At 37.4% G+C, this 72,089-nt stretch overlaps 3 long non-coding RNA genes across 3 annotated transcripts; 1 reads left to right on the top strand and 2 right to left on the bottom strand.

Annotated features, from left to right (window-relative positions):
- Window positions 1-8,698: 8,698 nt before the first annotated feature.
- On the bottom strand, window positions 8,699-16,480 carry LOC111941804 (uncharacterized). The gene is made up of 4 exons (XR_002870273.2): window positions 16,077-16,480; window positions 12,703-12,778; window positions 12,353-12,582; window positions 8,699-11,850 (listed from the first exon to the last, which is right to left on the bottom strand). It is a non-coding gene; the product is annotated as an uncharacterized LOC111941804 (long non-coding RNA).
- A 3,031-nt stretch (window positions 16,481-19,511) lies between these two features.
- Window positions 19,512-30,247, bottom strand: LOC147648391 (uncharacterized). The gene is made up of 3 exons (XR_015281174.1): window positions 29,448-30,247; window positions 27,301-27,382; window positions 19,512-23,905 (listed from the first exon to the last, which is right to left on the bottom strand). It is a non-coding gene; the product is annotated as an uncharacterized LOC147648391 (long non-coding RNA).
- Window positions 30,248-34,281: 4,034 nt separating this feature from the next.
- On the top strand, window positions 34,282-44,235 carry LOC111941815 (uncharacterized). The gene is made up of 3 exons (XR_015281172.1): window positions 34,282-34,342; window positions 40,138-40,286; window positions 42,714-44,235. It is a non-coding gene; the product is annotated as an uncharacterized LOC111941815 (long non-coding RNA).
- Window positions 44,236-72,089: the final 27,854 nt, after the last annotated feature.

Consider the following 72,089-nt stretch of genomic DNA (forward strand, 5'->3'; position numbering starts at 1 on the left):
TGTGTCCGAGGAGTCAGTGCAGTAGCCCTGATGTCAGAGGTCACTGGCAAAGTTTACTCAGAGATTTGAGTGCTTTGTATTTGTGACCCTTTTTCCCTTCTCTGCTTCAGGAAGGAGAATGAACAAATCCACCATGCAGACTAATAGCAACCTGCCAACATTCACTGTCAGAATAGAGCTGGTTTGAATTGCAAAACTGGTAGAGACTTTTCAGGCACTGACTGACTGCTTTAAAATGTACATAATATCTCTAAAAGCAGGAAGCAGATACCAAGCATTTAAACAGTTTTTCTTCTCTTTATCCCAGGATGAGAGTTTAATACAAAATTCTATCCCAGAACAATTTTTTATGGACGAGTAATAAAATCTTCTGAAATGATGGGATTATAATAGAAATGCTGACTCAGCCTTACCCATGGACAGGAAAGAACACTGCTGGTGTAATTATTGGATGCAACCTATCATCTTCATGGTGCTCTCAGTCAAAAGGAAAATGAGAGGTTTTGCATAATGCTGAAAATCTATAAGGGCTTTGATGTTACTCTAAGCCTACACTAACTAATATTTCATTTAATATCGAAGTGATGTGAATGAAACTTCATAAGGTGCTTAAGGTTATTATAATTAGAAAGCTGAGAGCAGAAGCCAGCTGGGAAAAAATGCTATGTCTATCTGTCTTGATTTACCTAGATTAAATCCTGTTGTCAGAATATTTACGCAGTGTTTCATTATTTAGATAATCTTTTAAAGTGGAGGCATGGGTAGTCTATTGAAAAAGAAAAGTGAACTGAAATCAGCCTATAAAATCCTCATATTGTTTGCAGGCTTTTAATAGGCAGTGCAGCACTGAAGGCCAAATCTTGGAATAGTCTCTTTGTCCACAGTGAGCAGCTTCAAACATGAGGATCAGCTGTGTGAAAAGCAAGAGCAGTGGGACTCTGTGGGTTGTGGAATGGTCCCATGAACTGTATCATCTGCCCCCCAAAAAGAAGCTCTGCAGAGGGTTCCTCAGTGTTCACTAGAGCTACACATGCACACATTTGCATACAGAAATGGTACCAAAAGCCCTAGGCACCCATATTTGGCATTCATATCTAGCACAACAAGCCAAAGTCTGTCAGATTAGCAAGAACAGGTGAGTTAGAAATTCAAAGCCTTTTTTACAGCTCTTGGGGACCTCCTGACCTGAGAAAATGCAGAGACCTTTTATCCCAACTGATAGACAGTGTGAAAAGGAGCAGATGAACTCATGAGGATGTTGTACAGCAAAGCCCCTCAACAAGAGAGCCTGCTTGCTCCATATCCATCTCTTGGTCCCCAGGCATTTGTTAATCGCAGGATACTCAAGGAGACTTTTGCTTTGATTCTTAAGGTTTCACTTCACTGGGTGGAAATCTTGGAGAGCCAGAAGACCAGCCTTTTCCTGAAAATTCCTTAAAGCAAATTCACAGGTTGATCCATGTGCTGCAGCTTAACAAGTAAGTGAGCAGGCAACCACTACTTGACATGAGTCTTGCCCTCCCCTCTGGTCTGCTCACCTCCATCCTTGTGCTGGCAGATCTGCTGGGGAGGCTGTGCGCTGAAGCAAGTCAGAGAACACATCCAGCTGAAATAAACAGATATACATATATTTTTGCTCAGGTGGTTCATAGCAGATCTGCTCCCTGATGTTGTTCTCTCCCTGATCACGTACTTGCATGGGAGACAAAAGAGTGCAAAGCCCGGCTGATGAAGAGCAGAGCTGAAAAGAAAATCCTGGCTAGATAACACAGACTCTGATCTGCCCATGCCCAACCTATTTAACATGCTAAGTCTCCAGTCTGTTTCAATAAAAAGTATTTCATTAATAACTGTTCCAGATGCTTTTAAAAAAACAAATCATACTACCAAAGAGTAATACATACCTATAATTCAGACAGAGAGGGATTTATAATTATAGGTTTCAAAGCCTTTACAAGTGAGAACTGTTACCTCATTCTTTCACTGACACAGAAAATAAGGCAGGGTATAGTTGTGTTTTAAGGCACATAACTAGCCAGTGCTCTAGCTGGGTTATAGCTGAAGCTCTGCACAGCCCACCAGCCTCCTATGCACCAGGAAACAGAGCCTGTTTGCTAAACACAATCAAAATGCATGCAAAATGGCCAAAATACTGCAAAATTTTAACATGTATGTTAAACTTTTATTTGGCTCATTTATAAATCACATGTCCCAAAACTATGGTTTACTCTATTCACTGTTTTCCAGCAAATCTGTCCTGGAAAAGTTCTTCAGTTCTCATTAAACCATCATTTTTAAAATTTTAAAAAAGTTTCATTCCTATGCTAAGATGGAGAAAAAACTTGTTTTCCCATTATCATTTCACAACCTAAGCCCTCCAGATTTTGTGGGCAAAACAACTAAAAAACAAAATCCAGCATATATACAACATGGAGCTATGACTCCTTTGTGAAAATTGATACAGAGTGGATTTTTTGAAGACTGTCTATGGAACAGCTTAGTGGGAAGCTCTTAATTTTGGGCATCTTCCACACAAAGCATTTATTCATTCAACACATGTTCACATCAAAATTCAAGAAAGTGGCCATCAAGTCAGAGACTACAATATTAAACCAAATAATCCCTCTTTACATAAAAGTTATGAACACCACAAATTACTTTTATGAATATAATGACATTGATCTCTTCTTTTATAATTTATTTTGGTTCAAGAGCAATATTTTTTCAAGAAAACAGAAATAAAGCTTCTCAGCTTCACAGTAGAAATTATCTGAAATAGTCTTTGCTTTACCTGACTAGACTGGCTCTCAGGAGCAAAAGATTGACCCATAGTGCAATACTGATGTAAGGGTTTTCTACCTTCATAGCTTCAGCTGAGCAGGAAAAATTATTTAGCTCAGTATGGTGCTACTAGTTTTTCCTCAGAACATCAAATGCTGAAACTTATCTTGGACTTGTTTCTCACTTAATTTGAACTTTTTCTTACAAAGGCTCAGGAGACCCAACATGCTGAACGAAAAAATATTAGATTAAGACATATGAGATCAAAACACAGCAGTTACATGACCCGAGCTGTTTCCACAACTTCTGTCACTTTAGCCTAAATGTTCCCCTAGATGTCCAAAGCTCTTCTATGGGACTGCTCAGAACTGGCCTAGCCTAAGCCATCAGGCACTTCACTCATGCCTCAGTCAGGCATGAACGTAGGCAACACAGTAAACAGGACCAGTGTGGGCAGCATACTTCTCACATGTGTCAGAAAGAGCCCTGCTCCTCAAGAACATAGAGGAGACACAATGCCAGCTTGGACAGAAGGGATTCCAAACAAATATACACAGAGAAACCTGTCCATTCCATTAGTTGAGGGATTATGCTTAACAGTTATGGCAAATTCTCAGATATGAGAAGATACAGATTTTCCTCAGCAGATTCCTGACTAACTCTCTGTGAAATAAAGCTCACCTCTTTCATGGTATTTGATTTCAGTTTTGAAAAAACATTCACTGGCATGAAACTGAGCTTTTGTATATATGAGAAATATGTGAAAGGAAACCAGCTTTCCTAAACCTATCAGTTGCATTAAAATATCTTTGCATCATTATAATATACATACTAGGAAATTGACAGAAGAGGACTTGCAAGATCTCCTAGAAGTCTCATAGCTTCATTTTGAAATCAGTTCAATGTCCCTTATTTAATGTCCCTTACAGCCAAGAATCTACTCTACCCTTCTTCCCTTCCAAGCACTATCCCACTGACGGTGATATGACAAAAGCCCAAAGAGAAGTTTAAGCTGTTTCAAAAGTCTAGGCTGAGATCAGAAAGAATTAGTATTAACAATTTATGACTGTTGTGTTTCAGGTTTCAGAGGCAATTTTCTTTACTTTTCTTTTATCCCCTCTTCATACAAATTTTCAGCTCACTTTTAATAGCTGTTTTTCCTTAATGGGTAAAGAGCAACTTCTAATCAAATAATGAACGTACAATGTACTACTCACCACGATAGTCTAGTAATAAGGATGATGACCCAGTATAATGTTCTGACATAAGCTGCTTCCTTAGAAGACTCTAATCCCCATTAATTGCCATGCTTAAATATTACTTCAAACTCACTCTGAGGCAATTAGTAAAGAACACTCCAAATTAATTACTAGAAGCTTCCTAATATTACTGTCCAAATTGCACTAACCCCCCACTATCAGTTTCTCCTCAGAGAGAGGACCTGCTTCTGATGTAAGATGAAGAGGAACAGATTAAACTGCACATGATCCTGATTAATGCAAAAACACGACAGAGAAAAGTAACTGTGGCTTATGCATTTGAGTCATTGAGCCTCTTACACCTTTTTTTTTTTTTGTGAGTTTCTGCACAGTTGTTTCCTTCAGCTGGTGACTACCTGGCTGTCCTCACTAAATTGAAGTCCTTTTATTTTGATCTTCCTGAGAGATCATGGACCGATTCCCATCCTCCAGCAAGTCTTTGAACTACAACCTTCTGAATTTTAGTGGAATATTAAGTCCTCATCAGGGTCAAGCTCACCCTTCCTCAGTCCTTTGGTGGCTATCAGGATCCTCTCTCCTTTACACAGTTTATACTGTGTGGAGGCAGGATGATGATTTGCCAATCCATTTGATACCGAGATAGTGTCATTAAGGCAATGGCTCCATGGCAATACTACATACATTTACTTCCCTCACTTGCAGGAAAAAATGAAATGGTTAAGCATAGCAGCTTATCTTATTATACGAAGTGTTCCCAGTAAATCCTTTGCCTCTTTGCAGTTCTACCTTTGTTCATATTAACTGGTTTGGACTACAAGCAGAATTCTCAGGATGGGAAAGCCATCTCTTTTCATCTTTCTCCTCATGATTGTAGCACATCTACAAAAAATATAAAAATTTTATGAGAAGTAAAACTAACACATTCCTCTGATTAGCTTCTTGGGATTCATTGTTTTTTCAGTGCCATTTCTGCACAGCTTATTTGGCAGCAAAGTCCCAGTTCTGGATGATGTAAATCTGACAGCCTTTAATAAGAAACAGATGGTAAATGTATTTGCAGTGATGCAGGTGGCTGGCTTTGACTCTGCTGTTTCATAGGGATGCAGATGCTACTCTGACTCAACTAATGGAGGAAGAAGAGGAGCAGGGGATTAAAATTAAATATTTACTTTGGCAAACTATATATCTGGACCAATCTGACTTGGAAAGTGACACGTCAGGGTGCTGTCATCTAGAACCTATTTACATGAAAGGGTAGAGTGGTGATGAAGAGCTGGAAGACGTGCAGAAACAGAAGAACTTCTAGGTTGCAAAGGCCAAATGGAAACTTACACCAGTTTCAGCCTGGAGATGTGGCAGCGGGACACTTGTCATGAAATCTCTCCTTAAATGAAACAAGCATAAGGACAACCTTCTGCCTGTGAGTCAAAGTAGTGCAAACTGGCTGCAGCTGCACTATAGAGAACTCATCCCTCTTTGCCATGTGCTGCTGGTCTTAAGACATAATAGCTGTCGTAAGGTGGGGGATAGGAGGGAGGAATTGAGCCCCTGGTTTCTCTGTTGATATGAGGGACCATTTGCAAACAACTGAAGGGAAGTTTTCCTCATTTGGTAGAAGTAGTGTCTTTGCATGCTCTGGATAGGGCATGAGGGTAGTGTGGGAGTATCTAGAGACACAAAGTCTTTATGGACAATTGGACAAATATTGGAAAATTTTAACTTCAAAAGATAAATTTACAGGCATTTTGTCAAAATGTTGAAAAATCCTGAAGATGGGTAAGATTGCTCTGGAAGAGTAGCATGTGTCCTCAGTATGGGTAAGAGGAGTAAAACGAATAGTGGCTGCATGTTCAGTCCCAAAGAAAAGGGCTTTTTCCTTTTATGGTTATGAAAACATAGACCATTGTTATCAGCATCAATAAGCAGAATTCCTTGATCATTTTTCAAAGCTGAAAATATCTGTAATGATATTGACTTCAGAATTTTTTCATGGTGTCTTAACCACTGTAAATGCTCTATACATTGGTGATATTTGGGTACTTTTGAATGTATTAGCATTTGAGATCTTTCTCTATGTCTGCATGTTCTCTAAAGCTAGTGCCAAGAGATATAGCTCTTTGTCACCCCCACTGATACACATTTTCTGCACCCACGTGGTTAGGGAGGCAGTGCATAGAATGGAGGGGTCAGAACAGGAAAGACAAGAAAAAGCAAGCAAAGGCCTCAAGTATCAACAAGGCTAACTTAATATTTCGGGAAAATAGGTATAAAACTTCAAAACAATGGTGGAGATTCTACTGAGGTTTATACAGCGAGAATTCAGACAAATGTTCTTACTTCCATCTCTTACAGCAGCATATAATTAATCCCTGAAGGAAAAGGCTGAAAACCTCAACTTCAGTTGAACTGTAACATTGCACAAAGCACTTGGAGAAAAAAGTTCCCACTATAATATTTTCACACAGGCTGTTAGTGAGATCTCCTCTACATTCTCTTCTTTCAGAGTATGTATATAAGATTTTTGTGCATGATCAGTGTGTCATGTCCCACAGCCCTGGAGAGATACATTTACATGTTTCCCCCAGTCAGCCTCACAGACAGAGGTGAAGGTGGCAGTGGTTTATATTAGACAAGTAAAGATTCTTCTGCATTCTCTTGTGCTTTCTGTTTATTTGTGAGAGAAGATGCTGCTTAGGGTGGCAAAAGCACAGTAACATCAGGAGAGGTCACTTATGGTGTAGAACTGCAGAGTATGGGGTGGTATCTGTATCTTTCCAGATTACCAATACAAACTTTTGTGTGATCAAATCGTAATACATATCACAGAAAAAAAATCTGTATTAAAACATTTTAAAAAAAACCCTTTCATCTATATTTTCAAATAACAAATAATTTGCTCTAGAAACAGCATGTGTGAGCCCAAAAGACTTCAAAAAGAGGAATTAATTGACATTTCTGTGATAAAACATGACTGGGTAGGGAAAAACCTTAACTGATTGCTCTTCACTCAAATCTGCTTTTGCAGAGACATAATTGAGCCCTAAAGCTATTGTCCGCTTGACATCTTTAACAAGAAATTAACTTTCACTTTACTTGTGTCAGGACCATGCATGACCTTGCCTTGAAACTGGCAGCTTTTGAAAAACAAGGCATTATATTCTCATTTTTAACTTGACCGGGAAATGGATTTTTCTAAACACTAACTAGTAAGTTCCAATTCATATTTGTTTGAATGGATAATGCCGGTAACCTACTGTGGCAATGTGGTACAAAATAATGAAACACCTGGGTTTTACTGCATTTAGAACAGATATACTCCAAGAAGAAATCACAGAAGCACCCATGTTCAGTTTTACAGAGTAAGGCCTTGTACAGACTGAATGTATCCATTTTTTTCACTGGATCTCTTCTTTCGTCTAATCATAAAATCCTGTTGGATAAAATACAATGCCTTATTGAGCAGTGTTGATAGAAACTTGCAGTAAGAGCCAAACCTGAACAGTGAGATAACCTAAGGATGCACATAAAGAATCTCTCCTTAATTAACCCAATGGAAGGAAGATTTTTCCAGTTCATTTAAAAAGGTTTGACAACCAGAAGAGTCATCAGAATCTATTTAAAATATTAACATAATTTCCACATACAATTTTAAGTGTCAGTTTTAACATTGTAGGGTTTTGTTGTTATTTTCTTTTGCTTACCTTGACCATGAACTCATGTGGGCAAAGAACTTGTGTTTAGACAACTCCAGCCTTTTCGAATTTTTTCTTCTTCTTCTCTTGAACCCCAAATGATTCCAGCATCATAGGAGCCTTCATCCCTTTCACAAAAACATGCCTAGATGATGGTGCCACTGGGCTACACAAAATGCACTGCAGGTCTGTAAATTATCTCTAGCCAAATGTAGAATATGAACTGGTATTTGACAGCAGTGACCCAGGTAAAATTTCCATCAGCTTATGGAGAATTACACATGATCTTTACAAGGTCCAGACGGGTGCATTTTCCTGGTGTAATATTGTGTATCAAAAAGATGAAAAACATAATCCTAGCAACTGCTTTGAAAATGGTTTTATCCATTAGGTAGGAGTCCCATTATCCTGAAGCCATTTATAACACTACTTTCTCAGCAATATGTTTATGAACATCTTTATGTAGCTCATTGTGTTTATGAATGAATATAGGCTCATAACATTTTTCTGTTGCAAGGGAACAGTTTCATCTGTTTTTCCTGAAAGGTGAACTGAACCAGAGATATATGGAAGTATATGCAGGTAGGAGAACATCAGCACTTTCTGAATTATGTCTTTGGAAGTGCTGCAATTTACAAGCTTTTCTTGCCTTGCTTATGCTGTTGTGGTTAAAATGCAGCTGAGGGGTTTCAATCACCACTGTGCTACAGGAACACTAGATTTGGTTATACCACTGGCATATGAATGCACCACAGCAGAGAGGCTGCAAAATTCATGTAAGAAGAAGCAAGCTAAGGAAATTTGTGATTTATAGGGATAAAACTGAAACAGATAATGTGTTTGCCCTATATTCTAAAATTATTGAAATTTAATCTGTGGTCCTGAGAAACCATGCTGATAAAGCTTAAAATGAAACTTTATTTTAAAATAAATCTTTATTGCACCTGTCCAAAAGCACAGCCTTTCTATTTTGTCTTGCAGAAAAATAAAAAACAATCAAAAGAGTGAGCAGGAAATAATTATTTTTATTTTAACATGAAATCAGAAAAAAACCCCAAACTTATCTTTGAGATTTGCTGCTACTTTTTGTTTATTAAGGGAAAAACAAAGTTTAGGACAGTGGTTAATATTTCAAAACAGTGTTCAATATCCTGATTTTACATGAAGTTTTCTAAGAAAATAGTTGGTCAATACAAATTTTTTACTAACAGACCTTAGCAAAAATCAAGCTTAAAAGAAATTACAGATATTAGAGAAAATTTTGATTCAATTAGTGTAGCAAGGACTTCGAACTTCTTCATAATGGCTTGTAGCTACACAAGCACATTTTGCACTTAGTATTCCTGTGGTAACCCTAAACTCCTCAGGGCTCACTGCAGCAACTGCATATTTATCCTAACTTTTAATTAAAAATTAAAAATAGACAGATGTTGCAAAGAATCAAAAAGGAAATTTTAGGGTTTGAAATTATTCATCTATCAAACATGCTGCCAGAATTTTCATCTTGAGAGGTGAAATGGTGAAACAGTAATTCACACAAGAGGAATGTGATAAGAGGGCATTGAATCACTTCCAGTGGGATTATTCAAGGCATGCAAAAGGCCCTGGATTTCAGCCACAAATCCTGCTCATTTGCCTTGGAATAGGTGACACTGTTCATCTAAACGACCTAGATGTGTGTAATCACTAGGGAGTTTTCAATGATAATGTGTTCAAATACCAACTACTAAATAATATTTGCAATCATTAAACTAAATCAAAGTTGATAGAAATGACCACTATTTCAATTTGCAAGTCTTATTCCCCTTAAATTGTTCCAGGATGTTAAGGATGGTAATTGCTTCAAAGTCCTTTGTATGTGTGTATGCAGAAAGTAGGGTGGGAAGAGATAGCATCAGTTTTGGGGAGTAAACCCTTAGAGGAACAAGTGCTCATTACAGTGTCTTAAATAGGTGCTCTTTCCAGATTGAACTCAGATGAAAAACCAAATAATCAGTATGGCTGTTACCCTGGTTCCTTCTCTGGTCAAGTTTCCAGAGTCCAGCAAAAAAAGGGGCTTTTTAATGCATTTTATAAAATCCTGTATGTAAAGCCCATGCTCCTTCTTCCTGGCATGTCAATCTGCTGTTAAGCTAAATTCCTGGTACTATACGATCACGGAACACTCCTGTTCTTCACTTTGTGAGAATTCACAGACTGTTTTTTCTGTGAGTACGGAGCAATCTTTGGAAAAGTGGAAAGGAAAAAAACCCAGTATCAAGAATCAGAATTCAAACAAAGTTAAGATGGATGCTCAGGCCTAACTCAGCTGTTCAAAGAAGATTTTGGCTTCAAAAAGTGGAGATTCATCATTACTACAGATGATACAGGAAAGACATGCACTTTGAGACATGAAGATATCCAGGAAGGAAATTGTGGTTTTTTTCCACACAAACGTTTATGGGCTTAGAGACATTTGTTTAGCAAAAGCAAAGCAAATCCCGGCATATGACAATGTCATTTTGATTTAGATTAGATCACAACAGACTAAATTCAAAATTCCTTTTCAAACCTCCCAAGACAGTAAAACTCAGACCCTAAATCAAGCAAAAATAAATGAATCTCAAAAACACTGCAACAACAAAAAAAAATACGCTAAATCAAAAAGTAATATGAAAAATAGAAATTTTAAAAACAGAACCAAATATAAAATATTACCTTTGAAGTCAATACATGATTTATTGTAGATATTTTAGTACATTGACCATCTAGCTAAGTCATTAACCAGATCTGAGTCATGGTAATGATATTACATTTTAAGACAAGAGAAAACTAAAAAGGGAAAAAGAAAAAGAGACTTTCACACGAGAAATTCAATTTCCTTTTGGCTCTATTGCCGCCAGAGACCAATTTGGAGCAGGTCCTATGATAAATCCACCACCCAATGCCATTGCAAATTGCTGGGTTAATGAAGGGAGTTCAAGTAGGGAAATGAGAGGAGAGAGTAGCAAGGTGCTGATCGTCTGTAAATTACTTGCTGCAGGGCGTACGATGTTAAAGCTCAGAGAGTGGAATACACCATTTTTTTCTTGGATGATAAGCAGAGGATTTACTTCACTTTCATTACTATATTTCACCAAAACCTCCCCGTCAAACTAATTCATTTTTGTATATGCAGCAGTGTAAGGTTATGGCAGAGGAATTTCATGCGCAAAAAAGGAGTGAAATAAAGGCAGATTAGAGAGAAAACATATGAAGCTTTTTAGGCTAGAAAATACTTTTCTAAAATAATGAAAGTGATGTTTTTAAAATGTTTGATACTGTTTACAGGAAAAAAAAAAGTCTGGCAACTTGCTTTTGCAAATTCTTGTATATTGTACCTTCACACTTCCTTTCCTGGTAGTTACTTAAAACTGGAGGAGGGAATCACTTTTTCCCATAATACATATGCCATCTATAGGGAATGGTTTACTTCCCTTCCCCATGTGTTCCAAAACCATAATTGTAATTATCTTAACTAACTTCATAAGGTAACTTCGTATTTTTTTTTGTGAATTCACTATTCCTGTAACTTCATCTTTGCATTGCAGATTTTTTTTAAGTACACCAATATCTTTACAAGTGAACCAGGTTAAAACTACTGAGACATAACCTTTATTTCTTGATTTGGTTGTTTTGGGGCTTTTTTCGTGGGGGGAGGAAGGGGAATGTTTCTTTGGTTTTTGTTGGTTTTGTTACTGTTTTTTATACCTGATAGTTCTATCAAGTGAAGAAAATACTTAAGACTGCTCCCCTGCCTCCTCTAAATATCTGGCATTAAATTCACTGCTGTCTTATAGCCTCAACTTTCAGACACCTTCATGCATTAATGGAGTTACTTTTGTAAGTGGCATTATCCTCATGTTCGTAGGGTTAGTATTTTCTCTAATGTTGCTCTCTTTGGCCTTTCCAGGAAGCCAGGCTCTTTTGCATGAAGAAGGATGCAGCATTTCCACATGAAGCTTCAGAGTGAGCAGAATCTGGTTATGGCATCTATCTGTTGCCTGTTCAGGAGCTACAGTGTGTGTCTTGATCCCTTGTGACTCTTCTTGCAAATAAAAATGTAGGAATTTAAACATTTCAGTGTTTTTTATTTTACCATTCCATCTTCTGAACCAATGTAACAATGCTGGCTTGAACTGTGAAGCAGAAGGAAAAAAAGTTAATATAAGATAAACAGACAGACATAAGCTTCTCTATCGTTTTCTAAAAATTTCAGCTTTGATGCTCATTACTTTATAGAAATAATTTTAAGTTGTCAGTTTTTCTAAGTAGTGTCGTATGTGAATTTTCAGTCTTAGTTGTTCCCAAGAACATTGCTGTACTTTTTTAATTAATGTGTTTAAAGGTTGCAAACGGGAAAACTGTAACAATTCCCCAAGCCAAGAAAATCAGAGCACATCTTTAAACAATCTAAAGGAAAACTCCTCTGTTCCAAGAGGAAAAGAAGAAATCCTTCTGACATCTTACATTTTATTGAGTTAACACTTGTTCATCATATGAGTATATAAGTAAATTTTTCACGTCCCCTGTGAAGATGCTTCTAGCAGGGAAAAAGGGCTTGCAGGCCATGATACACTGGCGCTGGTACATACTGATAGCTATATTAGCCAAAACCAAATAGACAAAGAAAAGCCTTACATGTTAATGAAAGCATTCAGACCCCATGCAAAGGACTTTGACACAACAGTGAGGCTTCTATAGCGAATAGCAGGGAGTCCTTGATCCTGTGGAGCCTGATAAGAGAGCAAGCAGCCATCGACATCAAGTTAACAAGTCCTTTCATGAACAGGAGGGCACTCTTCTGCCCCCCTGATGTCATGGCTAATGCCGGCTAAAACATCCACCGAATTACTTGCAATATGTTGGTCCTATGGAAAAGATAGGAGATGAAACATCGTGATTTCCTTAGTTTTGAAAATTGATGTAGAAAGTTAGAAAGGGCTGACGATTTTGTTAAAAAACAGGAAGAAAAAGTAGGGTTCATAAACCTGTGCCAAATGCTCCCCACTTCACAGGTGATGCAATAGCTTCAGGTTGTACCGTCAAGTAAACACCAGGTGGTATCTGATAAAAAAAAAAAAGACTTTCACCTCGTCCTTCTGTTTTGAGATGTGAGGGCAGCTTCGGACTCAAGAAGCTGCTAAAGAACGACTGCTTGAGTTTCATACAGAGGGCCCAAAATGCCAGTCTCAAATGCCCTGGTCAGTGGCTATTACCTTGCTACGTGTGCCAGCAGCACTGGTTATCATCACCTATAAAATCTCTTCTTCCACTCACCTGGAGAGAAGACAATTTCTAAAATTCTAATCTTTTGATTCTAAATTTCCAGAGGAAAAAAGAAAATGGCAGTAATAGAGATTCTCCTGTGCTATTACTGTAAGTGAGCCCTTTATTTGCCATTGGACTGTGAAAAGATCTATGCTGAAAGTTATTGCCCTGCTTCAGAGAGAGCTATCTCATTTCATTTTTCCTAACATTTGCCCTAGCTGCCATGGAGAGTGTAAAGAACTGATACTTTTATACCCGAAGTAAGATGTGTGTTACCAGCTTCAGCTGCAGACATAGGCACAGTGCCTGCTCCCTAGATACATATGACTTTTGTCTCTTCACTATCTGGAAGCATCTTCCAAAACATTTCTGAAAGGACACACTAGTAAAGAGAGTTGGTGTGACTTTCCTACTAGCCCAGAATGAATATAATTAAGTGCTGTAGCCATCTGTCCAGACACCAGGGTCTGCATGCCTTTTCCAGACTTGGTAGCCAGAAAACTGGATTAAAGAACGTAACTCCTTCTATGTTTTTAGAGAACACTATGAAAGGTCAGGTCCTTGAGTGAGTGCCTCTACAAGCTTTAATCTCTGATTAAGCACAGGAACAACAAAAGCCTGAAGGCAATTGTATTTCTTACTGAAAGATTAATTAAAACTTATCAGAATGCTCTTAATTTAGTCTTTGACCTTTTGAATGTGCTAACAAGTCAGAATAATTGTGTAGAATCTTCGCAATAGACAAACAAAACAAATTGTAAAAGCATCAAGCTTAAATTGGTGGCCTGTACATCTGCAGCTGAAGTGGGTACCTTATTTGCTCAGCAAATTTTCAGTAATAACTTCTGATTTTCAGCTGCAGCCCTTAAGCAAGAACAGCTGCCAAAATGGAGGAACAAGTTTCCTGGGGACGTTTAGCGTAAGTACAAAGTATTTTACTGGTAGTCATTGGGAACATGCTAAATATTTGAGGTGAGCAAAATATAGAGGGTTTTTTTCTCAAAAATAGTAACAAGCTTACTTTCAAGACATGTAATTTCACTTTCTAAGCTTCTTCATTATTTTTGTTATTGGTCTAATTTCCTAACATTGTAGATTGTGGCATGGTGAGGCATGGGGAGTGGACCAAGGGCAGCTGCCTCCATCGTCAGTGTGTCCAAGGGGTCCTTGCTGTTTTCCTCATGATCTAAGAGGTGGCTCTGGTAAGAGACACAGAACACTGTGTATGATGGAAACCTTTAAACCAGCAGCCAGCTGTCCATTCACGTTACTCATGACTATCTCTGAGTCAATGCACCTGCCTAAAACAATGAGAGTGTTTGTGGAGATCCCTTCACATCAAAGAGTTAAATGGATTTAAATTCCTTCTACCCCCACCCCATACCCAGCTGAATTTCCTGAATAGCGCTGACACTGACCACCAAAATGACAGAAAGTTATAATTCCTATAAAAGTGGCACTTCTCTCCACAGAAGAGTGTGGATGTGGCTTGGGGCAAATTAGAGCAGAACTGATGGGGTCTGGAGCTTTCGAGTGTAGGTGGCAGAGAGCTTCTCAGGGGTGTGAGGACAGGCTCAACTAGCTAGCCTCAGTCCCATTAAAGACCAGCTTGTCACTAGCTACTTCAGGTTTTGCCAAAACCATTTGCCAAAACTTTTCTACAATAGGAACAATTACATTTGACCCATCACAGTAGTGACGAGACTCTGAAAAACAAGTGCAGTCTCTTCTCTCTTTTGACCCAGATTTGAGGCACATGTAGGACATTGATAAATAGGGCTCCTATTCATTGTGTCAATTTCAAAAGAAGTAGAGATTTGGGGGATTTTTAGAGGATTGTTCCAACATTAAACTCACTGTGAAGTTTGAAAGCCTTGGGTAAATCATATCAGGAGTTTGTAGAGTTGTCCAAAGTTTGAAACTTATCCTTCATTGGAAAAAAAAAAGGAGAACAATTTCCTTTTCCCACTTCCATTAGTGAATAATTCTAATTTATCTGGCCTACCAGAAATTTAAGAATGAGATCTGATGAGTATACATGTGTGTTCATACAAACACAAATTAAAGTGAAGAAGAAAACTACATACGTATGCAGAGACATTTAGTTTTTGAAGTTCATATTTACTTCAGTAGATAGTATATATATATACACACAATATACTAAAATACAAAAACAGACTTATCCCAACAGAGTGATGCTGAACAAATTTGATTCATGACCAACATGGTGAGCTTCTTTCAGAGGCTCTTCAATTTAAACAAAAGTCTTCTAAATGCATGAACTTATCTATATATGACAAAAAGGGCTCTTCTTTGTTGAACATTTAGCACATTAAGATATTAATGCAAGAATTAAGCAAACAAAAAAAACCCAACATTCTGATTACTAAATTTGCTAATTTACTTAATAGCTTTACCAGGTTAATTGGATTTTGTTAATCTCTCTACAATTAATTTTTCTATCCACATTCTCTTGAGAATATTCCCTGCATAGGAAGAAAAAAAGCCTGAGAGCTTTAGTACCCTGACATTTTTGTTTCACATTAAAACAAATTTCAGAGTCTCTAGAGGGAACATTACCTCCAGCTACTTACTTCATATGCACTTGCAGAGAAAAATATGGCAGTACTTAAAATGCAACATTCTAGTGAATATCTGAGATTTACATATGAATACTCAGATATTTTCTCTCCTAAGCACCATAAAATCTCATCAGTCATTTCTAAAACGTTCTGAGTGCCGCTGTTTGCTGCTCTTTCAAAATTGTGAACACTGTCTTTAAGGACCCTCCATCACTCCCTGTTCTGCTGAAGTATTTTCTGTGAGGGCTGAAAGGAAGTAGTTTAGCGCAATAAAGAATTTGAAACAACGCAGGAAAATCATTCTTGTTTCTGTTTAATTTAAGCTATTTAAATGGAAGGCTTTTTGTTTGTTCAGGTCTCACATAAAGAATCCTCCTGACTGGATGCAGGTTGGACACAAGTCTGAAGGACTGAACCTTCAGCAGAAAGCCTGTCTCCTGTTGTGCCAACTCCCACCGCTTTGGCAGCTTCTCTAAGGAGAGACAGACAGAAACAGAACCGTGGTTCCTGACCTGCAGAACACTTTGCATACAGAGCTTCAGACAGTTGGCAGGTCCAGACCTGACTGATTATCTGTCAGTGGCTTATTATCTGGTGGAAGAATTGCAGTACACCTCCATGTCCATCTTCCTCACAGCTGCACTAATGCCAGGGCTGAAAAACTGGAAGGCCCGTATGAGAAACGACCTCCTTCTTTTAAAATTTCAAAGGTTTATTAAACCTTACAAAAACACAACAAAGTATGAATAAGAAAAAGTTACAGCACTGGGAGCACGGAGCTAACACACCATGTGCTCACCCACAAAAAGGCTGCCCTGCCTTCTATACCCCTGGGGGTTGCCTCAGGCAGTCCTGGCCCTGCCCAGAGGCTGCCAATCAACTGTTCTTCACTGCCCATTGGTGGAGACTGCTCTCCTGTAACCTGATTGGCGGTCAGGTGTTGCCATGCCGCTCCCCCTGGCAACAAGCCTGCCCCGCCCCCAACTGCCCCGTGCAAGGGCACAGAGCTCGCCCTCCTGCCGCATGTCCCGACCACCAAGGCCGTCCCTTGGCAAGCATCCAGGGGGAAAGGGGACTATGGAGAGAACACAGGACATCTAAACAACAAACCACAATAGCATAACTATACATCAGTAAAACTTCTTTTAACACACACACAATATTTATCCCTTAATTGTGAGAGCCAACCGTCGCATTACCCATCTACAAAGAATGTTTCCTGGAAAATGAAAGAAAGGTGCAATCCCCCTCACCCCTCACTTCTGTGCACTTTGAAATGGCCTTACTTCATCCAGCATATCATTCAGTACTGAAAGGTCAACTCTTCCAGTGAAAAAAAAAAATTCATATACTTGTTATTTATTTTTATAATTAACTTCAATGGTTGCCTGTTTCAGCCTCTGAAACGATGAACTTGAAGATGCTTTCACAGTGTTTGTGCAAAGTTTTTGTTCTTATAAACTATTGGCTCATTTTGTGGGGAGTTTTGAGTTTGAATTTTTTATATTTTTTCGCAGAGGAAACTTTTCTTTTGAGTCATGGTTTTTAAAGTTTGTATCTTAAATATTTCTCAGGGCTTTAGGTCTGTATTTCACCATTCTAGTTACTTTTGACATGTACAAAGAAATTTTTATTTCAAAACTAATTCTAGGATTTAACATATTCTATTTCTTAAAAAATGAAAAGTATCAAAAATGAAAAGTATTTGTCAGAATATTTAAAATGCATTTTCAAAATGTGAATCATGTAAAAACACAGCTTGTTTAACTAGAAAATTCAGAACAAAAAGATTCTGTGCTACCAGAACTTCCTTTCAAAAACAAAAATAATATTACTGATTTTCCTTCTTTGAACATTTTTATCTTGGGGTCTTTTCTCAGTAACACTTATTTCTTTAGAGCTGGAAAAATCATAAAAGAATTTTTACTAACACCTTAAGATAGAGATGTATTTATTTTTAGTGTGCATACTCAGAGGCTTTTCAGTTCTGGCAAGTAACTAAATGATCAAATTGTTTACTTTCTACCTTAAAGAGTTTCATTTGAAACTAAAAATGGGACAGGAAGAATCACAAAATTAAATCTCATTTCCACTTTTCATATTTTTTTTCCTCTAGAGAAGAGTCTGGATTTATTGCAGAGTAAATTTATACCTATGCCCATCACAACAGAGCTAGCACATGATTGATGTCAAGTGCTAAAATGTATGCCCAATGACAGTTTATTATCATTTATTTATTAAGTCTGATGTCTTCAAAACTGGCATAAATTGAATGAAAACCTGATCTTTCCATAAATCTTAGGAATGTGTCCTTGTGACACATAGCAGTAGGATTCATAGTATTAATATTTATTTAGAGCACACACAATATCCTTGAGTCCTGGTTGTTTCATTAATTTTCAACATATTCAGTGACTGATTTCTTTATTCCCAAGAACAGGTATTGTTTGGATTTGTGTCTGGTTTTGGTTTTTGTTTTTGTTTTTCCTTTTTTTCAAAGAAAAGAATCAATGAAATAAGATATCTTTGCCAATCCCAACAGTTCAGGGTACCTTACATGGTACCGTATCTCCCAATAAAACCACACACAATAGAGCTCTATGTTTACAGTCTCACAGTCAGTGAGGAAGGTGTAGGAAAAACAGCCTATGTTCATACTCAGGAGGGATTGATTGCTGCATAAGCAATGGTTTCTCTTCCAAAAGTCTTCCCTACATGGGGAGGTTTAGTCACATAGCTGCTCTTGTACAGACCACCAGTAACACAGGTAGAGCCCGCAGCTGGGAAAATCGATTCATGCACAGTTCTATCAAACACAACAACAGCATTTTCGTTCCTAATGTGGACTGCAGAAACCTTGTTTAAAACATGTTAGCTGATCATGATGGAGCTCATGTGAAGGAATGAGGTCACAAATGTCTGAAAATGTCTCAAAATGTCTAAATCAACATTTTCTTCAAATATTGTCTGCCTCCCTGTAGGCCTTAAGTCTTTTCCCACATTGAGGCAATGGACTTGGACATGGATTCCTCTCTCTCCAACACAGCCAAATGTAGGATAAATTCTATGTTTTTGTGGGACAAGTTCTGTTTTAAGCTAGATTTTTGGGCACAGTGTATACAGTTGCACTGAACTAACTTTCCCTTTCTGGCTTTACACTCCCCATCCCCAGCCACACAAACATGTAGCAATATTCCCAATCTTACTAATCTAATAACTGATTTACATTGCTCCAGGCTAAGAAAAACAAGCCAGCACCCCATGAGGCATCCCATAAAACCCCAGCTGTCCATCCATGTCTTACCTTGTTATGAGATAGCAAACACTGACAAGCACTTAATATAACAGCAGAAAGTTGTGTTAACCCTTTTTCCACCCTTTTTTCCCCTGTTCTTTCTAGTAAGGTTTAAATTCTTAAAGGGTTATATTTTATGTATATTTTTTCTTGTACTTGTATAAATAAGCCAAAATGTGAAAGGAACAAGAACATTTCATTCTCTACCCAGTGTTCCTTAGATGTAAATGTCAGAAGGGCAGTTCAATGGAGTTCAGTTTCTGATATTTTTTTCTCACCACAAACAAGAACCAGAGTTACCAGAGATAAGAAATCCTATTTAACTTAATCACAAGTAAATTAATTTCCACACTGTACTTAATACACTATTCCATCATGGAAGTGATCATTAGTTTTTATTAGAGAACAGAAGGGGATGGTACAGAAGTGCATAAGATTAGGGAAATATTAGTCAAAAGACAGCAAATAATGTACTTTGACTTTTCTCATTAAATCTATTCAATACAACTGGTATTCCTTAACATTTCTATTATCAAAACCAGTTTTCTTATTCCTTCAAATTACACGTTTTTCTATTTATTACCTTACTTCAAGTATTAGTTATATTGAAATAATGTGCATTTTTCAATGTCTATTATTCTTTTTTTTTTCTTTTTTTCTTTTTTCTTTTTTTTTTTTTACTTTTTTCTGGACTGTGAGAAAAGGCAAATTTCACTACTACAGTCATAGTCAAAGGCTTACATCCTCAGCAGGAAACCTATCCTCCTTTTCTCTCAGAGAAGCACAGAGCCTATTTTGTCTGTGCAGCTTATCATTCTGCTGCACAAGGTTAGAAAAATAACAGGCTCAGAACAGGGTTTAGACCACAGATACATCTGTGTATGTCCTGCCAACCACACAGAATTGTGCTGGCTCCTGCATTCTCTAGTGGAGAATGTTACCATAATGTCTGGCCACAAAGGTATCCCAAAGCTTCTGGTTTGCTCAGTGAGCCTGGAACAGACGCACCAATAAATTAATCTGTAATTTTACAGCATTTAGAAGACACCAAATAGCCCTGCTCAGAATGTTGTCTGCTGAGACAGCATCAAAGACCCAGTCTGTGGTTAGCAAAGCAGTGCTGGCAGCTGTACATAAGATCTGTGTGCTGCTGGTGTGTGTAGAGAGTGTCCACCTCCCAGACAGACACAGGAATGGCTGCCTGGCAGCCACGAAGTTCTGAATGGGGACCAAGTGTTACTGTCTGACTTAGACTCTTCTCTCAATATGGATTTTGTAAAAACATGGATTTGTAAGACAACATACATTGGAGCTTTCACCAGAAAAGCGAGTGAGATAACATCTCTCTTACCTGACACATCAGGAACAGCAGAAATTTCAACAACAAAAATTAGTGTCACCACAGGACAAATTCTAGGACACTTCTCCTGTGAAAAGGGATCATGAACTAACAGGACTTTGGTTTCTTGATGTCCTTTATGAACATTTAAAACAACCTGTGAAAGTTATTTGAGAAGCCATCTTTAGGAGTGAGGTCTCCTATCAAATTTTTATTGTGCAGTTGACAGCTGCCAAGTGTTGCAGACATCACATTTCAAACCCCCGTCTTTTGAAATGCCCATCTTTGAAGAGGACAGCTAATTCCCTGTACCAGGATATACTGACTCTCTGTGTTCCTCTTTGTATATCTGCATGTCTGATTTCACGCTGTACTTGCATATTGTTGCAGTGAAGGTCAAGCATGATACTTATTTTATTATAGGTCTAAAGCTACAGTCCAGCTTCACAAAATTTCCCTGTTTAAACCTCCATGTCCTTCAGCAGGACTTTTCATGTCCTTCAGCAGGACTCTTGCAAAACATACAGTTGTAGGTTTAGGCCTCAATAAATGGTATTGTCATTATTATTTATACTATAGCTGCTCTGTTGGACACTGCAATAGCCAGAATGAACAGATGCTCAGGAAATTTTTCAGTGGCATATAGCTGACCTTGTCATCTCATAGAAGATTTTGTAACACTGCTTATATATATTTCTTTTTTATATAATTACAGAAAACTATTTCATGTTTTCTCATGCTTGCTGAGAATAAGGAAGGCAATAAATCTGGATTACAGAGGAACATGAGTACAGGTTATAGCAGTAGTGTGGTTTAAATAAAATGTCTTATCATTTGACTTGAAACTATATCATTGTAACATTTTGGAGGCTTGAGTGAGCAATTATAGAAATAATATATCTACAGCGCTACAGAAACACAAATACCTACAGAAAACTAAGCAATTTTAAAACCTACTAAAAAACTAAACAAAACCAGAACAATCTTCTTGAAAATCTTGCCCTGAAAGTATTGTATGAATTTTCAATCATCTCATAAAATCTGCTGTTTCTTATAGTTGAACTGAGTCTCAAAGATCACCTTAAATGATATACCAAGTTGGCCTAGGTGAGAGAACTATATCAGCTTTAAGCAAGGACAAGAAATTACTGTGGCAGAAATCACAAAATGTAGTACAAAAATGTCTTCAGGGAAATGGTAATAACCTATGCTACTGGTATGCAGTTTTTTGACACCCATGAAGACACTTTGTCTTCATGGACATATGACAATGGATTATTTCTCAATCACAGAAATGCCACTATTTTTATACCAATTATCTTTGACTGTTAGTCTTTAAGTTATGCATTTTTCTATTCTTCTGTCAAGCTTTGGTCATTCCATGAAGGAATAGATAGAGAGTTTGGGGAATTAGATCCCAAATTACATGAGAATAATTAAAAAATAGACACTAACAGTAATATTTCATATATAAAGGGCTAAAAATTATTCACCTAAATAGTTTGGATCTCTTCTTAAAAAATTGGCAGCACAGCTGGTCACTTTTTCATAGTTATTATTTCTGTCTGAAAATTAACACATTCTGAGATGGTGATGAGTTACTGAGAAACGTGAAGGCTGCCAGCTGTAGTAAGTTCAAAGATCTCTTTCTCTGCCTGTAAATTGCCACCATAAATGTACTGTCACAAACCACAATGCTATAAGACATGTGTTGGCATTTCTCTGGTCAAGAAATTATATAACCTCATATTGGTTTTCAACACCTGCACTATTTACAAGCATTTGAGTCCTTGCCTGCTCAGTCCCTGAGGACAGCAATGCAGTCTTATGATCTGTTAACCATGAGGATTCATTTCTGTTGTCATGTTTTGCTATAATTAAAACTGCCTGTTCAGTCATTTATAGTAAGCCTGAAAACCCAACTCAAAACAGAGGAGCTGGGAATGTTCACTTTCCGAGCCACACATGGGCTCAGGGCATATAAATAAAACATTCCCTTCACTTTTTCCACATTCATAGCTTTGTTTTCTTCCAGCTCTGTGTCTCATTCTCTTCTATCCCTACTGTTCAAATACCTTCCAGCATGTATGGCTTTCTAACCTTGTTTCTAAACCCTAGAAATTCCTCTTCTAAACAAAGAAAAGGAGGATGAGTATATCCTGGCTATGGTAGGAAGTGATACAGGATTTGGACTGGTCCAGGAAATCCATTAAGAGATAGTTTCCTAGTCTTTAAAACATTCAGGCCAAATTCATTCACATGTTCACATAGTACTGTGAATTGAATCTGGATTGAACAATGAATTCCAATTATAATAAAATATATTGTTGGATCCACCTGCTTCTAGAGTTTTAGGGCTGGGTCTTTAAGAAGCCCTTGTTTGCTCAGGAGAGGTCCGGTGGAGATTTATGTACAGTGAAAACCAAGCAAAATAAATGTAGACAAGAATTGCAGATTTGTAGACATCAGACAGGTAATAAAACTCACAATAAATGCAAAATATGCAGATTTTGTCTGGAATTTAGTCAGGTGCCATCAGGAATATTTACAAAGTTAAGTGAATGTCTTTCACTGGGTTATTTGGATTAAGATCATTAAGACTGCCTAGAAACAAAGGAGAGCAAAAAACAAACAAGAGTCAGAACATAAAAACACATTAAGACAAAACTATAGAAGAATCCAGTAACTTCTCATGGAATGTCTGTAGAAGATATAGATTGATAATAATATGTTGGTTCTTCCATGTCCTGACTTTAGTTGGTAGAGAAGAATATGATAGCCCTTAAAATACACATGTCCATTCTGTAAAATACATATTGAAAGTAGTGAAGGCAGTAGTCATTGAAGGCAGTCAGATATTATGTTGACAGGGTTTGAGGTTTTGTTCTCTCTAAAACAGATTATCACCATGGTATTATGGTAATTCATAAAATATTAGACTGAATAAGATTAAAAGATAAAAAAAGAAATAGAGAAAAATGTTACAGGTTATTTTTATGCAATGTGTGGTGACACAGCCACATTAGCCTTTTTTTTACAGGGCTACTAAACATCTATGATAAAAGCAGAACCTTAGAAGATCTCTGATGTTTCCTGATTTGCCCTTCATTAGAAACATCACAACAACATATTTTATCCCAGTATTTGTTCATGCCCAACAGCGGCTCAGAGAAAGCACATTAAGATGAAAAAGGAAATGTAACTCAGTAAAAGTTTGTCTCAAACTCCAGCATAGGCATGGAATAATGCAGGTTCACTGCAGCTATTTAATAAACAGATTCCTAGATCAGCTATAGAGCTGCTTTGAACAAATTACTTTACTCCTCAAAGTGTTGTTCTTCCCATCTATAAAATGAAAACATTAACACTTATATTCCACATAAAATGCTGCAAGATCTCTAAATAAAAAACGTTCCTTATGCTTTCACTTCTGATGTGTCAGCCATACTTTCTGCAAATTTCTAAAAAAAAAGTCAGATCTCTTCTGGTATCACCTCAGCAGTGTTAGCGTATCTCTTTTCTTAGCTTTATTGCTTGAGTTGTGAATGTAAAGGGCAAGTTTTGACTTGATGTACAGTACTGTGCTTTCCAGGTCATCTGGTTATATGTGCTCAATATTCTTTCAACACTGACAATTTCACTGGATGGTCTCAGTGAATTTGTTCACATTCAGTTTGCAATTGTTAAGTAGTCTATTAATCACAGTCCTAGCAATGGAATAAAATGACAATAAGAGTTATGTCAATGCCAGGTTTTCACAGCTAAAACTCAAAATTACAATTATTCAATAAAATAAATATACATGCCATAAATATGAGCCCATAAACAAGCATAGGCCCAGTGCTTTCCCAATAGGAGCAGAACATGATTTACTTTGCTCTTTTTTCCTTTCCTTTCCTTTCCTTTCCTTTCCTTTCCTTTCCTTTCCTTTCCTTTCCTTTCCTTTCCTTTCCTTTCCTTTCCTTTCCTTTCCTTTCCTTTCCTTTCCTTTCCTTTCCTTTCCTTTCCTTTCCTTTCCTTTCCTTTCCTTTCCTTTCCTTTCCTTTCCTTTCCTTTCCTTTCCTTTCTTGTCTTCCTCCTTTATTTCTGCTTGAGAATTCCTTATTTATAGGCTTCTGCTACTGACATCCAAGACATTACAGGAAACATTTCAAGACATAACTTGACTGAAAGAAATTAAACAGTTGAGAAATTGCACGGTGCTCTATATTTTACGACTGAAGAAGTTGAAATATGAAATGAGAAAAGCATCTCTTTTACTGTAAACAAATTATGTATTTTCTACATAATGCTTAAAACAAACTTTCATTTGTGTTTGCTTAGATATGTGTCTGTCATATACTTCCTTAGTGCAAAGTATAAAATCTAAAACAAGAGCATAAATCTTTGATTTATGCTGGTTTCATGAAGATTAAAATTTGACCCTTTTCCTGTATTTGTTTATATAAGACATGAAAAATGGCATGTTTTTCAAGTAATTAATAACTGAGAGACCAAACTAATAATAAAGAGCTTGTAAATTAAAATGTCAAGTAAACCAACGCAATATTTAATAAATTAATATGTTGTTTCTGCGATTACATTTTAATGTCATTCTAATAGCTTGATTATAAAGAACAATTACTGCATTTAAAGTAGGCTGGGCAGATCATAACCAGACTCAGATCTAATTTTAAATTAACCTGGATATAACCTGGATCTTAACAGAAATATATTTCTTATACAACCAAAATTGAACTTAATTATCAGAATGTGAGATTTTTTTCCTATTTTCTACCATATATCTACTAATGTAATTTCTTTTGATTTTTTAATGACTTTTTTTCCTCACTCTGCCTCCCAATACACTTGTAACCTTTCCCTTCTAGAATACTTTACTAATTACTTAACCACCTTTGTGGAAATTAGAAAAATTGACGGTCATTGACACAGGATAAGCTCTTTTGCTACAAAACAGGAGCCCTTAAAGTCCGCACCCCAGCCTGCAATCTTGCACCCAGATTCCAAAGATGCTGGAAAGGATTAAAAGTAAGATGAATGAAGAAAATATCAAAAGTTAGAATGACCTGTTTTGAGGAAAACATAATTTCTGGAAAATCTCTTCTAAATAGTAATTTGTCCTCTTTCATGACAATTTTTTTCCTCACAACAAAAACTTAAGGAAAGAGATTCTTTAAAATAGCCATAAGGCATCCAAAAAAACCACATTGGATTTAAAAACCAGGAGCCATTTCATAAGACTGGTAAAGTTGAATCAATTTTCATTCACCTGCTGGCGGACTGAAGGCAGTTCATTGGACTGTCTGTTTAGGACCCTGGAGTTTCCCGAGTCTAAGGTCAACATTGATTTTTATTTCTGTAGTTACCAAAATAATTTTATCTCTCAAAAAAATCCTTACTTTTCCAAGTCATCTCTTCTATATTCATGAAGACATAATTTCTTACTAGCAATTTGTGCCTTGAAAGAGAATCAGTGGATTGCAACAAATATGTTGTTAAACAGCATTTGTTCTTTTGGAAAGTACACCAAAAACACACCAGATGTGTTATTTCGTCTTTATTATTATCAGCCTTTAGGCTATCACTCATTTTAAACTAGATGCTTTGGCAACAGGACGCTCACCATCTTTTGAGGTCAGTGTGCACAAACCCCAGTGTATTAAATGCTCTTACCCATAGCTTTTTCCACACCTAGAAACATCCATCACCATGATGGACGTTTGTTGTTTCTAAATGTTTGTGAACAGTTTTATTTCTGGCCCCTTCAGATGTTGTTTTTCTAATTTAAAAATTACTTGCTACTTTTACCATTTTGTCCAGATCCCTGGAGTTAAGTATTTTCTAAAATAAACTTTAAATGGGACAAAAGACAAATACTTGAATAAAGAAACATGGCATGTAGTTCATCAGTGTAACCAGAGAGAGCAAAAGAGAGCATCAGTGAAAGGTAGACTTAAGTTTTCCTTCATGTCTGAGATAAGCGGATAAAACCAGTATGTTTTGGCTACAGCAAGCTGTGACAGTCCTCAGCATTCCCCTTGTTGACCTGCCACTTAATTTGCTCGGGAGATCTCTCCCCAAATCATTTCCACCAAAACATCCATATGGCCGGGGACCTACTCTTGTTACTCTTTAAACCTCTGAGGAGAGGTTTAAAGGAGGTGCATAGGATGCAGAGCTCAGGAAATTCCTTCAGCATTGCATCTGGCAGAGCAAAGGAGCAAGAGGTAGCTACTAGCATTGGGGAGGTGATAATTAGCTGAGGCAAGAGGTTGATAGCCACTGCCTCAGCCTGTGCAGCTGCATCCAGGGTGTGGAAGTGGTGAATGTTCATAACTGCGTGTCAGAAGGACATCTGACATTGATGGATAATGTTAAATCAAATCAGAAGGGAGCAATACAGTAAAAACGAAGCCTAGGAGCTATTGAATATATTAGGAGAAAGCTCTAGAATGAATTTGAAGATTTTAAAGTGAACCAAAACAAAGGCATGGCACAAAATTTAAAAAATCTTCTGCTGGCAGCAAAATGCCTCCTAACTTGAGACATCTAATGCTTATTTAGAAAGGGATATAAAGCTGTTTTGGTATATTTTGATACTTGAATGCCAGCCAAAATTAAGAGTCCTGTGACATGCCTCTCTTTACCATGTTGCCATAGAGGAAGAAGGTATTCTTGTCCCTTTTAAATGGTGAGAAAATGAGTTTTGTTTCCACCAGAAATTTCAAGATTTCCAATGTCTGTTTCAAAAATAAATAGGACCCAGGTACACAGACAATGTTCACTAAGATAGATCTTATTTGCAAGAACAAGTATTCATTAGGTCTCATAAATAAACAATGCAAATTATGGCAACTGGCAGAGTAACTGAACAGCTGTGCAATACAGTTATAGAAAGTATAGCAGCTTCCCCTAGGAGGCCTGTTTTTTGAAAGTTGAACATTTTTCCCATAATTTCAGAGTCTTGATTAGTTTGTGTTCAGTCTTACTGCTGCCATTATTTCAGGTCAGAGATTTCCTTCATCAAATCTTGCACCAAGATTCTAGATCAAAAACAATTAAAAAATGTACTTTATATCTGCCCAATTGTGAAATACTGTACCTGGTAAAAAGCCTGAACTGCTGATCCTTCCATTACTGAATTTTGGGCCTCATGGAATGGCTTTTGTCTCTCTCACATGAGCCTGTCATTAAATAAAAGGTAAAAGGAATCAAATACAGGGGTACAGCATAAAAATGACAAATGGAAAAGACTAATTGGGTAATTTAATACATTTTTCTGCCATTTTACTCTAATTTCTCAGTACATTTGGTGATGCTTTGTCTAGTCTAACTTAAAATGTCTGAGGCAATGAAGTTTCTATCCTAGGTTCCCATAAGAAAATAAATAATTCCCAGAAAAGTAAACATTAACTGTTAGTCAGAAGACTATATTCCTCCATAATTTTCATTAACTCAGTTTACTATTGAAAAAAAGAAAGAAAATGTTTCAACACCTTGGATACATAAACATACTGCTATGGGTTGCGTTTTACTATACCTCTTCTCATTCATGTTAATTGTGTGAGTCCACTTTCTTAGCCCACAACAAACAGTAATTCAAATGCACTGAGGTTACTTATAGTTCAGCACTGGTGCTTGAAAGGAAGGGGCACTTATGAAGAACTTACTTTTAGGTAAGAGCAAATAAAAGACATGCTCCAAGGGCCCACTCACTACACATCAAACAAACACTGAGAGAATTTCAGAAAGAGTAGAACTAGTCTGTCAGATAAGCCTGCTAAAGACCCTGAAATGCACTAACTGAACTTCAGGGCCTCACCACCAATTGTTTCCCCTTAATGTTATTTAATGTTTTTTATTATGCATGCCTTGTTACAGTAGAAATTGACTTAGAATGCCTTTTGCTCATTAAGCAACATTGTTACTGTTCATTCTTGCACCAGATTAAAATAACAAGTAGAAGAAATTACAAGAGATCATGGGTGATTTGTCTGTGTATTTGAACTCTAAGATACTCCTAGACAACAGTTAATGATTTAGAACCAGGTTGATATTTAAGTACTATTTAAAGGAAATAATGTTTTTAAACAGAAATACTGCTTATTACACTATCAAGCACCAAAAAGCCTAGTAGGACTAAGGATGGATTTTGCTACATTTTCTGATTTAAAAGATGGTTTGAGTCATGGACTATTTTGTGCCCTGATAACATAGGTAGGATATGTTAAATCATTAGAGGAAAAATCAAAGTAACACCTCAGTACAATAAGTCATATGGAGTTGGGAATATCACACACATTTATTAGAAAGTATTTAAAATTTAAATGTTCAGGTCCATAAAGTGACTATCATGCCATCAGATCATTAAAAGGTTACAAATACCACAAAGCAATGTTGTGTTAAAATTCCATCAAGTACTAACAGATTTTTTTTATTAACTAAAATACACTGCATTACTTCCTTAGCAAGTCACAGTGTAATTAGTAGATCTGAACACATTAATATGAATAAAATGTCAACTTGTTCTTATACAATTCCTTTCTCACTTTCAGTTGAAATACACCTGCTATTCTTCCAGACTTTATGAGTCTAATAACCTGCTTTTCTACTTTGAAGAGTTATTGTGTATCTTGAACAAACTGGGTACCCTGACACAGCCTCTTACGCAAAGCATTTCCAAATTCATTTTTCTTAGGATAGTGAAGTCAGCTTCTCAGTTCCAGTAATATAATTCCACAGTCCATAGCACTGACCAGCTGTCAACTCAGATTGCAAAATCAGACTAATTCTTGGGAATTTTACAGGTTAATTTCCTACCCCAAGTAGATTTTACATTGGTCCCCTGATGTTTGTTCATGCCAAAATTCAATTAGCCTTGTCACAAATATTTATTTTATGGTATTACATCTTTTTCATTCCCCTGTGAACCCTCTAACCTCCCTCACATAAAACCACTGTGTTGTCTTCCATTCTGGATTTTTTCTGTTCCTAAACTTTTGCTGCACATTTCACAGCCAAGTCTTTCTTTAAGCTATAGATCAAGTAGTATTGCATCATATAGTCCTAGTTGAAGATATCAGGCTCCTCCAATTGCTTGTCTTGCGCAGCAATTTTACATTTCTTGAGGAAATGTGGCATAATACAGGACCTGTGACATAGTACAACTGACTTCACTAGGGATAAGTACTTGTCAGCTTGGAGTGATGCAGATGAAATAATATCACATCTAGCATGATGTCTGCTTACATGAGTTTAGCAGTATCATTCACAGGGTCAACTGCAGTGCTTTCACCTTGACTCCCTTACTTTTGCAGTGTTTCTGGCATGTTGTCCCTCAAAATATTCATACTATGTCTCCCTTTCTGGTGCAGACAGAGAGCATTCAAATAGACCCTACCACTAGCAGCATTGTCCCCAGACAATGTCTAATAACCTGTATTATAATCCCTGGGGGGTTGTTTATCTGTCTAGTTGAAGATCATCCTGATTTTCAAGCTTAAGGAAGTTTGATGCCTCAGGTTAAAGTCAGACAACTAAAGACAAATCAGCGCAGCACAGGTGAAAGTGTGGAAGACAAGATTCACTAAGCCACCACTACAGAAATTTTCTGAATGTATAGCTGGTGGCTGCATTTGCTGAGTAGTAAAGATAGAAGAAAAATGTTGAGACAGTATGTTGAAGACTGAAATATTACAGTTTATGACTTAAACATGTTCATGAAGATGCTTTTGCCTGTTATAGCAAAACTGTATTACAAAGGCTGCAGAGAAGACCACAGCACCCTGAGTGGGCCCTGAAGGAGGCCTCATGCTGCTCGCTGATGAAGGTAAGATAAAATAACAATTCAGGGCTGGGGGAGAGGAATAAATCCACAGAGCAGAAGTTTAACAGCTTCAGAGCAGAGAGCACAGCCCCAGGGCTCTCAGCTGCCAGGCCCACACAGACCCTCACACCAAAGGCTGAGGGCAGAGAGGCTTTGGGTGCGTGGGGAAAAGGCTCTGGAGAGAGGCAGCGAGCGCCCATCCTCCGCTGCGCGGAGCAGCTCAGCTGCGGGGCCCTTCCCCCGGGAGAAGCCGCATCCACATCAGGGACACAGGGGTGCCACGGGTGCCAAAGGTTCCCAAAGGGGTCCCCAGACCCTGCAGCAGAGCACCGCAGAGCCATGCAGCAGATCACAGTGTTGAAAGGGACAGTGTCAAACTGGTCCCTGCAAGGGAGGCTCCTGGGCTCTCCCACCTGGCCCAAAGGTATATTCATCCATCAGATTCTAGAGTTTTTGGAGTGGTGTGGTGGCACTGTAGCCGCAGGGGATACTCAAGAAGACCAGATGGAGAGGGGCAAGGAGATGTCATTGGGACCCTTGGAAGGGGTTCTACCTAATTCCTGTGACTCTCTCCCTGTCCCGCCACTCACCCTATGCACTCTCTCTATTTCTCTTTCCTTCTTTTCTCTTTCTGTTTGCCTCTTTTACTATTAAGAAAAACATATCAAATTTTTGGCACCAACACCTAAACTCGTTTGGTTTTAACTGTTTTTATAGTATATTTCAAGCCTTTCTGGGTCTGATAAGTTTTATTCACAGAGGCTTATCTTTCATTGTTTTTCTGGGTTAAACTGGTTCACAACACAGTAAGAGATCTTTCCCAGAGCCTATAAAAACTGCAGTACCTTCTACACTTCATCATCACTTCCCACATTGTCCTGTTTCATGCACCTTGAGTCCCTTACAAAGCCTTTCCATGAGAGAGCCTACATCATATACTACAGCCTCTGCAAGCTGGCAGTAGCTTTATGTCAGAGAAAATCAGGAATCAGCTGCTGTAGTGCAATTTAGCCTTCATTTCTTTTGATGTCTGCTTCCTCTCATGCTTGAAAATAATGTGTAATAGACAATACAAACAGTCCTAATAAGGAAAAGGAAGTCAAACAAAAATCTTAGACTAGGCCACCTCCTTTTCTGGTAGTTAAGTGCGTATAACCAAGCACAATAAGGGGAAAGAAATACATGTTCTGTAGCATGGTAGACTACATGGACATCACTGTAGTTAAGTGCCCACTGAAATCTTCAATGAACTTTAATGAATTAATTCTCTTCCTTCTAGTGAAGGATAAGTTTTGGTTACCTAATGCAAACAAGCATTTTATTGGCAGCATCAATAGCTCACATAAAGCAAAAAAAAGTTCCATATAAATGGGTATATCTGCACCAACTGGCAAAAAAATACGAGGTGGTGGAAGGGTAGCAAAGTGAATTACTGTAATACAACATCCAAAACACAGTCATTCATAACAAAGGCTATGTCAGTGCAAGACAACATTATCTGAGACCTATAGATTTAAATCATTACCAATGAGCAGAAGCAACTGTCAGAGCTTTAGTGTGAGAGCTACACTGTAGGCTTGTCAAATTCTTAGGTGAAACTGTCAAGTTAGGCTGTAAAATTTCAAACACACAGTGGTGTCTATGTGCTTTATAAAGCTGAAATAATTTACTCAAAATATTGATTTGTCTGACAAGTCTATAGAGAAAATCTATGCTACTTCTGAAGTCACATAACATTGTTTCAACTGACTGAACAACAAGAAGGCTGGAGTAGACTATACTGCTGATCTCTCTACATGGTATCAGACTTATACTACTGTGATCAGTCTTGCTTCCCATGTCACAGTCACTTTATTTACAAAGATAAAAAAACTCTGATTATTTGTGTGCCTTGTTGCAGCCTCATCCTCTGTCTAGTGTTTCTCATGCTTTCTTACCACTAGGCACCACTGACATTGCACAGTGGAACTGTGTGTGAATTCTCAGAGATGTTGAATTTGGGCAGTTTTAGCACAAGAATACAAGCAGGGTTTTAAGATCTGTTTTATGTCAGGGCTATAGTGAAATTCAGGTTTTCAAAACAAATTCCATAACTCACTTGCCATGAAAAAGTATGCCTTAGGATACCTAGTAGACAAAATGTGAGCAATATATTTGATAGTCTGGGAAAGTGCAAAACGTACCTCTGAGACATACAGGAGATCAAACAAGCATGCTGTTGGTACTGCCTCTCAAGCCCAGAGTTCTGCATTATTTATATGAAGAGGAGCAGCTCCAAGATGAGAAAGTGAAAAGAGTCTGACACCATCATCAGCAACTTAGACGTTTGTCTAGGATCCAGGATCAACCATCAGTCAGAGCAGTCTGTTCTGGAATTGTGATTTACCAGCTTCATGTTTCATGGCTAACCTATACTAACAGTAGCTATGCTGAGGTTTTACTGATTGATTAGTGGGAAAATTAATCTAGCTGTTCATCTGAACTAATTATGGATTCTATAAGGATACTTAATGATACATTGCAGTCTCCCTCTTTCTTCCTTTCTCACCATCTACTAACCATATCTAAGCACAAAATAAATAACCTGTTACTCTTTATATTAGGAGATAAGGTGGACTTCATTGCCTCTTCTTTATTATCTTCTCTTCCCTACAGAGGAACCAGCTTTTATTTCTTACAATCTCACCAGGGTTTGTCTATTTAAACTTAGAAGTTAAAATGAGCTAACATCTTTTAGTGGGAGCTCCCTAATGGTGAGAAGAGACCAAAGGAATTAATCCAGAGCTTTCTTAGAAACAATGATATTACTGTTTTGAGCAGAAGCATTTGGCAAAAAATGAAGCCGTGAGTTAAAGAAATTTTCTGGAGAACAGAAAGGTTGTCATAAGCATACAGGACTGAATTTCAAAAACAAAAGAAAGAAATTACCAGAAGGATTGAAATAGAGAAAATGGCACAAAAGACAGGCTGTGAACTTGAGATCTAATTAAAATTTGTCCTAAGTTGAACCTTATGAGTTGTAAAAAGTAAGACAAGAACTAGGTGAGTGCATTAATCAGAAAGCTGTAATAAGCATTCTCTGGAAAAGATGAAAGTGGTTCTAGTTTCTGATTGTTATATCCAAACAAAATAAGGAAGCATACAAGGGACTAATACTCAGCTGGACTGTGACATACAGTTCTCTTTGCTTATGCTCAATGAGACCACAAAAAAGCATCATGAAACATCCTTTCAAGAGAATGAGTATGAGAAGAGTCCAAAGTCCTTAAATATTATAATATCAAAACAAGAAAGACAAGACGAGTGGATTTCTGCCCTACATAGCTTGAAGACAGTAGACAGGTGACTTGTCTCTTGAACACATTTAGATTTTAGATTTAGATTAAAAGAAAACTTACAGTACTTGGTGCAGAAAATTCTAGAGTAGGCTTTCACTGGAAATACGTGGAGTAAGAAACATAACTAACTTCAAGGTGGAACTTACCAAACTACCAAAAGGTTATGAAGTCAAGTTGCCAATAAAAGCTGAGAGTAGAAGGTTTGTCACTGCTCTCCCTTTGTCAGACTAAGTAGCACCTTACTTGCTTGTTTTTTTCTGTACACCCAGGAGTACTAGTGGAGGGAGGAAGAATCTGTCCAAGAAGTGGAAGTGCTAAGTTCTGTAACAAATTATATATGCTATGTTTCAGCTTGCTGCTGGTCACATTCCTGCAGTACTGAGTGTATTAACAGTTTAGCTGGAATCCTGTCATGTAGTCCACCAGGTGCTTTTATAAACCAACACTTCAAAAGTGGTGGAAAAAAAATCTATTTATCTATCAGTCACTCAGTAGCACAAATGTGAGACAAGATGTGTTATTCTTCATGTTCTTTTCAGTTCTATCCTTTTCTTGGAGGTGCTGAATTCTTGCAAGTCATATGGAAGTTGTGCTAGTGATCCGCACTTGTCAAAGAGTAACTGCTTCTCCAGAGCCAAGTTATGACATCAGTGGCACCTGCCAAAATTTATAGCACAGATCAAATGTGGTATTCAGAGTGTGTACCCTGCAACTGTCTGGTCATTCCTCGTGGTGTGTTGCGGACTTCATAAAATGAGATTGTGGGTTTGGGTTTTTTCCCCCTGCCTTTAAGCTAATTCATAATAGTAGATGTCATCACTCCCAAATAAAAATGAGTGACGGATGAATAGATTTCATCAGTTATTCCTGGCAGTTGGAGTTCTCTTGAAAAGGGGAACCCAGGGGTAAAACTGACATGATTCAGTAATCACTCAAGAAAATCATACTTTGACAGAAGAGGAAGCTACTATACAATCAAAGTAAGCATTTATATTCTTGTATTTTGGCCAAATTAAGATTTTCTCTTCCTGTCTTGATTATCTACCAGCCTAGATATACATGGGTATACATTAATTTTATGTTTTGTTAAATCATGTGAATTTGAATAATGCTTTCTTCTTGTTCCCTCCGTGACCTGGAATTCTATGTGTTTCAGTATACCTTTATGAAAATTATTCTGATCCTATGTGATTTATAATACATAAGAGGTATCTGTCCACTGTTTCATTTTACTCTAATCATAATTTCAGTTATTAAGCTATTATTTGTTACTAACTTTTTTGGTATTACTAGAACTTCTGTATTACACACACCTCAACTGAAAGGAAAACCACCAAAGAAAGGAACATGAAAGGGGATACTCATCAAAATTATGCATTCTATACATTAAATTTAAAACTTTTCAGAGCTTTAAACTTTTTAATAATTTTTTTACAGAGCACTATTAATGGGCTTTGAACTGTACTGTAGTAGATATATAATGCTGGAAAACATTCCATGCTTAGGCAAACAAACCCTGATGAAGGGCAAAAGGAATAGGATATTAATTAGTGTCCTGACAAAGATAAACCAGCTCATGGTCATGATATGACCCAAGGGACTGAGTCTAGTTAAAGATAATCTTTCCATTGTTTACAATGGTCACCAAAAAACCTCTGAAGTGACTGTGGAAATTCTTCCAGGAACATGCTTGTGTTCCATATTAAAATTGGCTGACTCATCTAATTCATTGAAAGAGTTAAAATTAGACTTATCTCCAACTTTTAGAAAGGAAATATTTTTAAGTTATATATTTATATATACATATTAAAAATATCATTCTTGTTAAAGACTTCGTCCTTCAGCAAAAATTTTAGAAATAAATTTTGGAAATATTCAAATATTGTTTTACATTACTGGTTAAAACATTTTCCAATAAGGAAAAATACATAAGGTGATTTTCCTTTTTTTGCTAGCCTAACCAATTATTCTTTCAATTATGCATAATTCAGACTAAAAATCACATTGGTATTTTTCTTCAAATATGTTCAACTAACAATTTTACTGAATGTATTGAAATACTTCTCACTAAAAAGTAAAAGAAGAAATATTTTGCCTACAATTCTGTCTGTACAGAACACTGAACTTTTAAGGCCAAGGCTAGCTTAAGACACACGTTAAATAGAAAGATTGTAAAAAGGACTAGGACTAGGACTTTAGAAAATATTTTCTTCTCCTGCTTGTTTATTTCACATAAAGGTAACTCAAAATAATAATTTTGTTCAAAACATCAAGAGCCATTTCTGACTCTTAAAATTTCTCCAGAAAGAGTCCGAAGTAGAAATTATGAAGTGTGCAGAAGAGAAATTACTTGCATTGAATATTTTTTAAAACTCCTTTTTGTACCTCAGCAGAGGTAGACAGAGATTACAATAATTCAAAGTATGCAGACCAGGCAGGGGCTAAGACCGGAGCTTTTTGAAACCTACTAATTTAACACCTTACCAAAGCACACTCAGATGAAGATCAGATTAAATGAGAGGAGGTTGTATTGCTGGATGTTTCTATGCCAGTTTTGTGCCAGTGAACAAAACTGTGCATATAATTTACAGCTAGAAGCAAAATTTCCTCCCCCTTGTATGGGATAGATCTGTAGAGGGAAAACTGTTCTTTATTCACACTTCAAATCTCCTTTAAATTGGCTCTGGGACACGACCTCTCAAGGAGAAGCAGAGGGCCAGGTATCAACCTCTTCACTCTTGTGATCAGGGAGGGGACTCAAGAAAATGGCTTAGTCAGGGGAAGTTTAGGTTGGATTATCAAGAAAAGGCTCTTCATGCAGAGGGTGTTTGGGCACTGGAACAGGATCCCCAGGGAAGTGGTCACAGCCTGACAGACTTCAAGAAACATTTGGACAATGCTCTCAAGCACATGGTGTGACTCCTGGGGATGGTGCTGTGCTGGGACAGGAGCTGGACTCAATGTGGACCCCTTCCAATTCAGCATGTTCTGTGACTCTATGATTTTGCAAGTTTAAAACAATGTATTATATGTAGGTGCTATGTGTATTTCATGAGTGATTTCCTGTCTTACAGATTGCTGCATGGCCCTCTGATTTATGGTCTGATTATAAATGTAGGAGATTTTTCTTTCACAATGCCATTAATTTTGTTTTAACAATTACTTCTTCTTTTGGACATTCTCCATAAATTAATAATATGTTAGCATATAAATTAATTTCTGTAAATGATGGATGCTGTAAAGACTCTTTTGTACACTCTTAGATGTTCTTGCCAGTTGAGGCTCAGAGCTACCAAATGCATAAGCCACTTTAACCAAGATCTAGTTTCACCCTTTTTTAAGTGTTGTTTTATCAGCTTGACTCTCTAAAAAAGCAGTGAACTATACTTCATATGGGCAGGTAGGACTGCAAAACCCATATAATCATACTTTCTCCCTATCTTAGTTGAAGATTTAATAAAGGACTCCATCTTGCACCAATCTTATGCACATTTTAGTAACCCTTCATAGACAATATATTTCAGAAAGTTTTATAGCATAAATTTTCAGTTCACAAATGATACTTATGATCCTTGATTCAAGTCTTCTGTATGAATAATTTTAAGTGAATAGAAGTGCATGCTCTTGGTTATTTTACATTCATATCAATGGATAAATGTGGATAAACATGTTAAAACAACCTTCCATTAGGAGTCAGAAAGACACCTCCCTGACTTTCCTTTAATATTTCTGGAATGATGAACCTATTTTCTTTACTCACTTTCCACCCAAGTGACTGTAAGAAAGTGTATTTCTTATTTACAGGGAGAACCTAATTGTTCTACTTGTTACTGAGCCCTGAGTTGTCTGGGTGAAGGAATCAAGGACAACTTTGATGGTATTAATTCCAGGTGTCAGTGTGAATCCACTGTATGTTATTGGGACACCTGTAAAAGAAAAACTCACACATGAACAAAACATGTAATGTAGAGCAATAATAAGGGGGTTTTTTGTATGTTTGTTTGGTTTTTTATAAAAAGGGTTACTCAGAAATCCAAACTAAGCTCCTAGGGAGAATCTTTCAATTAGAAAAAAGAAAAGGAGATATTACAGTGCACATGAACCCTAGTTTCTACACCTAGATGTCGTAATGCCAGGCTCAAAAATAGGATACTTTCACACATCATACCATGAAAGAGGTTGGCCAGCAATGTAGACAGTACAGTCTTCAAAAGTTTTACATCAAGAATCTGTCTTAGCAAGGACCACAGTAATTCCACATGAAATATTATCTGTCACTGACATTCCTAGGAACTAATACCAAATGTTCTTGACTTGCAAAAAGTCACAAAGACCTAGCAGACTAAAACTTGCAGAAGTACCTCCATCTTTTGGGCACCTCTGAGATCACAGCATGTTCTTTTGAGTGGAGCAGCCAAATCTTAAAGCAGTCAAAACCCTCATGCACCCCCTCAAAATCTAATCAGTTTAATTTCAGATAAAGGCTGGAGACCCTCTTTGTACCATTTGGAGAACATCAACTAGAAGTTTTAATAATCATAAAAATTTAATCTCTAATTAAAGGTTAATGTGTTATGGCAGATTCTTATATGAGGCAAAGTATAATAGGGTTTGGAGGGCACATTGATTCAGTTTGTCAGCAACTTGCACTTGGCTTCTGAGGCAATGGGATAATTATCTGTGGAGTGTCAAGTGGGCAGCTGCTAGTGATAGAAGAGCCTCTAAATGGTGCGAAGACCCGTGTGACCTGCTGATCCAGGAATGATGAAATAATCAGATTCCATCACTCGCTGTAACAAGCTATTACCAGAGCATTTATTTTAACACTGCTCAAGGCCTATGGAATTAGGACACAGATAGGGCATGTTCCAGTGCACCCGTGATATGCATATTTTTTTTGCAAGATGAAGCCTTAAATAATAGTATAATTTTGGGGCCTCAGAGTGAGACAAAACATTATTAAGATTACCCATATTCCTGTTTAGACCACATTCATTGCCAAACACAACACGTTTAGCAAGAGGTGTTAGTAGAACTGCTGTACCCACACCAATGCAACAATTCCTGCTTATCACACTATGCCACATCTACAGCATCCCCAGTCCACATCAAAGGAAGTACTAGAAATATGCTGTTTGTCTCAGAGAAAAATACGTGGTTGTTTTGGTGATACTGCAGGTTTTGCCGACCTTGCTGTGAAGAGGACCAATTTTCTAATCATACAACGTACTCCGTCACACAGGAAGTTATATTACATGATCTAATCAGTTCATGATTATCACTCCAGTTGGGCTGTGCTGGTCTTTAAGCAACTGGACTTCTCAACATAAAAATAATGTATCTCAAAGAGGTTTTTCTTTTTGTTAGGTAGTTTTTCCATTCCAGCCAGACTTGACACCAGGTTTGGAAAAATTATTTGTTATTATTGATCTTTTCAAAAAATTGATTCATGAAAATTATGACAAATCTAAAATATTCAATTTAGAAGATGCCTAGAACTTACTTATGCGTCCTTTTAATGTGCCAGGAGTTTCAAATACTGTATTTGATAGCAACCTTTCAGAAATATGCCTTAATTGTGTTACATCTTTCTTTTTCTTTTACTCTGATCTTTCACATTACAGCATTGTACAAATCAAAAGTTTCCTCCAAAAGATTGGCCTACATTAGCACAGTCTTTGTTGTATTTATCAAGAGTAGCTCCTAAAGTGTGAAATCATCTAGGAAGAACATTCACAAATATGTATCAGGGTCTATGACGCATTTATTCATCACCATTACAGAGTGGAGTGTTGGCAAAAATATCTAATGACAGCAGAATATAGATAAACACAAGGAAGGAAAGGGATTTATTTCATAGCAGCCCTCAAATTAAGTGCTGATCTAGTCATAGAAAACTCTGGAGTGTGGGTTTTCGGGGTTTTTCTTTCCTGTATCCTCCACTTCCTAGTGGGGCTTAGTGGAGGAGACTGATTCAGGAAATAGGCAACAGAACTTAACATTTCAAACTACCGTTACAATCTGATAACCAACATAATATGGTAATATCAGCAAGGACATCAGACATGATGAGAATTTTAATGTTTAAATAACATGCATTTAGCAAGGACAAATTCGCCTGTTTTCTGTCATTTTTATCATTTATTGGAACCAATCCCCGTATTTTAATGAGCTCTACTTTTAACGGTATTTAAGACTGAATTTTGATAAAATATAGAACAAGACCATAACAAGCTCCCCAGAGCTTTGCACTCTATGTGTTTCAACTCAGATTCATAACATCCTTGCATATTTTGTGCATGACATCATTTGGAGTAGCAAAAGGAATCATTTAGGAGCAATGCATTTTCCTGAGATAAAACATCAATGATCTGTTTTAAGAAAATGGGAAATAGAAAATAGAAAAGTTCTTCACATCTAATCTGAAGTCCAGTGACAGTGGCACTATATTTGAAAGCACTTTCCACAAATTCTTCTAAAATTACTTAAAATCTCACACATATTGACACATCCACAATATTTCAGTGAACTGTGTCATGCACAGTTATTACTCGGTAGCAAAAATACAGTTATGCCATTCAGCTGTCACCCAAGGCCTGTTTCAATGCCTTATATTTTGGTTCAAGGCAGACTAAGCACCAGTTACCTATTCTTTTCAGGTGACATACTTTATTTTAATAGTGCTTCCTGAGAATGAAATTTCAAGGGGCTAAGTAACACGGTATCTGCCTCAGGTCAGGCTTTCGACTGCTCTGACCTCCAAATTGCTTTTCAGAAAATGAGCAAGCATACGAATTTCAGATGCCACAGGACGGGTGGTCATGATGCGGAAGAGCTGAAGAACTTCTGGGAAAAGGTCATCCAAGAGCAAACTAAGCAACAAGAAGCTGAAGTGTCTAGGCTAAGCAAAAGTGCCCTGAACAAGTAAGTGGTATTTTTTCTTTTCCACAAGACAGCAAGGCATATCATCACGTGTTTTCAAATAAGGTAACCTGTTATTGTACTGTTTTATTCATAGCACAGATTGTGTTCTGGATCTTTGGCACTTTTTCTCTCACAGCTGCTTGTCTCATATTACCATGGCTCTTCTGCATGGAAACTCAGACACCCCTCACCCCTAAACCTCATGAGCATTCTTCAAAGGCCTTGGAACATAGCCATGAAAAAATAAAGCACTTTGGAATTATGGCTTGTGACAGCCAGAAAATAGCAGGAATTTTACCTAGAACTAGTACAGCTACACAAATAAACAAAATAGTATTACATTAAAGGGACAACCACCCACCTAATCTGTAGAATAAAAAACCCATGGCCCCTTTGTCATGGTTAACAGCCCTTCACATCATATAAACCTAAAGGTAAAATCTACACAACGAGATTTTCCCATTCAATGGAAAAAGTGTTGCTGTTTTGGGGGTTTGTTTTTAGTTTTGTTTGGGGGTGTTGGTGTATTTACAAAGCAGTATAAAACAGGAATTGCCTAGAGAAAACCATATAGCTGTATTGTGGTACAGATACTCTGCACAAGTGTGGTGGACTGCTTCAAATATTTGTTCAACTTGTGGCAATTCAGAACTTTGAACTAGGGTCTCCTGCACACTAAGTGAATGGACAGAAACAGAGGACAATAAATATGTCTCATGTGGTTTCCTTTTGTGCTTTCCTCCTGAAATTCACAAAGGTTTTCCTGCATAAACTTTTCTCAAAACTGGGACACTCACATAAACTAATTTGACTTCAGCAGTTTGGAAGATCTGCTAAAGGGCTGTTCCTTGGAAAAATTTCTAGGTACTTTGACTTCAGCGCCCAAGAAGGAAGTACTGTCACCATTTAGACACTTGGAAACCAAGATCTGGGCAGGTTTTGTGTGTCAAAAAATGTGGACAGTCCTGCTTCCAGTATCCTACTCCAGCTAGTCAGTAGTATTCTCAAATCCCAGTCACAAAACTGCTGGAGAAAAAACATATATGATAAAATCCAGGAAAATGGCCAGCTTCACTGGAAACATTTATCACCCTAGATCACAAAAGACTACAATGAGAAGACAGTACAAACAAAATGCAATTTGTGGTTTAGATAATATTTTTGATTTCACAAAGTTGAAAATGTTAAAAGCTTTTATAAGCTCTTCTCTGAAGAGAAAAAAAAGAAATGCAGTGAAAGAACCTTGAATATGTGTTATCTTGAATATGTGTTAAGAGTTACCTTAACTGACCCATCACAACTGAAATAGTTGAACTTGAAAGCAAGTTCCTTCAAAGTCACTCACCCAGTCAAAGCCCAGATTGTTCACAAAGTGTTCTATAATTCGAAAAAAAGTGATACTTTCAGGAGGTAATAGACACTTTCATTACAAAACATGCATCTCCACTACCTCATGTAAGAGGCTCTCGGGAGAATGACATGGTTTTACATAAAGGCAAATGCTCCCTTTATGACATGTAGGACACTGATGAGAAACACCAGTGGCAAATTTTTCCTAACTCATTGCACCTCTTTCTTGAGGCTTATCTATATGCATAAAAGAATGTTGAAGACTAGGTTTAAAACACAATATCAAACCAAACTCAGAATCTAAGTGAACACAAGCACCCACGTAGAAGAGCCACTCCTGAGTTACTCTCAGATGAAATCATAGGCTGCTGTTCTTTTCACCACACCAAAAGTAATTTAAAACCCCATTTATTCTGTGATGCTTTTGGCATTACATATAATAACTAATCTTATAAAATTTCTGGGTCAGGTGCTTCATAACATTTCCTTCACAAAACAACCCAGCCAACGATATCTTGCAGTGGTCCCTAGAGATTTTCTCTTCTCTTTTTACCATACTAGTGTCTTGAAGCTATGTGGGTCCTCTTGCATGTGGCATCAATTCCTTTCATTAAACACGTACAAGGTCTGCAGAGTTGGTTTTGTTTTCTTTTTTTACCCAAAAGGACTTATTTTAAGTTCAGCCTGCTGTTGTCCACAGCATTTTACAGTGGGGTTGGGGGAAAAACTGTATTTTTTTAATTTACACATTGAATGACCTTACTGCATAGGCAGTACTCCTGTGTGGCTTTGAGAATACCCCAGAGGAAAAACCAGAGTTCTTCACAGTGACAGTATTTCAGCAGTTGTTTGACTCATTTGGAATCCGGCAATGTCAACCACTGATAGTATCAGCACTATCCTTTTCTCCCCTGCATTCCCAGTCTAGCAAGCTAGAGGGATGTGTAATTGGTAAATAAATACAGGACAAGTGCTGTGGTGATGAAAGAGAGGAAAGCTTCGACCCTGCTGAAAAGCCCTGGATACATTTGAAGGATTTGGCTCAATAACTGCTAAGCACTTGTACTCTCTTTGCAGACTTCGCCAGGAATGGACTCTGCGGCTGGAAGGTCGAGTAAGGCAGGTCCAGGCACACATGAAAACACGGGAAGAACAAATGACGCCACTCTCTATCGAGGCTCTTCCCTCACCAGATAAAACTGTTGCTTAAAGTTACTGTGCAGACACAGCAAGCCCTGGGCCCAATTCTGACCTTCAGCATGTGCCCGTAAACCAGCAGCTGAACAACCAAAAGATCAGATTCTGCCCATTTTCCAAACTATTTACTAGAGCTACTATTAAAGTACTATTAAAATTCAGTGCAAGAATAATGCCACAGGGGGAAAATAAGCACAAAGGGATAGATGAGAAGCAGACAACTCTAATTTTTCATGATATATTATTACTGTGATGTACCAGGATTCTCTTATGTAACTGCATTTCAAAGTGACAACAACTCACAGCTAGGAAAGAGGGTGGCTTGCTTAATAGGAATAATACATTCAGACAGCTGCATGCAAAATTGCACATTTCCATTTACACAGCTCACAGAGTCTGGCTTAATGCAAACGTAAGATGTACTGTCTGTCTTGATGAGCCACAGCAGAGGGAGATAAGGATTAGCCTGATCAGCCTGATTAGCTGGCCAGGAGGAGAAACAAATTCTATAATGGAATGAGGGGGAAAAAAAAACAACAAACTTTTCTGATCAATATATAAGAACATTTGCAGATCTTAATAATTAAATCAACAGTAAATTTTGCTTTGACTTTCTTGGGCTATGTAAGAAAAAGGCTACTGAGTCAGTAGTCTTTATTATGAGCCAGTATGACAAACATTAGAGTAGTAAGAGCAAATCAGTGTGAGAGTTTGAAGTAGAAGGCAGTGAATCATAACAGCACAGATATGCTTTGCAAAGTATCACTTGCCATACCTGACATGCACTAATCCAAATAATTCCTGCATCTTCTCTTGGGTTAGGTGAAACAAAACACAGAGTAATAGCAGTGTTCCCTATTTACCTATATTCCTGTGTATCAAAATACTAATCTTTTGGATTAAAGCACTTATTTGTTTTCTCTTCAAATAATATTTGATACACAAGAGAAGACTCATAAGTCTAAGGAGCTGTTTTTCTCTTACTAAAAACAGAAATTTACTTTGAATCTATATTTATACTAAAGAAGTAGATAGGAATACATTTGATATATTTCAAAACAGAAGAAAAATTAAACCATTTTGACCTCACAGAAATGCTTTTTTTATCCTTTCAAAACAATATTTAATTAAAACACAAAGTTTTACTGAATGTTCTCACTTTTACAAAGTGAAAATCTGACACAGAAAAAAATAAGCTGTCACAAAAACGTTGTTATTCCACAAAGGATTAAAACAAATAAAAACTTATAAAATGTTGTTCTGTTATTGAAAACTGAAGGGATCCATTTCTTTTCATAAAAACTGACACAAAAAACATGTAATTGTTTCTTTCAGTGGCCATTTTCCATTAGAAAAGCAATACCGAAAAAATAATAAAGTTGTAGCTGCTTTTGCCCTGCAAGACTGGTGTTTCTCTTCTGCATCCACTTATTTCCATTTACTCTCTAACAGGTTCTTTCTGTAACTCAGTATCATGGTCTGGGCCAGGACAGGGTTGACTTTTCACAGTAGCTGTGACATTGGAACCTAGAGCTCCATGGCCATGTGTGGGAGTTATTCTATACCCCCCATGCCATCTCTGGGACTAGGAAGTCCAGGATGCTTTTGGGAATAAGTTCGGAGTAGCTTGGGGTGGGGAACAGTCATGTGGAGAAGTCATCAGCCATTTTTCATTGTCTTGGGGTTGGGCACATTGATCAGTAATTTTTGCATGTACATTACCCTCTCTTTGCATACTTCTGTTATTAGTATTGTTTTCCTATCTCATTACTGCTTCCAGTAAATTGTCCTTATCTCAAGACACAGTCTCTGCCTTTCATCTGACACCAGATGCTTGTGGTTTTCTTTTTAGTGGAAGTACTAAATTGAGGAATATCATTCCTAAAATAAGACACCTAAGCTAAACTTCTTCTTTGGTGATCAATCACAATCTCAGCTAGCTGCCACTTAAGCAAAAAACTGGACTAGTTTGCTTTACTGTATCCATCACTAAAGGACACATACATGGACTACTGAAATGCAGAAGTGTCAGATTCTCCACTTCTGAAAACCAGATCTATTAGCTTTGTTAGCTTAACCACTGATTTATGGTATTATAATGCCACCTACATCAGTGCAGCTTATCCCTACTCCATGTCAACATGACAAGAGAAGATCCAAGAGAAGCTGGCTCAATAAGAATTTATTGTTCTTTTACATTTAATGTCAATGTTTTTATTTATTAGGAACACTTTTAGGACACTCTTTCTGGTTGCTTATGAAGTTATGTTAGATAGGAAAAGGACTACACAAGCAGATGTAATTCACAAAAAGCAAATTTCAGCACTTCCCAAAAACTTCCTTAGCTCTCTGAGGAGTAGGTTTTCTGTAAGGAGCTCTGAGGGCATACAGAGACAGGTGAAATCACTTCTACTACAAGCAATTGGCATCATATTAGCTACACACCTAAGGAGTGTTGCAGACATTGTTTACCTTCACAAGTACATGGAACCTATTTCAGTTGTGAGTGGGTTTCTGATGCAGCAAAGAGTGCATATCACAAGCGTGAAAAACCAAAATGCTCTCACACTTAACAAAAAACATCTCTTTTTGCATTGCTCAAGTGCACATGCATTAGTCATGGTTACCAATTCTAGCACACATTTTACATGATAGCCGTAACCTGACATCCCCATGTTGATCATCAGGTGTTTCTGTTCCCAGATGCAAGTGTTCATCCAATTTTCACTGCTACTTGCACAGACAACCAGACTGACAAGTATCAGGTACTAGAAATAATGAAGTCATATGCTGCTTGCAAATTGCAAAGATGAAGGCAGGCAGGAAGGTCGCAGATAATGTTTCACCATTTTGCTTTATTCACTGAATTGGTGTCATTCAAGCCTGAACTTAGACATTTCATACATAACTGAAAATGTTTACTCTGGCTGTCAATAAAAAAAACACAAACAAAAGTCAGTTCAAGTTGAATCGTTATATTTTAAAAAACTATCTTATTCATATACATGGCCACCATTTATAAAACAGGATATTCAGTGAGCAAAATCTGTTAGGAGAGTAGGCCACTTCAACTAAATACTGCACTTTTTAACTCCTGTGTGTCTAGTTCCTCCATCTTTCCAATGGGTGCAAAAGAAAAATTAGATTACAGTAACTATATTAAGAAAGTTGGGCTACTTATTTGAGAAGAGAAACTAATTGCCCAGATTTTTTTCCTTAAGGTTTATTAATTTGCCTAATAGAAAATGAACTGAATGAATATTGAATATAATGAGTTGAATAATAATCTGCGTAATCAGTACCACCCTGACCCTAGACTATCAAGACATTACCATGTCTTTCATCAGCACATAAACCCATAAACCAGCCCTGGCGCTTGCCTAAGTCAGCAAACAACTAATTTTGTACAGGATAGGTCAGTGGCCGGTATTTTGGTCATGGGACTTTAACTTTATGATATATGATGCAATAGGTGTAGATCATGCACTTAAGCTGGCATACTGATGTCAGCTGTAGAGCACCCACTTGGCATGCCCAGATTTATGTGCATGGCAGACATGGTGAGCACAATCTATACCCATTCACACTGTTGCTTTTTAAGTGCTGTCTGATCCAGGAACCAGTGACTAATGCCTGAGAAACAGCAGTTTGCTTTCTTAAACTAACTCTGAACTGTGGCCAGTTGTTGAAGCTTGGCTAACTTAAATCAAGGCAGTCTAAAGGGTGACTGTAAACCACGTTAATCTGCAGTCTGACTTCATTTGGACACCGTGGTAAAGCACTCACACAATCAGTTTTAGGCAGGATGCAGCAACTCAACACCTGTCAGCTGCTCTACTTGAATTTGCACTTAAATTCAGAGCAGAAGAGACGTTTTTTAAGCTAAACCCTTGACTGTCTGCATGTACCACATACTGGTTTGGAGCCAATTTAATGCAGGAAAACCAGATTTCTTTCTGAGGAACAAAAACCAGACCAAAAGCTGCTTTCCAAGAGCACATGAAAGGACCTTAACCTCTAAGGATCTGAGACAAGCACTGTTTCTTCAGACAGTTTTAAGACACCTGCATAATGGGGATATTTGGTCTAACTAACCAAATTAAATTGAGTCTGATGTAGCCCCTGAACCATGCAGAGTCTAATGTGGGGATGTCAGCAGCAGACGCTTTGTTCTACTGAGATGCTTGATAATGTGTTCAGTCACCTGCTAATGTAGACGAGTATAACCCGACCAAAACAATATAGATGGGATCAAAGCACAATAATACGTTTCATATAGGTCTAAAGGTGGAGCTCAGCTGAGCTCAGGAACGATAATTTAATTAGCCATGTAGATATGCTAGCATGCACAACTAAGCACAGTTCGGTCAATTCACCCACTGGAGCTGCATGTGATGGAACAGAGCCTCCCTACACGAAACTCGGAATAGATCTGGCTTCTGAAACCGTAAAACAGTATGTATGGTTCACTTCTACAGTTAAATGATAGCGATATGAGGATAATTACCAACTTTGTAGACCAAATGTTCCTACTAATTACAAACTGCCTGTGTCCTGAGGGATGCTGTTCTCTACATTGCTTAATAAACAGCACTTAACTGCACCGTAGTGTGAATAAGGAATAGTAAATCACATAAAAATACTCCTGGATTGAAAAAGGCATCTCTAGATAAACAAGAACGAACCAGAGAGTATCTCTTGAAAGTCTTATATTTCCTGAGAACATTTCCATTTGTGAATTAAACATTACTATATTATTTATTTCTTACCAAGAAGAGGATCTATCCATAATGTTATACTTTTAAGACAAAACTGAATGCAAAAATTCAACAGTCAAGACAGACAATTCAAAACTCTACTTATTACTCCCAATTCTTTCAGATGTCTGTATTCATCTGTGTGTTATTTAGTGGCCAGTGTTTTAACATATTTCAAGCTACAATAGACAGAAAGCAGGGAAAATTCAAGGTCCGAAATGACAGACAAACAGAATGAAAAAAAGGATTATACTACCAGGGAAGCCAGACTTAACAGTGGGGGATCATGTGCTATCTCCATAATTAGCTCTACGTACCTCAAACACCATCCCTTAAATGAACTAATATCCTACTAGCATCTAATGGAACGTGAGAGACTGCTAGTAGGCAGTGCCAGTGTTCAGACTCAATGACATGACTTCAGTGGTTCATAATCAGGGTCACTGTTTTTTTCCATAGCAAACAGCAGCAGCATCAAGGAGAGCTACAGTACTAATAAAAAAATCATCTGACAAGAATCAAAGGGGCAGAAAAAAATTCAGTAGCAAATCTGAATGGTATTATATTTGATTTATCTATTTGGCCAATTCCTTAAAAAATAGTCCCTTTGAGTTACATTTCCTCTATGACTGTAGTACAAGCACAAAGTGAATATTGGTGCCATTTGATCAGAACTGTGACTTCACAATGCATGTCGATGATTCAGCCATAAGGAGCAACTCAAAAAATTGAATTAATACTGAAAAGTTCTTGCTTCTATTAGATTTGGTCCCTAAATCAAAGGAATCGAATCTGTAAAATACTGATACTAAAAGCTTAGTCTGTATTGTCTCTTCACGAATAGGCAGAAGAAAATAATGTTTTCAAATAGAGTTTGCTATAGCTAATGCTATTTTTCTCCCTCTGATGCTCTATTCCATGTAACAACTGCATTATTTTTGTTGAGGGTTTGAGGTTGCAGTACTATGCAGGCTATCAATCTAATTAGGCAAGGAAAACACAACATTACTAGGGTGGTCGGCAGTGTTATTTCTGGAAAACTTTTTGAAAAATTACCTATGTTTGTCCTAACGTCTTTTTTTTTTTTTGTTACTGTTTTCCTAGCATGATGGTGATTCCACTGCAGCTTCTCTTAGGGGAACTTTTTCTCTAAGATTTTTATTGGTGTTTTTATGAATCCTAGTAAGTGAACAAATCAACACAATTGTTCATTTTTACATGTAAAAAGCTTCAAATAACAATTTTGCCTCATTAATTACTGAAATGAAATATCATTTCAGCAGAGTTTCTGTTATAGTTCAATTAATGATCAAGTGCTAGTTAATGAAACAATACTTTCCAGCTTTTGGATAGCACTTGGATTTACTGATTTTGTTGATACTGCCTCAGCCATTAAATATGTATTTGTAATAATAAGACTAACAGTCACTGAAAATAAGCCCTACAAGCAATAAGGGCCATCTAATCTAAAATATCAGAAACAGCAGTTATTATCCACCATCTCAAATGAACACTTAATAACCTGGAACTAAATCCCTTCAGGCTCCATTTATGATATGTACACACTTCTGCTACAGTGATGAAAAATATTCCATTTCCCCAGAACTAATGACCCCTCTATTATATGTACTAGAGGACTGTGGAATGAGTCTATCAACAAACTAACAGAGTGCACACATTTTTGAAAAATTTTATGCCTAAATCACAGGCAAATTTCAGTGCTTCCAACTTATAAAAAGCCCCTTTGGAGCCATTTCAATCTTCTGTAGCATGTGTTTGGTGAAGACAACTTCTGTACATGCTTTGTTTATTTTAATTTTGGTTACCTTTGGCCACTACAGTTAATGAGGAGCAATACCTAGAAGTAATTAATATGTAACACTTCACTATGTTCAGACAAAATACTATTGTCCCATGGGATGTTTTATTGCTTTAATTGGTGGATGCAGTTAAAAATATCCCTTTATCTTATTATATGGGTTTTATTTTTATTACAGGGCACCTTTGAAGAAAATCTCAAAGTAGGTTCAGACATATCTTACAGCTTTACTGAAGAGATTTTGACAGCACTCCATTAATGTATCACTACAAAAATTAAGGATGCAGAAAATAAGTATACCTTGAACTACTTCAGCCACTATATTTATAGTTTAACTTGAGCACTGCTTTTACATACTCTGGAATCACCAGGGAACACAGCCAGTCCTGACAGTAAGACTAACGTTTCTCCCAGCAAGCTAGTCTTAAAAAATACAGTGCTGACTAGTCCAAATACTGCTAGATTTGAGCTATCGTTTTCAACAAAAGTCAGAAAATTTGAGCAGCTCCACTGCCTAGTTCCATCTGTGCTATCTTTTCTTTGAGGTATTTCTTATTTGCAAATACTGGCACTTCACTTTTAAAGGCTACCATCCAAGTCCAAATTCTTCTGGCTGACAGTCCTCAACTAACCTTAAGAAAATCTGGTATTTATGCTGGCAAGTGGGCAACAAGAGTGCACAGGTAGGCTGGAGGACTTATGAACAGAGGAGTATGGGATTTTTTATGTTGTCAAGAAACAAAATCAAAACTGGAATTGGGAAAAATATGGCATTCTAGCACGAACTCTAGTCAACTCTACTGAATTCTATCCAGGCTTCAGGAGCGTTTTTCTGGTCTGGCATGTAATTTCTACCTGTCCCGGTTCTCCAAGCTGTATCTCCTAGGCTGCAGAGCAATTCCTGACTTGCACATGTATATATTTCCTAACAAGAAAATTCTACTTGGAAGATTTGATTCAGAAAATTATTTTTTAATCACTGGAAACATACAGAAATAAAAGTAATCAATAATGCTTTTTGATACACCAAATTACTCCAGATTAACATGTTGATTAAAATGTAAACCAAATTAAACACATACATGGGAATATTGCCTGCAGGAAACAGTTTTTCTGCTAGCAGCATTAAATCAATTATAAATGAAACAATGAAAGCCTTCAACATAGGGGACTGGAATAAAGCTAAAGTTAAAGATAAGGTTTTTGATTCCAAAGAGAAGTATATGCAGACATACTATCTTAAATTCTTCAGCAATTCTAGTCTCAGATTTAGAGAAATGTCAGTTTCTAATGCCCCATGTCAACACAGTGAGCATACTCTATCTCCTGGTGTCTTAATATTTGGTGTTCTGAACAATTTCACCAGGCTGCTTCCTCCAGGGAGGAATACATCAGAGAGCAACACCTGCTAGGGAATGTAAAACACCGATTCAGCACATCCCTAGCAACCTCAGGCACACAGGTTCTAGGAAGCTCTAAACACAAAATAAAGCTGCTTACAGAGCAAAATATTTTAATATATTATTTTGGCGCATTTTTCATTTTTTTATGGATGATATTGATGCAGGGCATGGGGGTCTGTCAGAGGACTAAGGACAAAGAAGGGACATTTAAGTCCTGGCAGTGGCAAGTTCAGTCTGGAAACCTCAGGCTGGAAATAAGTTCTGCATTTTCCTACAGGACCTGTTTTACACCTCTATTCTGTGTCACTGAGGCTGACTGGGGAGTAGGGCAGGGTGTGCTCCATCATCTTCTCCAAATTCTAAAGATCTCTGCAAGAAGGCCATGAAAGATGGAAGATCACCCAGACAGCTGCCTCCACAGCTGACGCTCTGCTAGCAGAGCTAAGAGACAAAGTGACCTCCTGGCCTCACTTCTCATAGCCTTTCCAAGCTCCGTGAAGCTGCCCTTCTGTTATTGAGAGCAGTAGCAGCAGCCCACTAGGTCTGTAACTGGCAACATGGGAAAGGGCCCTGAGGACAGGAATTTAGAGGCACTTTGATTTTCTCTTCTCTGCCACGCTGAAATGGCATTTGACTGAAGTTGCTTTAGAACTGCTGTTTGCTCTCATGTCAATTCCAAATTCAACCATCCACAGCAGTGGGATAGTCACAGGACAAAATGTAGTCAGTGCACATGAGGCAATGTTTCTCTTCAGTGCTTCCTAGCAGCTCCATGACAAGAGAAGGAATGTCTAAGCGACAATGAAATAGAAGATGGAAGCTGAAGTCAAGGCAAGATCTTTCAGTGCTAATATTAAGTAAAATAGTCAAATTATTAACTGCAAACATGACACTAATTCAATCTTCTGATACCAAAGAACTCCAGACTTCTCCTGGGTGAGGCTTCTGCTGGGTTAAGGAGACCTGGTTTAAGGACAAGCACCCATGACTGAGCACAGTGAAACATCCCATGAGTCAATCTGGGAGTGGAACTGTAGTGGAGAAGAGGTATGTGCTTGCCTTCTCACTCAGACTGGCTAATGCCACCCCTCACCAGGGGGAAGCTGCTGTACCCACACCAAGCAATTTCTCTGCAGTCATCATAAATTCACACACAAAATGTATAGCTCCCTAATTCTAGCTTTATGCTGCCAAGTGTGAGCAGGCAACCATGGTATATTGCCTCCAGGCTTCTTTCATTCAATGAGTGATGTGACCTGAGGATCAGCAGCCACCTTGAAGCTAACATTTTCTACCTGTAATTCTAGCAAGGCTTTGAAGGTTGACTGGGAAGACCTTGATTTCCAGGGATTTGAAGCCCTGAGTCACGCTCTGACTACCTCTAGCAGCAAAGGAAATCCAGAAAATTCATAATGAATCTCTGCTGATTAAGTTCTCCAACAAATCAGCAAGAAGCCCTGACTTTTAAAAATTCTGTTCATTGTCAGATTCTCAGAGTCCAGCATCAATGACCTCCAAGTCACACTGTAAGACATAAATATCTCTGTCAGCTAGAAGAGCAAAGATGCCATACAAGTGAGAAAAATAATAATTCATTGTCTATGGAGTTACCAAGAATGCGTGAAAAGAGAAAGAGGAACAGACATTCTCATAGCTTCATGTTTCCTCTAGATAAAATTCAAAAGGTAGTTTGAGATCCAATTTACAAGGAATTGAGATTTCAAAAAAATTTGCATCAAGGGAATAAGTAAAAGCAAAAAGCTATTCAAACAGAGCTGAAAGAGAAACTGTGAAGGAGGGTACTGACAACATTTAACATTTATTTGTCTCCAAAGAGAAGAAGCATCATTAAAAGATTTAGCTCTGAAATTCTCACAGGGTAAAAGAGGTAAACACAACATAGTTCAGTTCTCAAAACTCAAGAGCTTGTTGCCTTATTAGTTAGGAATAGGCTAATAAGCACAGGCAACCAAATTCATGCTGTAATAGGCATCTTGGCCCAACTTCCAGGAAATATAGTGACATTATTTTACCTATTTCCTGAAGAAAGAATTCGTAATATCATAATACAGAACTCCCAGAGCATGCATAGTATTGCTTTTTTGAGGAAATCCAAAAGAGACCCTGAAGATCATGTTAAATTGTATTTGTGAAAACTCCATATCTTAAAAAACACCCAATCTTTCTCTCTATAGCACAATTTCTTTTTATACCTTAAATCTTCAATACAACTAAATGCAAGATATGCTGTGTTAAAAATTAGCTTTGTTTAGATGTCATAAAAATATAAATACACGTGAACAAAGGAAAATGTTGAGCAATAATTAACCAAAATATTATCTGTATATTCAGGATATTAAAATAATATACCAAATATCAATTTAAAATATAGCATGTGATAAGCAAAAATATTTTAGCAATTATGCATATAGATTTTGCCCACTTAAGATTTCACACATTCATTCATAGCCAAAGTAAAAGCTAAATATAGGTGGGTTTTGATGAGTTCAAAGCAAAAGGAAAGCAAAGAGTCAGAATTCCTGTGTAAATATGACTTTTTCTTTTTTTCAAGACATTAAAAATAAGTGCTTTATGGTTAAAAAACTTCTCTATTAATGCAACACAAGGTAGAAGTTTCAATTTTGGTGTTTTCTTGGGTTCCCAAGAATTGTTTCAGCAGATTTAGTACTGCAGCGTCTAATTGTTGTACCAGTTTTCTGGCTCCCAGCCCATCTAAGCATACAGGTAACAATTTGGTGAGCCAGCCTAAACCAAGAGTGAAGGTTTTACACTGAAATGTGAGTCCTTGACCTGGGAGAACTGAAGTACAGATGTAATTTCCATTCTGTTGTCCTGGCTAGGAAATGCACTAACCTGCAGCTGGTAAGGAGAAATGGGCAGGTGAGGGTAGTAATGTCCAAAACTCCTGCAGCTAAATATGACATAGCTAATCTGCTGGAGTCCTAAATCCTCAGCTGAAGGTGTCACAGAGAGGCAGCCTGTGTAAAACACTCTGGTCAGAACCAAGGAAAAGTTGGGGTTACTCTATGCAGTCCAGTCAGCCACATTTCAAATTTATTAAGGCAAGTAGATCATCAAAGGAGCCAAATCTTAATTTTTTGGGGATGGCAAAAGGATTAGAAAAGGATGCAAAAGGGGACCTAAAACTTTGAACCCTTCACCAGGAAAGACACAACCAGAAATTCACTTCTCTGCCTGACCAGTATAGTCATATTGCTTTGATATCTGAAACCAGGCAAAAAACAAATATGTAACATGATACATAGCTGGGTTTTTTAAAACTTCCTGATGCTGAAAGATACTAGTTTTTTCATGAAAGTTATCTGCTTTATGCTGCCTTCTAACATGTTGGTTTTCCCTCCAGATGAAAGAACAAGTGAACTAGAACACAGGGAAGAGTTTCACAGCTCTTGAAATCCAGTATCTCTTACTTTATATTGCTAATTTGTGGTGGAGAAAATTACGTGGTTCAATTTACAATTAGAATTTCTCATTAATGATGCCTTTCCTCCACAGTTCTTACATACAACATATATCTTTTACAGAAACCTAAAGAGTATTGCACAGTCTAGCTCTAGTATTGCTGCCACTTGTTTTGACAGATTGATCAAAATAAATACAGAGAACAGAAAAAGGCGGTGAGTTTCTCTGACCAAACATGATTTGAAGGGTATGGTAAAGGAGAAGCTGGTAAAAAGGGAAGTCTTTCTACACTGCAGCTAATGTTCAGAAAAGTTATTTAGTATATGCATAGTTATGTATTTTGTTTGCATACTTATGTTCCCATATCCCATCAAAACAAAGAAATATTCAATAAATATAGGGTAAAACTCTCTGTGTTCCAAGTAAATTTTCAGTGAAGACAAGTCCTATGCCATTTACTACAAACATGAAACTAACTCTACACAATGATGAAACTTTTTAATTAGTAGTACATCTTGTTTTGTCTTGCCAGATTTCAGCAAGTTTAGCTAAAAATCCCCCACTTTTACCCTTCAGGAATTTTGGTTGCAACCTCCATTAACCATGCCAAACTCCCTCAAGAAATGGAGTTAGATGTTTGTTACTACACTATAATTTAACTAGGATTGTATTTTTACCTTCAAATTGTCAGCTTTTGGTGAGAATGAAGTTGTTGCCCAGAATGACAGACAGAGTGTCCAAAATAGCACCCATTAATTAAGAAATCACCAAGACATTACTTTAACAAAGTTTTGCTATGCAAGATTGACTATCCTGAATAAAGATTGGCGTGAAACACATACAGTAACAGCAGCACAACAAGCTTTCAGTCATAACACTATAGCTGCTTGGCAGATCAAGCTTTCTGGAATGAGATGCTCCAGTCTCTTGAACTGTAAGTGGCTCTATGTGGCACACTGAGTCACCAATTTTACCTCATGTAAAGTGCAGAACACACACTTGTTTTCTTAGCTAAACTAGATTTAGGGAGCATCCAGAACCAGTTATGGTGTTTCCCAAAGCTCTGCTATTCCCTCTATGACAACAGATGACAAAGGATGGGAGATAAGTGCTACAAAGTAAAACCTCAGCTTCTATCAATTTAATGGAGCTTTGCCTTTGTCTTCAGTGTTGCCAGGATTTCTCCCCAGCTTTATTTGTCAGCCAGAGAATGGCAGGGAATTGGAGTCTGCTCCGCTTTAGGAGCAATCACATCACGGTGTTCAGAATATTTTACTGTTATTGTGCATCTAGGTAAATCCAGACTTGTAATTACTTCTTGTACTCCCCTGTAAGATCATCTTTTTCAACTCTATTCTTTCTGATTTTCTCTCACTGGCAGAAGATGTTCTAAGGGGCACAAGAATCATTGTTTTGTGGAATCAAACTCCAGAATATCACAGGCAGTAGAGCTGTCTCCATGCCAGGCGCTCCAGATAACCTGGGCAAGGACTGTAGTAGCTTGGGGAGATAAGTGGAGAATACAAAATAAAATTGTCACAACACATTTCACAGAATTTTATAAACAAACAATTTCAGAAAATTCTTTCTCTTCTTCCTCTACTATTTCCCTAGTTTACATCCTTGAATATATAATTTATAAACACAGAAAATTTTTTGTATCATGTCTAAAAAAATATTTTCAAATCAATTTTTTCATTATTTGCACAGATTCCTTGGCTTTTGCAAGAGTTCAGACTCAAACAGCACAACATTTACAGAAATTGTTGGAGTGCCACCTATTGGAAATAGAAGTATAAATGAAAAAGACCTTGGTTAACTGCATAAAATAATTATTTATTACCCAAATGTTGGTTTAACTAGATCAAGTCAAGAGATTTTTAAATGCTTATAAATTATGTTCCATTAATAATTATGGTTAAATTTAGATCAGTTTGTAATGTAAAAAAAAAAATTAGCCTCTCTAAGGAGCAAAACGCTAGAAAGTGGCAAAGATTTATAGCCCTGGACTATAAAATAGCAGATATCAGAGCAGATCTTCTAGAATAATCACCTGCCTAAAACCTGACTCACTTTACTAAGCTGTATATCCATGGTTGGTATAAATAGTTTCATGTCAGATCCTGATTTTCACTCTGCAGAGATATATGTAATCTTTAGGCTTACACGGTTCAGCTGTGTTTTAGACTCTGAATATAAATTATTAATTTTCCCTATGGAAAACTGTCACCTTGAGATAAAACAGCCCTGACCTCCCAGGTCTGGGACAGTACAAGAAGTTTTAATAAAACAATCTTCAGCTGTCATTTCAGCTGTTCAGAAGGCACTCAGGCAATGGCATAAACTGACTTCTCTCCTCTGTCTCCCATGAACAGATAAATTTATGGATCTTTTCCTCACTACTTTCCCAGCAATATCTTCAGCTTTTCTATTAAGTGAAAGTATGCTGACTTACACTTAAAATTGAAAGAAACTACTCAAATACAGAAAGCAACTGAAAAATTTGGCCCAGTTTTGAATCTTGAACTTGATCCTTGACCTGTCTGCCCTCACTCCTCCCTCACCACCCAGCAAGCATCAGACTGGAAGGGTCATTGAAGAGCATTGCTACTGAAATCCAAACGCATCTGTTTCATTTTCTCATCTTTCCTACTGCAGCTTCCTCCTCTGTGGTTTATGAGCTCTCACACTAAAAGAAGCAAAGTGTTGCCCAGCTCTTTTCTGTCCAATCATCCCAGCCTTCATGTCAGAGTCACACTATTCCTCTTACAAGTCCTTCTGCTAATTAGCACTGACCCCTGACCAGCTCATGACAGCTTCTGTAGCAGCTCTTTTCATGGTTATGATTAAGAGAGCTACATAAACACAGAGTGGTAGCTTTTGCTGATTGCTCCAGGAAAAAAAAAAAAAAAACCAGAACAAACTGCAGTTAATTATACATGTTAGCATAGAGTAGAAAAAGAAATAAAAGAGTGACATGGCATAAAAACACAACAAAATACACTGGGTATGGGCTATTTCATATACTCAGTCCCCAGAAATATTCCAGCAGACAGAATTTCAGTTTGGTTAGCTGTCCATGGTGGTATAAAATTTTCAACTCGAATTTTGTACTTAGTGGTGTTTCATAATGTGTTTACAAAAATGGCATATGGAAATTAATTATTAAAATACATCCTCTTTATTCTTACTTGTAATAAAAGCTAAAAATACCTTTTCCATTCATGCTGTTTATAAACCTATATATATATATGTATGTATGTATGTATGTACTGACAATATTTAAATTGACAGGATCACTTTTTTCTGTCTCACCTTCATTTCTAGCAGATGTCAGATACGTAGTTTCATTCTTTACAACAACTCCTTCTTTTCCTGGTAGCTTACATTCTATAAGTGAGCACGTTTTTATTCCTTGGTTTTATCTCTTCCTCCAGATCCCACAGAGTATGCTCCAGGCTTCTCTGTGGTTTATAAAAGACTTTTTCTCCTATACCTTTCTCTTGAAACTTCAATCATTCTCTGCTCCCTCTTGAGGCATGCCCTCACATGTAGCTTCCCTCCTTTAACAATCTTATTTTATTCTTCTGGGGACATATTTACAACAAAAGTTTAGAGCCATCAGAAGTAATATTTCTTTGGTGTAACAGCTGTAGACCCACATCTGATAACAATGACGTCTCCCATGCCCACTGTTGTATCTGCACTTACTAAAAAGAAGGAAATGTGAAGAGAATAAAAACACCACAAAACTCTCAATGAAATAACCAGGCCTGCTTCAGGTTTTGTGCCATACTTCCAACTTAAATGACTATGCCATAAGCGTTTTAGGTGAGAACTAGTAAGGGTAAGCACAGCAGCAATTGTCCGGTGCTAACGAAAGCCTTGGAAATTTTATCTGTGACCAGATTTTTATGATTACAGATCCTAGGCTTCTCCTAGTCCTCTATTTCCTTACAATGGAATTTTTTCTTTCCAAATTTAGCCATAGGTGTAGATGAACCTGCATTTGTTCCTCACTTGTTGTCTTTCAGATTGGCAGTAAAGAACTAACCATGAGGTCACATTATTCTAAATATGCATATACTTAAAGCCCAGTTTTAGTAGATTTCTAGAATATTTGGTGAGGGAACGGGAAAGAGTTTGTTGATTTTCTTTCTGCTGCACTGTGTGAAATGTAAGTTAAGTGAAGTTAATCTCTGTGTTGTTTAGATAGTAGGACTCACACAAATGGGAAAAGAAAATTGAATATTTTAAATTTTACCATAGTCTGGAGGAAATTACATTGTCGACATGATCTTCAGTTGTAGATAACATATTCCAACCTCCTCTGACAATTTTCTCAGAAGATTTTCTAAATGTGTTTTGGAGTAGTACAGAAACAGGAATTCAGCTGTTCCTATCAGCTAAAAGCAGCAAAGGTAGATTTAGGAGTTCTGTTGGGTAGGTTATACAAGAATTTTGTACAGGTGACATGGCAACTGTAGGTAGAAACTAAATTAATGGACATATTTTCCATAAGCAATTAACATAGCTGAATGTAAACAAAAAGTATGCAAACATCTTTACTCTCATGAGTCACAAAAAACCAAAACGAAACAAAAAAAATCCAACCAAACCAAACAAAAAAACCCAACCAAACCAAAAAGAAACCAAAGAGCCTCAAATCACAAAAAAGAAACAGCAAACACACCCACACACTTAAAAAAAACCACATCAAAAACCTTAAGCTAAAAAAACCTACTGTAAGGCCTAAAGGCTTCTTCAGTCATTTGAGGATGCTAATGTTCATTCACTTTAACATGAATAGGCATCCTAAATGAATGAGGGGATTTATAATTTCTACACTATGGATCTCTCCCTTGTGATATAAATATCTGTAAAAAGCTCCCGTGAGGTACAGCAAAAGACGCCTTTAACCTCTGCATACATAATTTCAGATCAGCTTAGCATCATTTTTCTGAGAATGAAACCATATGTCACCTAATGGCTCAGGGGACATGCTGGCATACGGAGCCCTTCATGCTTGCACTGCCAGCTTGAATCCAGCCCAGGTCTGTAACATCCAGTGCTGCTGTATCTGGAGGCTGTTGGGTAATCTGTGTGAAATGAGTTGGCCATCTCAGATCTGATCCTACAGCAAAGTTGCCCACCAGAACATGACCACTGCAGATGGCTCAAACTTGCCCTTCTGTCAGCGGTGTCAGCAAGTCAGCCAAAGATTAAATGAGCATTGTACATACATGAGCTTTCACTTGGCAGAAGTCAGACTCCCAACCAGGAAACAGAGTGGACATGCAGGGCACTGCCTCGGAGGAGGAGAGGACCTTTGGATTTCCTCAGCCAGCCATCTCCACTTCCTTTGAGTTAGTATTGCCACACCCACTGCAAGCTCTTCCTCCATGCAGATTTAACCCATTAGATAGATCGTCTTTTACTACCTGCACTAATGCTCCACACATGATGGTAGATTCTAGAGAATTGATAGCTCTGCTGTCTTTAAGTGAGGATTTAGATCTGCAAGAAATCTTTTGCAAAAGGAGAATGTAGAATCAGTGTCATGATGACAAGAGGTTAAAACAGGCAATTGTTTTATGAAATAAAATCATTTTTAATTAGGAAAATACTATATAGTAAACAACAGATTTCTTTGAAATGCATCCAATATTACAAAATAATTAAATAATAATATAAACACATGCATTGCAGTAGAGAATACTGAAGGACTGAGAAACAGAAATTTGAAAGCCTCCTAGAAAAATGTTACCAGGGAGCATGTTCATAATTTTCAATAGAAGGGATTTTTATCAGTATGAAATGTGAGTTTTCTCTTTGCAGTACTGAAAATATTATATGTCTATATTATTGGTTTTCAGTTAGGCTTCAAAAAGTGTCATTTTGGTTTTATTTCTTACTGGAAAATCTACGAAGACAGACATTTTAATGCATAGCATGACACTGATGTACAGCTGGGAAATTAAGCCAGGCAAATTAATTGATAATGCAGTTCTTTATGTACTCTGTGGGAGCTATATCACGAAGGGGGCTGTAGGTGTAAATAACACAGAAACTGGTAGGTGATTTTCAGAACAGACATGATCAGATTCTGATTATTACTGATCTAATTCTATTCCAGACAACAAAAGAGTTTACATGAAAGTATTAGTGTTAACAAATACTTAGTTCATTCATATAACAGCTTACGTATACCTATTTACATGGGGTTTTTTTCATTTTTCTGGTAACAGATTTTTACCATTGCAGCTTTGTGAAATAAATATGCATATGACAGAAAGCAGCATACACAACTTACACATTTGCCTTTTTTTTTTTACCTTTGCAAACTATATTGTTATTTTAGAAAAAGCACCTATTATGTCAAACACTATCCAACTATCTGAGAATTCATACCCAGATACAGAACAGAGGTTGATCTGATAAACATCAGCCATTGATACAAATTCTAGTCATGTTTTCTTCTAAAATATTTGATTTTAGATTACTTATACATGTATACATATACTTATGTATGTCATGTAATATGTATTACATTTACTTTTTCCTTTTCAAATGTTAACTTCTGTTTTGTATTTCTATTAAATATGGAGTCCATCTTTTTGAAGGTTTTTGCAAATGGAGTATGGACTATACTTTCTTACACTTGTATTCACATTATCCTGATAACAAGGTGTTCTCCTCTCAGTTATAGAAAATGTAAAGGATGGTTTAAAGCCTATGTGCATGGATTAATCTAAGATTTACTAAAAGAAGATTAATAACAATATGCCCATTTGTTATTATTCCACAATATGGAATTTAAACAAAACAGTGCTTTTTAATACTAAGTTGGGTTGAGCACAATAAGAGCGCACATTTTTCCACAGGTACAGTAATGGTGATGAAACATCACCAATGAAAAATGAATGAAAAACAGACATTTGTCTCAGTAGGCTAAAGAGCCTATATGAACATCAGAAACAGAAGATGTATGGTGTAATCAATTTTGGCATGAACAACTGGAATTTTTCAGCCATGTGAAGTAAAATGGAATCAACACAAAGGGTGAGACTCGCGTTGAAGAGCTGGCTGTATCTCTTTTGCACCTTCTGTTGTATCTCTTGTATTTGACACTCTCTACTTTCGTATTTTAAAATTAAAAAAAAAATAAAATCTCAGCAATTTGGTAAATGGAAGATAAAATGCACATATCTATCTTTAATTAAATAATTCACTGAACAGAAAAAGAACAGCATTTCATCCCTTCCTCAAAGATGGGATAGCTAAATATTCAGGTTGACTCCTTATTAATGGCCAGGCTGAAGTACAATGTGTGCTTGAGGTATGTTTTCTCTGACAAGAATCTTACTGTATCATGACATTACATACCTATTCCTTTTTCTAAACCTTTAGCAGGAGCACTGGTTTTTTATTTCCCTTGGACTAGAAAAATTCAACCATTTAACTCACATTTTAAATCTTTCTCACATGAGACCCACACACAGCCAGTAAAGAGTGGTGGAAGAGAATCTGGGAAGATATCCTAAGTAAAGATCAGACAGATGGATGAGCCTGGTGACATGCCTAACTGCTCAGCTGGGGACACTTAATACCTCGCTAGGAAGGTCCCTGTGGGACAGCAAGCTCAAGTGAGCAGAGTGCCCTGACAGTTACAAGGCTAGGAGAGTCCTGAACTGTGTCAGCCAGAGGTAACTCAACAGCTTGAGGGCTGCCATTATTCCTCCTCATGCTTGTCAGGCCACAACTGGAATACTTCATCCTGTTTTTCAGCCCAAGAAGAATAGTGAAGAAATGGGGAGGGCCCAACAAAGATCTACCAAGTTGATTAGCGGGCTGATGAAGTTGATACACAAAAAAAATGTTGAAGAAATGTGATATGCTCAGCCTAGAAGAAGGAGAGTTCAGCAGAGCCCTTATGACAGTGTTACCATAGCTAACAGATGTACAGAAGATGAAATCACTCTCTGCTCAGAAATGCACAGGTGCCAGAAGACACAAGATACATAAGTTGCTTCAGGGGAAATTCCATCTGGATATAGCAAAATCAATATTTCATATGAGGACACAGTCTTGGGCAACTTCTTTGAGCAGGGGGGTTGAGGCAGATGACCTCCAGAAGTCCCATCTTGCCTCAACCATTCTTTGATTCTGTTTTTACTAAGTCATGGAAGTGGTAGAGTCTTCCTAGCTGGAGGCACTGAGGACTCATCTTGACACAGCCCTACATAATCTAATCCAGGGTCCTGTTTTCAATAGAAATTTGGACAAGGTGATTTCCAAGGGTTCCCTTCAATATAAATTTTTGTGTCATTTCTGTAACAGGGAACACAATATATCTATTTCCTTATATTTTTAATTTCCTTGCAACCAGATTAGAACAAAATAAAAACTATTATCAAAAAAAGTTATCTGAAGCAGAAATTTCAGGGACAAAAAGTATAATAAACCAGTGGGTTTGGAGCTGTTCAGATCTATTATTCCTGCTCACTTCAGCATAGACCTGTGTCTGTGCAACTGCTACTCTGCCTCACTATAGTCCAGAGGCTTCTTTTTTTGCTATGAGCCAGACACCAAACACCAAACCAGATAGCAGATTGCTGCCATCAAAGAGATTGTAGCTGAAGTCTGGTCAGAACAGAAATAAGAAAATCAGTTATGTTCAAACTATCAATTTGCATTGAAAAATTTAGCAATATCATTATATTTCAAAATCACTTTAAGTGCCCCCAGAAGTATAAAAAAAAACAAAACAGTATCTATCTATTTAGACTTTCAGAGCTGTAAGAGCTACATCCTTTTAAAAATAGGCACCTATTTAATTTTTTAAATGCAGTTTTTACACTGATTGCTAGAAAGGGCAAAATCTGTTGTGGGAATGCCACTGAGTAAAGAGTGTACTATTTTCTGGGAGTTTGAAAAGGATTCTAGGACAGGATACATACCTATTAATTTGTTTAGAATGCAATATCTGTTTAGATTGCAAGCCTTGAGCAAAAACAATCACAAAGAGAATCAGCTACATTTTTGAAAATTATTACAGACCCTACCTTTTTAAAAAGCTTTTATCAGTGAACATCATTTCCTTCCTTCACCTCAAGGCTTTTTCCATTAAGAAATACCCTTTTCTAGTATAAAGTTACCCATTTCCAATACTTCCATTACCTCACCTATTAGTGTGGTACTTGCTTCTCCTCTTTGACTGAACCTGAACTCAGAGTTGCATCCTTTTCCACATAGCTATATGATTTCCCTCCTCTGGTGACTAGTACCACACATGCTATTTCTCTTAGATTTCAAGTTTCCAGTCTGAGGAATAATCAAAAGAAATCACAGTTCTGACATGATTTAGCATAAAGAGCTCAAAACTAGTTACAGTGCAACCCAGTTTATTTTTGCTCTCCTCTCTGCTATTACATCCAGATATCCATTCTCATTTATTTTGTTGCTTCCATAATTTTGTTATTCATCACACTTTCTGGTAAGTTTTCCAGACTAAAGATAAACCCATATTAAACATTATTTGCTGCAAATACTAACAGCTTGAAATACACCACTGATGTATACAGCTTGTTCCATCATTCTAAGTATGCCATAGATCAAGCTATCTACCTGTGATGGTGAGCATATTAAATCACTTGAAGTTCCATTTGCATGATCATCTTTCCAAACACTCTTGCAGTGGTGCTGACTCAAGCACTTTGAAAGGCTCACTCAAAATTACTGTTTAAAAAAAAAACGAACATTGTCTCACTGAGTATGCAGGAAATTAAATGTGTTAGCACTTATCCATTTCAAATTAGATTCAGCACATAACTGTCTAACGTGAGCGCACCTAGCTATAGTTTACATTTGTCTCTCCAGTAAGCTTTTTAATCAAAAGTAATTTAGTGTTAAGCATATCGAAAAGCCTTTCATTAACCATCGATGGGACTTGATTTATTCATATGCTGTGCGACATATGTTGCTGATGCAGAGTCATCTACCACATCTCTAATTTTAAATAAGCCTTTCAGTTTTGGGTTGATATTTATGCAAAGGAGAGGTGTTCAGTCCTTGGATCTGAAGGTCCTCCTCTGGACCCACACCAGCCAGCTCCATGTCCTTCCTGTGCTGGGACCCCAGAGCTGGATGAGGGTTCCTGATGGGGTCTCAGCAGAGCAGAGCAGAGCAGAACAGAGCAGAGCAGAGCAGAGGGACAGAATCCCCTCCCTGGCCCTGTTGCCCATGCTGCTTTGGATGCAGCCCTGGAAACAACTGGATTTCTGGGCTACAGGTTCACAGTGATGTTTCATGCAGAGTTTCTCATCAACCAGCACCCCCAGATCCTTCTCCCAGGGCTCTCAAAACACTTGTCCTTGTTGAACTTCATGAGATTTGCACAGACCTACCTTTCAAGGCTGTGAAGATGCCTCAGGATGGCATCCCTTCGCTCCAGCACCAGTAGACTGAACCACGCAGCTTGGCGTCTTCAGCAAAATTGCAAGAGCTGCACTCAATCCCACTGCCCATGTCACGGACAAAGATGGTTAACAGGTGTTATACACAGGCATTTCTTAGAGTTCCCAGGTTCCTGCTTATCAGCTGTGCACTTTCTAAAAAGTCCCACTTAGATTCCTTGTATTTCAGTTACCTGCCCTTAGACTGAAAAAAAACCCCAAACAAATACCACAAACAATCAAAAAAACACAAAGAAATGGAAAAAAAAGCCAACCCAATCTCATTTTGCCTAGTTAGGTTTAAGTCCTTCAGAATACATTTCTCAGACAGTAGGCCCGAAACCATGCTATTGGGTTTCTACTGAGGTATGTAAGAATATTGTTTTAACTTCACTGAAGCCAAAATTTCAACTTCTGTGTATACAGCAAGAATCAGGAGGGGTCACTTTAGGTTTGCATGACCCAAAGAATGTCAGGAAATGAGAATCGTATTGCCAGTCTAATAACAGTATGCAAATCACCTGTGTTACCAGTCAGATAGAAGCATGGATAAATAGGGATTTTCATTTGGTGGTTCAGATACCTGCACAAGAACACACATTTATATTAACAAAAGATGCATTTTTGAAATGTTTTTGAGAAAGTGCTGACCTTTTTCAGCAAATTGAAAAGGTGTATCAATATACTACAAAATTCCTAGGTATTTTCTAGACAGACTATAATGAGGCAGGCCAGCCTCATTACAACAACAATATTGTGTGAAGAGTTTCTTACTTGACTAACGTAATTAAAACAAATTCAACAACATTCCAGAATGAAATCTTTAATGCATTGCTTAGAACTCACGCATTAAGTTACATAGAAACAAATATTTTGGATTTCCTCAGCAATGTGCATTTCTACAGAGCTGCCTTTATAGGCATATGTAGGGAAATCATGTGATCATGTACAATGACAACTGTTCAGACACTCTAGAGGTGAAAATTAGCAGGCTCTTGTCAATTTAGGAGACCAAGAGAGTAAAAAGAGAGAGAGACAAGCAGCCCACCAGCATTGAAAGTACATGTCCCTATATTCTGTGGAACCCAATACAGGCAGACATCCATCTCCCAAAATAGTTGCATCATTGCTAAAATATATACCATTTCATGTGTGGCCTCATTTCCTCAGTACTGACCTTATGTCTTCCTCAAAACTTGAAACTGAGGAATAGAAATTCAATTTTTTCACTCTGTTTTTACCACCACCAGCACCATGAAAGACAAAAACTTGCTTTTACATACTCTTGCTATGTGCTCATATCTCAGTCTGTTTCTGCCAGTCTCTTTCCCTTTGGCAATATTTGAACTTTATGTTCAATTTCAGCCAAATAAGACAAAGGAGTCTCGAAGGAAGTTTCTTGGAAATAGGCTGGCAAGGAAAAGAGAGAGGCCGCATTAGCAACCCAAAGATGGAGCGGCTAAGGCATGCATTCTGACATTATTAATCACCTGAGATACCCCCAGAAAGAGAAACTTGGTGTTCCCCAGCAGCCTCTGAATATTCCAACTGCCAGCCAATATTAGATTGGAGCTCATACCTATTAGACCCCATAAGGCACAGTCATCCACTGGGAACCAGGTCTTAATAGCATTGTAGTTTCTGGAGGAACTGTTTTTCTCTCCCCCTCTTTCTCACAGTCCTGCTCCCTCTTCTTTCATTGTCTCACAAATGAGCTTCATTTTTTGTGTGTCTGTGATAAACTGCTTAAAAGCTGCTAAAACAGCCTCCGTTGGTATCACCCTGATTCCGCTTTGCTTCTGTGGTGAAATGCAACCCCCGAGCCCTTCTGCTCCCCATGTTATACTGCACCCAGCCCCTGGGACCAACAGCCTCCATTTCTTCATGCAAAGGAAGGCACTAGAGCCCAGCAGTAATAAAGGAGCAAGGACTACCTTCTGTGCAGGCTGAAAGGGAGTTTTCCCTGTCTTTCCTCACCAGGGAAGTATTATCTGCCTACCTCTTTTGACAAGAGAACTTCCTCTCTGCTCACCTGTCTGCCCCACAAACACATTCCTATCTGTAAGGGACTGACTGGTCATTTACAATTTATGTGTATGAGTCAGGATGCTCTCAAAAGCAATCTTCAACTAAGCTGAGCAGAGAAAGTGGGACAAAGACAGGAACAATTAATTTGCAATGACTCCATCTCTAAAAAAGGTATTATTTGAATAATGAATGGTCATAATTACTTGTATTTTCTACACAGAGTCATCTATCTTAATAAAATAATACTCTCTGATCAAGGATAAATTTTATTATATGGTATGTGCCAGGGAAAGAACAAATATATTTTACAAAGCAATTATATTTTTGCACATTAATCTAGCAACATTAAAACAATGATTTTAATTTAAGCAAAATAATCAAAACTATTTAATTAAATCGAGGGTTTGTCATATGGAACTTTTAAATATTTTATTCCACCAGCAAAATCTGCTGATGCACATGGAAGATCTCTATATCTAAAGCAGAAAGAAACAAATTCTGGATACACATTGCCATCTTGTGGAGCCCTCCCTGACAGAGCGTGCTGCAGAAGCCTTTGCTTTACTCAAAGGTTTGCTTTATTCGAGAACCATTCTGTTCAGAGCTGGTCTGGATGTTTAACATAAAAAGAGTTTTCTAAGATGTATAAGCAGCAGATATTCTTATGTGCAGAGTGCGCTGCCAGATAGAATGTTGCAGTTCAGGCCTGCTGAATCTCTGTTGGGATATCTTAGCTGGGAAGTAAGACAAAAAACCTTTCACTCTTAGAGCACTGCTTCAAATCAGAAGTAAAACAAATAAACACACTTGTCTCTTCCATTTTACAAGAAGTATATAACTGCTAAAGCGCTCTGTTTCACATTTAAGACCACACTCAACAAGCAGGGTGACTGAACATTTATTGTGTTCAGAGAGGTGTAGCCTTTGGGGCAGGTTTGAAGAACAGTGGGACAAAGGGGAAAAATCTGAAGCTCTCCTACTTAAGAACTAGCAATTTGTAGACACAGACATACAATTTTGTCAGCTCAGCTAGTTTCCAAACATGAAATTTCTTTGAAAAAATGAGATATTTCGCAACAAGCTCAGATGAGTCAAGGAGCTCTTTTTGGAGTGATCAATCAAGATCAAATAAAGCAAGCCACAGAAATATGAGTCATATCACCATAATACAGAGGAAATAAAAAACCTAGCCCTTCTGGATCTTACTCCTTTGTGGCCTTTCATTTTCTTGGTCTGTTTATTCTCATCATTAAGAGCAATTTCCAGCTAGCTATTCCACTTCAATTTTAGTTTCTTTGGATTTTTTTGTCAACAATACAGTCAACTCATCGATTAAGGAATTTTTTGTCCACCTGATACAGTATTAAACAACCTCCAAACTGCAAACTCACAATTTCTTTTCTCCTCAGTCAACTAGTGTTAGCCCTAAAGCCCAAACTGTGAAGTAAAAAAGCCCAGTACACCCTCTAGCAATATTACTATTAAAATTATCAGTTGGGACAGCTGATAGACCACAGCTGTGCCAAAGGCAGGAACAGTGTGAGAGATTGCAAGTTCTTCTGCACTTTTTTTTTTTAAGAAGGCTATCCTCACAGTGGTTTCATAGTACTTAAATCAACAATTTGCTGAAAAGCTGATGAAAGCTGAACCCTCAAAACAATAAAGTTGATGGACAGCCTACTCTGTGGTCAACACAACTTAAGATGTGAGGTAGGATGAAAATCATCCCCACATGGAAGTGAGACAAATGGATCTGTAGACAGTTAACATGGTTTGGCTGAGCAAGATGTGGCTGCAATGTGAGAAGAAAGGAGCAAAATAAATCCACTACACCTCAAAAGATAGCCTTGGGGTAACTCAGTGATACCTTCAAGGTTAGGCAAAGATGAAGACACCCACTTTTTATCAGTGCAACACAGAGTATGCACTGCTCTATCTAGAGATTAAACAGATTAATTGGTGGTTGTGGCCCTTTTTGCAGACTGCCACCGGTGAAATGGATAAAAACAGTCATTCTTTGCTGCAAGGTGATATCATCAGAGGTGCCAGGAAGGCAGGTGTCAGGTGTGCACCAGTATACTGGTAAAAACAACAACACTGTTCACTGAGCAGAAAGAACACAGATTTGGATTGACAAGAAGTTATACTTCAGCAATGGCTGTGAAGAAGAGTTTGCAGGCTACATTTAATACCACCTACAATTAATAAGTTCTTACTGAGTGTTTATTCAGTTGCCTTCACGTAAGTAGAAAGAAGAGGAACCATAAACAGAGATGCCAAAAGCACATGCTAATAGCTACCTGTACTTGACACATCAAGCATATCTAAATTACAGCAAACTTCTAGGCAAAACTTCACTCGCTGATTGCAGTTCTGTACAGAACAACTACGTCTTGCATTATGTATTTCTATTATTTTAGTGCTTTACACTCCAATTATTGTTGAAGTGTTTTTCCTCGATTTTTGCCCCGAGGAGGAAGTCATATAATTGTTTTTTCCTAATATACCTTCTTTAAAATAATCATTGCTACTGAGGAGGATGGGCACAATGAAATTAGGAAAAGAATGTTCAGAGTTCCAGTCACAGACTGGGCTGGCAGGTAGGATCAATCAACAACCTACATTATGAACTGAGCAATTTTGTTACCAGCATCATTGAAAGATTATATATACTATACAATACACATAATGTCAGCGATTCAGAATGAAGTGTTATAAATGCCAATTCTTACAAACTGTGGTAGTAAATGTTAGAAAAATATGTTAGGTCATTTTCCCAGTATAAAGGTGATTCAATATATTCCCCTAATTCCAAAAGTTGTAACTTTTGTTAACAAAACACATCTTTGGCACATTCACAACACACCTCTTGGAACCACCATACATTATGTTCATACAGTGAACTAGTTAACAATGACAGCTGGCACTAAAGTTTTATCCATAATTACAGCTAGTTCAGAAATGCTCTGATTCTATACACTATGGACAGTGAAGTAAAGAATCTTACCTCATACATGCTTTACTAGTGTATTTTCTGCTGACAGTAGACACACAGGAACAAAGAAAAATCATTTATCCCAGTAACATTCTTGTGCATCTCAGTTTCCTTTAACTATAGCTCAGTATAAAGTTGAAAAAAAAAAGTTAACCCTGAAACTTACATAGCTCAAAACCAATTATATTGATGCTATGTAACACAGACTAAGCAAATTAGAAAAAAAACAGCCAGAATCACATAACCCAGGATAAATAAAAACCAAAATCAGTTAATTAGACTACCTGTCACATATCTGTATGCAGTGGTATGTCTTGTCACCTGAGAGCTAGTTTGATTTCTAGCACTCAGCAAGGGTACACAGCAGATTATACAGAGTAAGAGGTGATCTTGTAGCATCTAAGACAAAGTACATCGATACACAACAGTACAAAACCTTTACCTAGAATCCAGCATTATAGCCAAGAAAATCTGAGAGTATCTAAGGCTTTGACCTGGAGGACAAGAAAAGCTCCTGAAGAGAGTAGGTGCTTGTAGAAGATGGAGACAAGGAGGCTCTGCCAAAAGATCCTTTTTGAAAGCCAGAAGAGGCTGGGATTCTTTTTTTTTCTTTTTTTCTTTTTTTCTTTTTTTTCTTTCTTTCTTTCTTTCTTTCTTTCTTTCTTTCTTTCTTTCTTTCTTTCTTTCTTTCTTTCTTTCTTTCTTTCTTTCTTTCTTTCTTTCTTTCTTTCTTTCTTTCTTTCTTTCTTTCTTTCTTTCTTTCTTTCTTTCTTTCTTTCTTTCTTTCTTTCTTTCTTTCTTTCTTTCTTTCTTCTTTTTTTTTTTGGGTTTTTTTTTTTTTTTGGTTTTTTTAATTTCTTCCTAATAAGAGTAACAGTTAAGTCTAAAAACAGATAATTGAATTGAGACTGTAGGCCTGTAATATCATTAAACACAGACCATCAACCAATCACAGCAGCCAAAAAGAAGCAGTGGACCTCTGATCTGTCTTCCACAACAGTGGTGTAAAGAGATTATCTCTGTTTTTAAAATAATATAATTTATCCAGATTTTTAACATTATAACCAATGGCAGATTTGGCCCAGCTTGTTCAGTGGCTACCATATGCAATGATGCACAGATGTGCAGTAAAGTTGAAAAACATGTCCTGACTGTAAAAGGTGTGTACAATGAATATTAAACAATCCCCTGAAGTTCACAGTGCCACTTGGGAAGAATCACCATCACAATCCCTATTACACACTGCACTTTGTGGAATGTTAATGACTATTTAAACTAATTCAGAGTGGATGTGTAAAGAGTCAGGGCAGTGACAGGGACACAGCACATTATAAGTACAAACTGTACTGTAGCTTTATATATTCATTTTCCTTCTTCTTTATTTCATGAAGACTTTTTCTTTCCAAATCTGAGAGAAAGGCTATTTTTCATAGCCTTGGAGGACAGAAAATGAGGCTTCCACATCAAAATGGTTAAGCTATACCCATAAGCAAATTTTTATTTAGGAAAAAGGAAAAGCTGCCATGTACTAGAAAACATGTCAAAGGCTGGGGAGATCGGTTGAATCATAAGGGAAGGGGATAAGAAGCTTCATTACAAGTGTGGTATATGGAAATTCACTGTAAGCCACAATGCTTTGTACCCTCATATTTGCATTCTAAATATATTTGCATCAGATTCCAGAGAATTATGGCACCAAAGTATTAGGAAGATTTAGCTAGGTAATAGGAAGGAAAGCGATGTAAACATACAATTGTTTACATAACTAGAAAGACTGCATTCATAATGTACCAGCTGCACTAGCATATATCACTTTTTCCTTCCATATTCTGAAAAATACCCCAGCTAATACATCAATCAGAAGTAGAGTCTGAGGACTCCACTTTCTGGAGCTCGCTACAGCTTCCATTTATTAACTCAAAAGTGCATTATGGTCCTTTTCAGTTGTTTGAGGGTTTTGTTCTGACAGGTTTCTTGTGGCTAGAAAGAACCAGCATTCAGACAGTATTCATTTTAGGCTGTGGCAAACTAGAGTTAATGGATCTACTCCATCCTGGCTTTGTGCCCCTATTCTCTCAGAGGGCGCCTTCTCCAAATCACCACTCCACAAAACCCCAGTCTATTAAGTCATTATTGGACAAATACATCTCCTGATAAATGCTTCCTTGAAAAGGCAGTCACAACCTAAATTTCTTTTTTTGTTGCAGCAGGCACTTGCACAAAACGTAACTGTGAATTCTCTTCCAAGTGTACTGGAACAAAAACATATGCACCTGGCAACCTTGGTGTCAAAGTTCTGCTCTGTCTGAAGGAGAAGCAAGGGCTTCTAAGAAGTCGTAATACTTTTCCAACACAA

The sequence above is a fragment of the Cyanistes caeruleus genome, chromosome Z (assembly GCF_971803275.1).
Source record: "Cyanistes caeruleus chromosome Z, bCyaCae1.hap1.1, whole genome shotgun sequence".
In the NCBI taxonomy this organism is placed as follows: Eukaryota; Metazoa; Chordata; class Aves; order Passeriformes; family Paridae; genus Cyanistes; species Cyanistes caeruleus.